At 35.5% G+C, this 72,089-nt stretch overlaps 2 protein-coding genes across 4 annotated transcripts; both read left to right on the forward strand.

Moving 5' to 3' along the window:
- The first annotated feature begins 22,827 nt into the window (after window positions 1-22,827).
- On the forward strand, window positions 22,828-30,038 carry LOC116133731 (DNA-directed RNA polymerase III subunit RPC5-like). 3 transcript variants are annotated; one of them, XM_031419422.1, is made up of 13 exons: window positions 22,828-23,150; window positions 23,236-23,304; window positions 23,392-23,499; window positions 23,599-23,667; window positions 23,884-24,048; window positions 24,610-24,660; window positions 24,796-24,902; window positions 24,995-25,066; window positions 25,880-25,931; window positions 27,236-27,834; window positions 28,608-28,817; window positions 29,141-29,264; window positions 29,454-30,037. In XM_031419422.1, the coding sequence occupies exons 1-13, from the start codon at window positions 22,974-22,976 to the stop codon at window positions 29,511-29,513; spliced, it is 1,863 nt and encodes a 620-aa protein (XP_031275282.1). In that variant the 5' UTR covers window positions 22,828-22,973; the 3' UTR covers window positions 29,514-30,037. The 3 variants fall into 3 exon arrangements, with proteins under 3 accessions (XP_031275282.1, XP_031275283.1, XP_031275284.1); XM_031419424.1 differs by having other exon boundaries at window positions 23,012-23,150; window positions 23,397-23,499; XM_031419423.1 differs by lacking the exon at window positions 23,236-23,304 and having other exon boundaries at window positions 29,454-30,038.
- Window positions 30,039-48,761: 18,723 nt separating this feature from the next.
- LOC116133684 lies at window positions 48,762-49,932 on the forward strand. The gene is made up of 2 exons (XM_031419370.1): window positions 48,762-49,040; window positions 49,696-49,932. Exons 1-2 carry the CDS (start codon window positions 48,762-48,764, stop codon window positions 49,930-49,932), a joined length of 516 nt encoding a protein of 171 aa, XP_031275230.1.
- Window positions 49,933-72,089: the final 22,157 nt, after the last annotated feature.

The following is a 72,089-nucleotide window of genomic DNA, read 5'->3' on the forward strand; positions in this document are numbered from 1 at the left end:
ATATTTGTATCCCGAATCCCAATTCCTTGCCTAATGACAGGTTGTTCGAAAACGTATCAAATTTTTTCTTTGAAATAGGTCTTCAAGATGAATATTGGGACATGGATAAATACTCAAGATTTATGATGCTTTCAAACATGAAGATTGAAAAATCATTTGATTGGATTAAGAATTTGTTGAAAAGAAGTGAGAATATAGTTTTTAGCGAAATCCCCAATTTTGAGAATGTGCTCCATGACTAAGAAAAAGAAGGTATCAATGAATTTAAGTCTCTAACTATCAAATGTTGTCACATAAAATGTCTACAAAATACATTGGAATCAAGAACAAACTTAAGTTTTCTCAATTTGGAGGTATTGCGTATCATTAAAAATGCCAACTTGGTTGAAATATGTCATGGTCAACCCCTAGTAGAGTCCTTCAGTAAACTAAAATTTTTAGAGGTGAAATGGTGCGACATGATCGTAAATGTTGTACCAAGTCATTTGATACAGAGGTTACAAAATGTGGAAACAATAAAGGTATCTATTTGTGGATCATTGGAAAACATATTTGAGTTTCAAGAGCTTGAGAATGTAATTGGTGAAACTAAGTTTTTTTCATCATTAAAGAACTTGGAATTGATCATGCTGCCTAAGATGACACATATTTGGAAGGGTGACAATCGTTTTCTAAACTTTCATAACTTGAAGAGATTAAACTTGGAACATTGCTTCAAGTTAGTAAAATTATTTTCATCAGCTCTACTACAAAGCCTTGGTTGTTTGGAAGAAATGGAGATAAGCTATTGTAGTAACTTGGAGGAGATCTTTGAGACGAAAGATTCAGCCATGGCTTCCCCAAGTTTGGGAAACTTAACTTACATAAACATAAGTTACTGTAACAGACTGAAAAACCTCTTCGACCTCTCTACTGTCAAAACTATCGCATTGCTCAAGAATAAAAGAAATAGTCACAAATCACGAAGAAGAAAAAGATACATCATCAGATAAGATTGTGTTTCCTAGTTTGTATCACATGGAACTTGAAGATCTCGACAACCTCACTTGTTTCTGTTGTGGATTCATCGTTATTGAATTTTTAGCATTAAAGACATTAATTATGTGTCAGTGTCCGAAACTGAAAACCTTTGGTTATGGAATTCAAGTGACACCCAAGCTCAAGAAAGCTTATTTGAAGAACGTTGGACTAAGAATTTCAGCACCAGTGGATCGGTATGTGAACTAATGCTTAAACGTTAGCATCCCTTTTAGTTGAATTTTTTTTACATTACTCATCTATTTTCTCTTTCCTACACTATATATGTGGTTTATAAGAATCAAACTATACTAAATTAAGGCTTAGTTTGGGATTGTTGTCGCTTATCTCTTGATCACTTTTGAGCCAATTTTAGGCATAATCAACTTTTAAAACAATTTACAAGGGATTGTTTTCATAAATTTTAAAACTACTTTTGCTTTTAGGACAATAGATTTTGTAGGTGTAAAATGACAAAAATATATTATTTTTTATATGATAAGTTATTTTAAATTTTGAAAAATATTAGTGATAATTTTTTAAAAAAAAAAAAAAAAAAAAAAAAAAAAAACTAGCTAGTAGAGTCCTCGGACGTCAACCGCGTGGTGCCAACGCCGCAGCTAAAGGCTTTGTGGTTTGGCAGCAATAGGCCGACAAAATTCTGGTCATACTTTATTAGCCCGATGCCGCTAAATGGCAAGGCCTTTGACTAACGCTCCAGTATTACTGTGTCGTGGTGATCTCAGTGGTACAGGCAGTGTCCTTGAGCACCCCTCCGATGATTGTGACCAGTCACTGTCAGTAGCTAACGTCCGACGACTCCGTTGGCGAATCTGTTGCCACTTTTTCCAGTTACTAATTTTCGCTGTTTTTGTATTAAATTATTAATTTAATAATTGCAAAAAAAACAATCTTGAATTGAAATATATCATTATGGTGTTTTTCGTATTTAATTCCTTTGCATATTCCCTTGTTTCTGAAATTGATCATTTTTGTGAATTGAAATATGTCATTATGTTGAATATTGGTTGTTTAAGAAGTTGCAATTCATTATATCATCTATTTGAATGATAAAACCAATACTCTTTTTTGTAGAGCTACTGATACTGATTTTGAATTCAAGTATGTGATTCTTGGTGGTGGCGTGGCTGCTGGATATGCCGCGAGGGAGTTTGTTAAGCAAGGTGTTAAGCGAGAAGAGCTGGCGATTATCTCAAAGGAACTGGTGGCTCCATATGAGCGTCCCACACTTAGCAAGGAATATCTTCTCCCTAAGCGACCTGCTAGACTTCCAAATTTCAATGTGTGTGTTGGAAGTGGAGAAGAGATATTGCTTCCTGAGTGGTATATAGAGAAAGGAATTAAACTCATACTTGGCACAGAAATTGTTCATGCAGATCTTGCTTCCAAGACTCTTGCTAGTGCATCTGATGCACTGTTCAAGTATCAAATTTTGATAATTGCAACGGGTTCCACGGCAATAAGGTTGATAGATTTTGGTGTACAAGGAGCTGAAGCGAAAAATATCTTCTACTTGAGAGAAATTGACGAAGCGGGTGAATTGGTTAAAGCAATTGAGTCGAAGAAGAATGGGAAAGCTGTAATAGTTGGAGGAGGTTACCTCAGCCTTGAGGTTAGTGCAGCTTTGCAAATCAACAAATTTGATGTTAGTCTAGTTTTTTCTGAAGCATAGTGCATGTCTCGGCTTTTCACTTCTGATATTGCCTCTTTCTATGAAGGATATTTCGCTCATAAAAGAATCAAAATTATTAAGGGAACCGATGTTGTTGGATTTACAACTGACTCTAATGGAGAGGTCAAAGAAGTAAAACTAAAGGATGTTAGAGCGCTGGAAGCCGACATTGTTTTTGTTGATATAGAATCTAAACCGTTGACATCATTATTCAAGGGGCAGGTTGAAGAGGAGAAAGGTGGAATAAAGACTGATGCATTTTTTAAGACAAGTGTCTCTGATGTGTATTCAGTGGGAGATGTGGCTACTTTCCCTGTGAAATTGTACAATGAGATGAGAAGAGTTGAACATGTTGACCATGCAGACAAATCAGCTGAGCATGTTGTGAAGGCCATCAAGGCAAATGAAAAAGGCATGACGATTAATGAGTATGACTACATCCCAAACTTCTATTCTCGTGTCTTTGATCTCTCATGACATTTCTATGGTAACAATGTGGGTGAGACGGTGCTATTTAGAAACCATAATCCTAAATTATCATTGCGTAAGTTTGGAACATTCTGGATCAGCGATGGGAAGATTGTTGGAGCTTTCCTCAAGGGTGGGAACCTCGAAGAAAATAAAGTCATTGCTGAAGTTGCTAGGCTTCAGCCTTCTATTGATAATTTAGTTACTCTGACAGAGGAATTGGGTCATTCCTCGAATGCAATATACAGGTGAGAAAGTTGAGGTCTAGTTTGTTTATGAAATTATTTCCAGTTTTATTTTTTATTCCTTGTAAAATGTGAGATAACTCTTTTTATATGAGTTTCTGTTTTTAATTTCAAAAAAATAGAGAACTTAAGAGAAAGAAAAGATAAAAATCCTAATAAAAAACTCAACTTTTGGTTGTTTTCTCATTATCTTTTCTTTCCATTCACATAAAACAAAATTTTCAATTCAAATCAACATTTTTATCACAAAATTGTAAACAAGATTTCAAGAATAACAAATTGTTATATTTGAAACAAACTCTTCGACTTGAACAAAAAGATGTGGCAATTTAAAAGGGTTTTTTCAAATGTGGGTGTAATAAATTTCATATTTTTTTTTTCTTGGTGTTTTCAAATAACCATGTCGAAAGCGTTTTCATTTCATATTTTTAAATAATATTTTCTAAAAAAATGTCAAACATGTTTTCAATTTTCTCATTTTTTAATAGATTAAATATTTTAAAAAATAGAAAACAAATTCAAAAAATTTATAAAAATACACAAAACTGAAAAATCTAATGTTACTGTTCTCTTTTTCTATGAAGATATGTAAGTTTGTGAGGTTATTTAAAGGTAAGTTACAAATATATTTTTTTCTTTTATCCTATGTCCAGTATATAATTCAAATTGAGTATCTAGTTAATAGTTACATGTTTATGTTATCTTCTGCTATTTATTGTGAAACTATATGTTATATACCATATAGCCTCAATCTTGAAGTCAATCTTTTGAATTGATTGAGAAGTATCATATATTTGAATTCTAAAACCGATATCATCTTTTGTAGAACTACTTATGCTGATTATAAATTCAAGTATGTGATCCTTGGTGGTGATGTGGCTTCCGGATATGCCGCGAGGGAGTTTGTTAAGCAAGGTGTTAAGAAAGGAGAGCTCGCGATAATCTCAAAGGAATCGGTGGCTCCATATGAACGTCCCACACTCAGCAAGGAATATCTTCTCCCTCAACGAGCTGCTAGACTTCCCCATTTCAATGTGTGTGTTGGAAATGAAGAAGAGAGGTTGCTTCTTGAGTGGTATATAGAGAAAGGAATAAATCTGATAATTAGCACAGAAATTGTTCATGTTGATCTTGCTTTCAAAACTCTTGTTAGTGCATCTGGTGAATTATTCATGTATCAAATTTTGATCATTGGAACTGGTTCCACGGCTAGAAGATTGACAGTGTTTGGTGTGCAAGGAGCGGATGCGAGAAATATCTTCTACTTAAGAGAAATTGAAGATGCTAATAAGTTGGTGGAAACAATTAAAGCTAAGAAGAACGGTAAGGCTGTGATAATTGGAGGAGGATTCATCGGTCTTGAGCTTAGTGCAGCTTTGCGAATCAACAACTTTGATGTTAGCATAATTTTTCGTGAAGAAAAAATAATGAATTGGCTCTTGAACGATTCTGCAAATATTGCTGATTTCTATCAATCTTATTATCAATCAAAAGGAATCAAAATTTTTGAAAGCAAACGTGCAATTCGGTTTAGGGCCAACTCTAGTGGAGAGGTCAAGGAAGTGGAACTAAATAATTATTTAGTGCTGGATGCTGACATTGTGATTGGTGATGAAGGAGCTAGACCTGTCACATCATTATTTAAAGAGTTGTTGGTTGAAGAAGACATAGGAGGAATAATAACTGATGCATTTTTCAAAGCAAGTATTCCTGATGTGTATGCTGTGGGAGATGTGGCGACTTTCCCTTCGAAATTGTACAATTTCACGATAAGAGTTGAACTTGTTGACCATGCTCGGAAATCAGCTGAGCATGCAGTGAAGGCGATCAAGGCAAGCGCGGAAGGCAAAACAATTGAAGAATATGACTACATTCCGCACCTTTATTCTACTTCCTTTGATCTCTCGCGGCATTTTTACTGTTTACATGCCGGCGAGTTGGTGCCATTTGGAACAGTGGATCCTCTATCACCACAGCCTAAGTTTGGAGCATATTGGATCGAAAATGGGAAGGCTGTCGGAGCTTTCCTCGAGGGTGGGGAACCATAAGAAAACAGGGCCATGGCCAATGTCGCTAGGGTCCAGCCTCCGGTTGATAATTTAGATTCGTTGAAGAATGCTGGTCTTTCCTTTGCTAGAAAAATGCAAGAACTTAATAGGGTAAATCTAATTTTGTTATATTTTAAGTATCTTTTAACTGCAAAAGTGCATCTTCACAAAGCTATTGCTAATTGAAATCCTTTTACAGATATGAAGATGGAGACATAACCTGTAAGTATTCAGCATGTTTGGCTACAAAAGATCATGGATAAAAAATTGAGGAGGTCTTTTATTCTCCGATTTTCATCATTGCTTGTGCAAAACATAGAAGAGATGTCGAACCCACCTTGAAAGGTATGTACCTCAACCTCTATTTTATTTTTATTTTTATTTTTATTTTCCAATACATATATGAATTCTTATTTCAAGCATTTCACTCACCTTATCAAAATAATGCCTTTATAAGATTCATCATATTCACTAACTAATTATGTTGTTTGATTAGATACCTTTTGCACCAATATGAAAATCTTGTAGATATCATTCAGCCTTAGGGCCTACTTGTTTTTTTGACTTAAGTCTTAATAAGTTTGATTAGATACCTTTTGCACCAATACAAAAATCTTGTAGATATCACCAATATGAATTGCTTTTTTTTTTTTTTTTTTTTTTTTTAATAACTTCTTTAAATAGTATACAAACAATGTAATAACATAATAATAGCTATCATTAATTTTGATATCTTTATTTTAGTTTGATAACTTATTCTACGATAAGTATTCCGTTAGAGTTTTAATGTTTAATTTCACATATTAAATGTAATGCATTAGCATTAGTCAGATGACAGAAAACTAATAGAACAATAAAGAGAATTATTTTATTTTATCTTTTTATAATACGTAGGGAGAAAAATGGAAACTCAATTTTACCATTACATGAGTTAAGGTTGCATTTCCAGGAAGTTCGGGGGTTATTGTAAATCACGAAAGATATGGAGTTTTCTCTAATTGTCCCAATATTAAAATTTTATATTTGTAATTATTTAAATTTTAAAATTTATTCCAATATTAAAAACCCTTTTCATTTTTTCCTAAGTCGTCATCGCGCTCCCACCAATCGTCATCTTGACAAGCCCAGTCACGCTCCAACGCCGTCGTCTGAGGCCTAGCCACTCTCCAACTCCGTGGACGACAAGACCCAGCGCCTCCTTGATCTCGGTTGCCGACGAATCCAGAGCAACCATTCAAGAAATTAACTTTTTTTTTTGAAAGAGAAATTAATTCATCATTTAGTATTACACCTCATGTCTCTCCTATCTTCAAAACCCCTCTAGCAATCTCATCTCACCTATTCAATCCGTCGCTCTTCATAACGCTGTACGATAAGTTCTTTTGCTTTTCTTTGTTTTATTAGTTTAATTCATCTTTATAATCCCAAAATAGAAAAATATCAAATAAAAAACCGTAAACCCTAACTTATCTTTAACCGCCCTTATTAAAGAAGTAATTTTTAATTCAAAAAACAAATTTTTGTGTGTTAAAACCAGTCGCATGTGACGACATATTCCCACTCAAGTTTGACGAAATCCCAAGTTGGTACCTCAAGTTTCTTTTATTTTAGATTTTCACCCTTAAAATGACATTATTAATAATTTTTAGGATAGTGAGGGTACAATTACAATAATGCCTTAATTCTAAATTAATAAGTTATGTTTTAACCCCTAAATTACTAAAATTATAATTAATCATCTTATTTTGAAATTACTTCAATTACACACTCAGTGATTGCGCACAGTCTCAGTTTTCACCGGATCTGGGCTGTTTTTTATGGTGGCGAACCCCCTGGTTACCTCTATCACCTTCCCCATCGTCCGTCATCCAAAACCCCTCTGGTTCTCGACTCATTGGGCCCTCCAATTGTCAGTGCCGTCAGGCTTAGGTTTTCGTCGTTCTTCGTTGGATTCCGGTCGATTCCGACGACGAAAATCCAATTGGACATCACCACTGCAACCGGCATCTCCAAATCTACAAAACCCCTATATCCCTAGCAACCGTTTAGTGGCCATTCACTGGTGGAGACCGACGAAAACCAGTCGCATGTGACGGCTGTCGTGGCTGGCGATCGACGAGTGATGAGGAGTTTTAAAGGGTAAGGTTTTGTAGAGGGGAGAATGCGGGTTCGAATGGTGGTGACAAGGATGATTTTGGGTGGAAGAATCGCTGGAAAAGGGCAAAAAATGTCAGTGGTGATGTTGGCTAACGTGCGCTAGAGCTTTGTTAGGGGCGGCGATCTGCTAATGTGCGGCTCTTCTGCGAAATGACCAATTTACCCCTGAGCCATTACATCTAACCATTTTCCGTTACTTTAAGGGTGGGAATCTGGAATAAATGGAACTTGGGGTACCAACTTAGGATTTCGTCAAACCTTGGGTGGGAATATGTCGTTTACTCTAGTTTAATTCATCTTTATAATCCCAAAATAGAAAAATCCCAAATCAAAACCCTGAACCTTGAACCCTAAAAAAAAATTAAATTTGCACTATATTTTGAGAAAATCTAGCTGCCCGGCCATCCCAAGTTTCCATTTAACAAAATGGCCTTGAAAATGTTTTTCATTTTTTTTTAATTTAGAAAAGCTGACGTGGCATAGTTAGGATTCATTAAACACGTAAAATGGGTTAAAATGAAAAAATTAAAACATATGTGGGCCAAATAAAATAATGAAAGTTTATAAAATTTGAAATTTAAAAATGAGCCCCACTTATTCACCTCGCTTAATCGAAACTCTTTAGGGCAAAAAGCGATTTCTTAAACCTAACGGAGACTGTGTGATTTCCTATCGAACCTACAAATTTGCACACCATATTCAATCCTAAAATCAATTTCTTGAACCCTAAACGAAATACAGTCACGATTTTCGATGATACAGTCGCAATTTTCGATCTATTTCTTGAACCCTAAAATCAATTTCTTGAACGCTAAACGGAATCTGTGCGATTTCTGGCAATACAATCCACATTTTCGATCGAAACTGCAAATTTTGACACCAAATTCAATTCTAAACCATGGCTGACATTCACAATGAGGAGAAAAACCCAACGCCACTTCGAATCCTAGAGTCCGGTGGCACAAGCAGTTCAATCGCTGCTCTAGTGGATAATCCGATCAGTGAAGGTGGTCCATAGGTAGAAGAGACGATGGCGGCACAAAAACAGAGAGAAGAATCACAAAACGGTTCTGAAGAGGAGGAGGCCGCCGAGGATTCAGGTGAAGAGGAGGAGGCCGCCGAGGATTCAGGTGACGAGGAGGAGGCCGGCGAGAATACAGGCGACGAGGAGGCTGGCGAAGAAAGGGTACGTATTTGTTTTGGGAGTATTGCTCTGTACTGTCGCTTAAGCGATCATTTGTATCTCTTAAGCGATTAATCTCTTTTACTCATGGTCACTTAAGCGATTCATTCAGTTTACTCTTGGTCGCTTAAGCAATTTCAGATCGCTTAAGCGATCTTCTCCGAGGCAGAATCATCTGCCTATATCTAAGATCACTTAAGCGATCTTTTGTATCGCTTAAGCGATTATTTCAGTTTACTCTTGGTCACTTAAGAGATTTCAGATCGCTTAAGAGATCTTGCACGAGGCAAAATCAAGATCTCTTAAGCAATCTGAAATCGCTTAAGCGACCACAGAGGTAATTTTTTGTTGCTGATATTTTGTTCATTAGTTGTTTTGGTTTATTTTTGTTGCTAACATTTTGTTTATATCGATTATGCAGATTATGCGGACCATAAACTTTAGAGACTACGGGTTGGAGCTTGTAAGCGATAATGTACCGTACTTCCCTGTAAGGGTGACGGTTAGGTCAAGTTGGGATGTTTTTGACAGAATAAAGGAAATTATAGGTGGAATGAGGAATGGTGAAAGATGATTCGGAGAGACTTGTTTCAGTCAGTTTTTAAGAATCGGAGCAAATTGGAAAAAGGCATTCTGGGGACAGGGAAGTGCATTATATGTTGCTGCACTCAGTAAAATGCAAAAAAAAAAATAAAGAAATATGGTTCGTGGTGGACGGAAAGCCACTACGTTTTGGGATGATGGAATATGCCTTGGTCACAAGTTTAGGATGTGGGAAATTGTCAGATGAGGAAGAGGCAGACGCAATAAGGAAGAGTCTGGCAGCCATAAGGTTTGCTCACAGGGTTTTGCAGGGGGCAGCGTCTATTACATGACGCGTTTTAGAGAAAAGACTAGAAGTTCGGTTTAATGATCGAGAGAAGTTAAAAGTGTGTTTGATATTGTTCTTACATTCGATCCTATTGGCTGGTGACTCAACAAAAGTTGTTGAGATGGATTGGTTCTAGTTTGCAAGCGACTTGAACTTCTTTAATTCTTATCTGTGGGGACGGGTATCATTTGAGCGAACCATGCGCTCCCTGCAAGCGAAAGACATGGCATTAAAGCAGTCCCAAGGGGTCGGGAAGGATAAACCAAGCACGTACAATTTGTTTGGCTTCCCATGGGCAATACAGGTAAATATTAATAGCTTTTTGTTATATTTTTTGTAATATATGTGTTTGAATTATGATATGGACTGTTTTTTTACAATGTAGGCTTGGATGTATGAGGCCATCCCTATCTTCGCTAAGGTAGGGGGTGGGAGGAGCAACAGTTTGGATGTGCAACAACAATTTCCTAGGATGTTGCGGTGGTATGTTGAGAGGTGTACCCATTGGGACTACGACCAAATAGACATTGAGATTGAAGCAGCTGGGGTAAGATTAAAGGATTAAGCTTTTGAATATGCAGTTGCTTTAAAATGTCACTTCAATCTGATTGATTTTTTTTCTTATTGCAGGGAGTCGTCCATCCCTTTCTCACTACTATTAGGGATGAAGCGGAAAAGGACTATGTCACATCTTTCGAAGCACTAAAGGATGAAAATGATGAACGGATAGACCGCCTGATGCGGGACCTACAAGGGGTCACGCATGTGACGGCAGTTGCAGGGCCACTGCTTGACAACATGGTTGATGCCGAGGATGATGAAGCTCCAATCGGCAGAAGGGACGAGGGGGAGAAGAAGAGGGAGGAAGAGGTTCGTATGCCTTAGCAAACCAGTACAACAAGTACCGCTTTGCTGAGACATCGATGTCGGGAGAATGAGGTGGTTGACTTCATAAACGGTCTGTTTTAGAGTTTTACAACAGCCGTTTATGATAGGTTTGACAAGATGGAAGAGCAGCTGAAAAGGGTGGAGGAGAAAGTGGATAAAATGGCAGAGAAAGTTGGTACAGTGGAGGAGGAAGTTGGTGGAGTATTAAAGGCGGTTGAAGTGCAACCTGGGGTGAAAAGAGAGAGCCGAAAGAGCAAGTTTGTCAAATCGCCTTACACAATAGTGACACATGTAAAGAAGAGGAAAATTAAGAAACAAATGGAGGAAGAAGCAAAAATGGAGGAGGTTAAGGAGGTTGGTGGAGGAAGTGGGGCAGTGATAATGGAGGAGGGTGAGGTGGGAGGCGAAGGAAGCGGGGATGTACAAATGGAGGAAGGGGGAGGAAGTGGGCAAGCGAAAATGGACTCAAAGTTCGATTTGTATAGGCCAATAGAGGAGGAAAAGAAAAAACTTTTCTATGCCTATTACAATGATTCAGGAAGTGATGCCCATATAAAGTGTAAGACAGGGGATTATCATCGGGAATGGTTTGAAAAGTTGTTGACGATGGGCAGGTGGCTTGAGGACTCAGTGAGTTATTTTCGCTTAATTTTCCTTATTTTTGCTTATGTTTTCCATACTTATCTTATTGTTTTTATTTGATGCAGCACATCGATGAGATATTGGCATTGATGAGGCTACGACAGACCAGTAATGGTGATCTATTGTATCCCGACTGTGTCATCACTGATGTGGCATTTGGTTAAACGCTTGTTTCGACATATCGCACTTTAATTAAAAATGTCGTTGGTAGAGGTGCAACAAAAGGAGCTAAGCGAAAAAGATTGGCCCCAGAGCAGTTGGACTACATCCTTGATGATTTTAAGTTTGATTACAGGAGTATGTAGTACGTAAAGGAGGGAAAGGACCAAATATGGCCACGGTTGGGCAACGGTTAAAAGAGTCTACTACATCATCAACATCAAAGAGATGCACTGGATAGCAGTCGTCACGCATATAGATGAGGGGTTGCTGAAGATCCTTGACTACAGCCCAACTATTTGTCAAGACAAACAGTTAGAGATCGAGTTAGAGCCACTGTCCAGGTTGTTCCCGCGGCTGTTGGGTGACAGCGGGATGTTTGGGCACTCCGGTGATCAAGTACTAACCGGAAAGTGGCCACTTAACTGCTCTAGCGTCCCAATAAATGAGTCAAGGTAAATTTTGTCTAAAACTAACTTACATAATACAATTGTTCTATAAGTTTATTCTAATGCTAATGTCTTCTTCCTATTGTAGTGCTGAATGTGGGGCATATGCCCTGAAATTTATTCAGTTTGACATGACCAACACCCCGATGGAAGGCTTGAATGATGAAACAATGAGTAACTGTCGGGAGTGCTGGGCTGTTAAGTGCTTCCATAGGCATATGGATCCGTTTTGAGTGACCAGAATCCAATCAAAAGCTATGAAAATTGGACTTTGAATTTTGTAGTTTATGTGATGTTGATGTTGATACTTGGGTTGTGGTGCTGATGCTGCAGGTGTCATGCTTATATGGAGCTTTACCGAAAGAGATGGACTGAGTGAACTTCTCAATCTCGCACTCTGTAACTTTTTTACGTGTTTTTTTTTTAATTTACAAAAGTTGACGTGTCTGCAGGTGTGTGCTGGATAATTTTGTAGGTTCCTGGCAAACAATGAGAGGAAACTTCTCAAAGGCTGGTTGGCAAGAGGAGGCATCTACAGTAAAGGATGCTGGGAAGGCATGGTACTAAACAATGATCTCAAACAAGTTCCTAGCAAACAGAATTCGAAAACTTCTCAAAGGCTGGTTGGTAGGAGGAGGCATCTGCAATAAAGGCTGTTCGGAAGGCATGGTACCAAACAATGATCTTAGACAGGTTCTTGGCAAACAGAATTTGAAAACTTCTTAAAGGCTGGTTGGCAGGAGGAGGCATCTGTAATAAAGGCTGCTGGGAAGGCATGGTACCAAACAATGATCTCAGATAAGTTCCTGGCAAAAAGAATTCGAAAACTTCTCAAAGGCTGGTTAGCAGAAGGAGGCATCTGCAATCAAGGCTGCTGGCAAGGCATGGTACCAAACAATGATCTCAGACAGTGATTATACAGAATTTGGAAACTCTCAGAGGCTGGTTGGCAGGTCATAGGAGGGAAATGAGAATGTACGGAAGGGAAATGGTACGAAAAATGATACTTGGAATTGGGTTCTTCTTTGCAATTGTTTGGGTGGAGGAATTTTTATTACAATCAGAACTAGAGTTAAATGTCTTAGGAATTATTGTGTTTCGGCACTATTATGGATGATTTATTTTATTACAATCAGAACTAGAGTTAAATGTCTTAGGAATTATTGTGTTTCGGCACTATTATGGATGATTTTAAGTTTAAACTTTCAATTACATTGATGTCTTTAAACTTTCAATTACATTGATGTCTCTTATTTTTTGAGTTGTGATGAATTAGATTGATATAAATTACTTAATTTTGCGATACAAATTCTTTTCGGATTTGGGAGGGAAATAAGTGAGCTAGAAATGTATCCCAATCACAGTCGTTTCGAAATTAATTAACTTAAAGACAGCCATGGTACCAAACAATTACGTATATGAGCGACCACATATATCTCTTAAATGACAAAGAGTTTACCACAAATGTTCACTTAAGCGATCTAAAATCGCTTAAGCGACCAAGAGTTCTTTTACGAAGAATCGCTTAAGCGATTCATAAGATCGCTTAAGTGATCATACATCTGGGCAAAGATCGTTTAAGCGATTTGAAATCGCTTAAGTGACCAAGAGACTTTTACGAAGATCTGGGCAGAAGATTCTGCTTGGAAAAAGATCGCTTAAGCGATCTAAAATCGCCTAAGCGACCAAGAGTAAAAGCCAAGAATCGCTTAAGCGATAGGTAAGGATCGCTTAAGCGATCATAGATCTGGGCAGATGATTCTGCCGCGGACAAGATCGCTTAAGTGACCAATAGTAAAAGCAAAGAATCGCTTAAGCGATAGGTAAGGATCACTTAAGATTCTGTCACGGATAAGATCGCTTAAGCCACGGATAAGATCGCTTAAGCGATCATAGATCTAGGCAAATGATTCTGCTGCGGACAACATCGCTTAAGCGATCTAAAATAGCTTAAGCAACCAAGAGTAAACTGAAAGAATTGCTTAAGCGATCATAAATCTGGGCAGATGTTTCTGCTGCAGACAAGATCGCTTAAGCTATCTGAAATCGCTTAAGCGACCGAGAGTAAAAGCAAAGAATTGCTTAAGCGATACAAACAGATCGCTTAAGCAATTATAGGTCTGGGCAGATGATTCTGCCTCGGTAATGATTGCTTAAGCGATTTAAGATCGCTTAAGCGATCATGTCCACGGTGATCGCTTAAGCGATCTCTTAAACGATCATCTGTGTGGGCACTTGTGTATTCTTTGCTCATGATAGCTTAAGCGATCGTAAATCGCTTAAGCGACCAAGTGTAAAAAGTTAGGATCAGTTGAGCGATATCATAAATAACACTAGATCTCTTAAGCGACTAAGTCTAAATACACAGGATCGCTTAACCGACTAAGTCTAAAAACCGGCAGGAAAAATTTTAAAATTTAACAAAAACACCCCCACCTGCCCACCACTGCTGGAATCTAGCTGAAAAAGGGCGTTACGATGCAGACTTATGGGATCTGGCCCGTAGGGCGTCATATGGCCTTTTCCGGCCACATCGACCGGGGATCTGGCTAGAAAAGGCCAGATCTTCGGCCAGATTTGGCTGTCGATGGTCGCAAAAGTCCAGATCTGGTGGTCCATGACGGTCAGATCCGAAAAAGGCCACATTGGTGAATTACCGGCCAATTTCGGTCGTTTGTAGGCCTTGGTGACAGATTTCAGCTACCACCAATGGTGATTGCTGGAATTTGGCAAGTATGGGTGGGTGGGGGTATTTCTGTTAATTTTTAATCTTTTTTCTGGGGGTATTCAATGAAATTAATAAACTTAAGGGGTCTTAATAATTAAAAAAATATACTAATATTTCCTAAATAATTAAACAAACAAATATTTTGGGAATATGATTGTGAATATGGATAGGAATATTCAACCAAACGCACCATTTCTATTATGAAGAAAGAAGAAGAAAATATGTTCACTAAGCTTGCATGGTTATCTAGTTCTCTTCGACCCAAAGACTAGTGATCCTTGATCACCTCTACAAAAGGAAATTCGTTTAATCGCTTAAGCGATTTAATGTCTCGCTTAACACTAAAATATAATAATAATAAAAATTTGAACCCTGTAACCATATGCTCTGTAGTCTATAGACTATGAGAGTGCCAACATTTTTCAGAAACTTTTTGACTATTAACAACGGCTCCTGTTATCACAATAAGGTTTCCAGCATAACGGCTGTAACCTTCTTAAGCGATCGCCTGCTAAATAGACGGGATCGCTTAAGTGATGAAGGGTAAATTTACTACCATATTTCTTTTCCAAGTTTATGGGCATATGTTTAATATAGACATAAATATTCTACACCATATATGTTTAATATAGACGTACAAGAACTATATGTTTAATTAAAATATAATAATAGTCAAGTTCCACTGAAAGAATCGTACACCCTATATGTTCAGAGTTCGAGCAAGAAAATGGCTTCAGAGTTGAGATACGGATAAAGAAGAAGAAGGTTAAATTTTCACTTGGTCGATTAAGCGACTGAAAGAATCGCTTAAGCGATCATGTGATGGGCAGAATCAATATATGCTCAGGTGCATGATCGCTTAAGCGATCCGTTATATCGCTTAAGCGATTCTTCTCTTTTCCACTTGGTCAATTAAGCGATCGTAGATCGCTTAAGCGATCATGTGATGGGCAGAATCAATATCTGCCTAGGTACACGATCGCCAGAATCAATATTTGCCCAGGTGCACGATCGCCTAAGCGATCCGTGCTATCTTATGCAATACATACTTTTCCATCTTTTCTCCTGATTTTTGACAAACTAAAATTACCAACACATAGTAATTCCATACTTTCTCCTCAATTTGACAACCTAATTCCAAACTAAAATCACCAACCAACACATATTTAGGCTGTGTAACAAAAATACTAAATATAAAGAATTATTTATTCAAGGTAACAATAAAATTGAAAACATCAATAATTGAAAACAATAACTCATCAACTGTTGGCCTTGGCAACTCCCTGAATTTCATCCTTCTTTGAACCTAATTTTCAGGATCTGCATGTGATTATTTCTGGCAACTGCTTCTCTTGTGGCCAGGTTGCTTGCAAATTGAGCACTTATTCATCTTTCGAGGAACCTTAGAGGCTAATGGAATACGCTTAACTCTTTTTCTCCCCTCTGCTGTCTTCTTGAATGGCGGATGGATGATAATGTCAGCCAACTCTGGCGGCACTACCTACTGCTCTTCTAGAGGCATTGGATATATCGTTTCTGAATAAGCTAGCATATAGTGATTTGCCATATACAGAGGGGAGCAAAGTTCCTTATAAATTCTTGAACCAAAATCCGGCCTCCGTTGGTGTTTTAGTGCTGCTAGTGCATGAGGACAAGGTAAATGTTGAATGTCAAGCACTTTACAGCTGCAAGTTTTACTACCAAGGTTAACTAGGGCATCCGGACCATAGTCGCGCACAGTGAACCTTGAGAATTAAGAGGATAGGCAAACAGTGCATTTGACAGTTCCATAAGTTCTTGCAATAATTTTTCAGCTGACGGAACAAGGGTTGTAGTAAAATTATTTGACTCCGTACGACGCTCGTGGAACCATCGTGACAATGTCCTCTGGATTGCATCAAAAAGTGCAACTATTGGAAACTCTCTTTCTATTAACAACTTCGAATTTATGGACTCGACTATGTTCGTAGTCATGACATCAAACATTCTTCCAAGAAAGTAAGCTCTACTCTATCGCTCGAAACCAACATCATGCTCAAGATACTTAGCAACTCTATCATCTTTGATTCAGATTTGCTGGAAGTGCTCCTCAAACTCATCAACCCGATAAGCTTTTGCTGCCATGTAGTGTGTCTGAAGGAGGCCAGCACACTTAAACTTTTGTTTTATGTTCTCACCAAAGTGCCTCATACAAAATCCGTGATGTGCTTGAGGGTAAATAGTGGTAATCTCATTCTTTATAGAGTTGTGCCTGTCAGATATTATGCACAACTCGTCACTGTCAGGCATTATCGTATGTAATTGCTCAAAAAACCAAGTTCACGACTTGTCATTCTCAAAGTCAACCACACACCATGCAAGAAGATATGTGTGATTCTTGCTGTCCTGTGCAATGGCCACCAACAATGTACCTCCATACTTTCCCGTCAAAAAGCAATCATCAACAGCCAACACCTTTCTCATGTTTACAAAACCCCTTATAGCAGAACCGTAAGCAACAAAAAAATATTTAAACATCATATTCCTGTCCCACTTCAAAGCCGTCTTGCTACCTTTGTTTGTCAACTCAAGCATATAACGGTATGCTTCTAATACTGCGTACCCGTGGTCCGCCGTGCCCCTCACAAAATCTTGTGCACGTTGTCTCCCTTTCCAACATTTTCAGTAACTAACAACACATCTGTAACACCCACATTGAGGTACGTAACGTAACTTATGCCCTTATGCCCTTAGTTGAATTTTGTTAAAGTTATTTTGAGAAAAATGTGAAGAAAATCCCTTAAACTTTCATTAGGAGTAAAATGGTCTTTTCACTCAAAATTAGTTGAAAAATTAGGGAGTGAAAAGAGATAGAATTTCATGGAGAATGCAATAAAAATGAGGGCATTATTGTAATTGACTAAGGGACATAGATGGAATTTCATAAAAAGTGCAAGGGCAAAATGGAAAACTATATATATATAAAAAATAAGAGTTCAAGAGGAGAAACCCTAGCCACTCTATCCCTCCATTCCTGCCATTCTCTACTCAAATTCTCTCAAATTTCTTCACTAGATTTCCAAGGGAATTCATAGATTTTGGGTATTTTTGAGTGGATTTTCAATCCTAAGCATCCAAAGGTAAGATTCTAGCATTAAGATGTGAGATTAAATTTTAAAGTTTTAAATTCTTATGGTTTTATATGCTTAGGGTTTAAAAGGAAAGGGAATTCTATCAAAGAGAGATTATAGTGTTGGAGTTGCTCAAATTCAAGGTAAGTAAATCATACCCTAAGTATGATTTAAGTTAAGATCTGTAGAGAATTTTCTTTATGCATATACATGTGTTATAAGTAGAATTGTTTATGGATTTGGTGTTGAATGATTATTAGAACCTATCCATGAGAGTTTGTGTTGGTGTAGTTGATGCTTGATGCATGTTTGGATGAAAGTTGGAAGAATTGAAGTGGAAATTTTGGAGTGTGCATTTTGGGCAGATTTGGTGTTAATATGGAGGGATTTATTCCCAATTTTTGGTGGCTTAGAAAAGAGATAGAAGTGTAGCCAAATTAGAGTTTGAGTATACATGCAATTTGTTTGATGAAAATCCTAAGAGAAAACATGTTACCATGGCTGCCCTGTCACATCTGTGACCTTCTGAGTGACTTTTGGGTATCTTACAAATTGAACTAGGTTGAGACTTCAACATAAAAGTTGTAGCCCTGTCACTAAGCTTTAAAACGAGACCAAGACCATAGAAATCTGATATGTATAACTCAAGTTATGCCTTCTTGAATATGATATGTGCAGAATGACTACCTCAAAAATGCTTCCAATTTATTAGTTTATTTTTTCAAGTATGGGAATGTTGTTGGACATATTTGAATTATGAGAAGTGCTTTTGATTGTATGATGATGGGTTGAAGTTTGATTGAAGTTGAAAGAAGTTTGAGTAAACTTTTGGGAGTGTTTTTCCTTGACAGGTTTTGTGATGATACAAGGGAGCTTAGTCTCATTTTGGATGGTTAAAGAAAGAAGAAGAGTTATAGCTAAAGTAGAATTTATGTTTGCACATTTATTGTTTGATGAAATGCCCAAGAGAAGCATGAGTATGAGTAGAGAACCTTAATTTCATGCAACATTGCATATTTGCATTTCATGAGTGCATCTAAGAAAGAATTATAAGCATGAGCCATCCACATACATTTATTTGCATGTGTGCAATAACTTAAGATAGAATAAAGAATTTTAAAGAATAAAGTACTCTAAAAGTAAAGAGAAAGAAAGAAAAAGCACTAGAGAATAAAAGAAAGAAAAGTGTTAAAGAAGAGAAAAGAATAGGTTGTTGCGATGGGGAACCCATGAGTGACAGAGAAGAATAGTCCCACATACACGCCGCCTTCAGTGAGCGGCCTCAGAATCAGAAAGAAGTAAGTGTACAGTTCGTTAGAAGTGTATGTGGATGAGAACTGTACCAACAGAATTTACCTACATGCACGCCGCCTTTAGTGAGCGGCCTCAGAATCAGAAAGAATAGTTGTACAGTCCGATAGAAGTGCATGTAGATGAGGACTGTACCCACTCACATGGCCAGGGTTCCGAATCCATGCCTCAACCGAGTCCGATCGGCATAGAAAGAAAGAAAGAATAGAACACAGAAAGAAAGAACAGAACAGAAAGAAAGAAAGAACGGAACAGAAAAAAGAAAGAATAGAACACAAAAAGAAAGAACATAATAGAAAGAAAGAAGAGAAACAGAAAACAGAAAAGAAATTGCATTCTTTATGCATTTATGCACATACATCATGGCATTCATATTATTCAGAATTAGTTTCTCCAATTGTGCTTACATGTTAGTAAGTGAGAAAAAGAATAGAGAGATAGAACAGCAAAAGAATAGAGAAAAAACAGAGAGATAGAACAGAAAAAGAATACAGAAAGAACAAAGAGAAAGAATAGAAAAGAACAGAGAAGAAGCGAGAAGTGTGATGTAAGGAAAGAATTCAGAATATGAGCAACGGAGATAAAAGGGTAGCATAGCGGGTTTACTTACTGAACAATTAGTGCTCACGCCATTGTTTTTAATGTTTTTTGCAGGTAGTAGATGTGATGTGGTTGCTTGGAATGTCAAGATGCGAAAGGGTCGGGGCAACACTGTTGAGCTTCTTGAGAAATTTATTTACACTATGTATAGTTTTGTATATATAAAGAAAATTTGGGCCCATTATTTTATACTCATCTACATGTATATTTTCGTAATATATATAGTTAGTTAATTTTACTGTTTATTTTATGAGTATACTAGCTAGAGAGAGAGTCATTACAACATCCCAACTCTGTGCGCACAAGTCTCTGAATCTCTTTAGGAGATGGACCTTTCCCTTCAACGAACTGACTTTTGACAAATTGTCCAATAGCATCAGCGGAGGCTTGTCGATGCTCACCTAAAATATGTTCCAAACCACATGTGTGCTCACGGGTATATGTGCTAAGAATAAATTTTTCGGACTCTGCCAACCTTCTACAATAAACCCGCCACTTGCACTTTCGGTCACGACATGCAACCGTCACAACCAATGAATTTGACTTTTTGGTGATGAACTCAAAATTACCTCTCACCGCAACAAGTTTTAGCTTCCTCACCACTTCCTCTTTGTTGTCAAATAAATACCCTATGCGCAACTCCGATCCATTCATAAAAACATGAGCTGATTCACTATTACCTGCAATTTCCCCCTCTGAACCTGCATAAACGACCATAGTGTTCTCTTCCTCACAAACTACACCTTCTGCATAATTTTTATTTACAGGAATCTCTACATCTGCGGGAATATATACGGGGTCCTCCTCCTCAACATTTTCATTCTGCCACCCATGACCAACCTCTTCTATAGTGTCCTCCTCACCACCCAATTCACCGTCTACTCTTGATTTTTCAACTAACAAATCAATGCCCTCGTAGTTCAAATTAAAACCAGGCAAATCTCCGCCAACTTCCTCGTTATCCCCTTCTTTTGAACTAACTTCCAACGGTTTTCCTACAAAAGAAACCCTTAAAATCAGCCTCGAACCATTATCGGCCACATCAATCATATATAACTTCACACTTTCATCCGACTTTAATATAGCAATAGATACCTTATAATGTTCAGGAACTCTACTTAAAACATACTTCACAACTATATCACTACGTGAGTAACTCAAATCACCTCTTCTAATTATTTCATCAATCAACTCATCAAAACTAACCTCTGTGCTCACAGCAATTGGTATAACTTCTTTGCTCTTCCCAATCCACTTCCACCTACTTTCTTCCTCCACCCACTCACCAAAATATTCAACACCCAAAATAACTTGTCTCATGTCTAATAATAGCCAACTACCTATAATGCAAGAAAAAAAACATTCTTAACTGATGTACTAAGGGTTGAAATATTTTAAAAAGCATCTACACAGTCGCTTGACAGATCTGCTGTATCGCTTAAGTGATCTAGTATATTGTTTACTGGATCGCTTAAGTGATATAATGGATCGCTTAAGCGATCTAGTGTAAATAGGCATGATCGTTTAAGCGATATTATGTCATTTACTGATCGTTTAAGCGATCTGCTGCTATACACCAGAAATTTAGCAGATCGCTTAAGCGATCTTATGCCACATCCCTGATCGCTTAAGCGATCTATCTGCTGCATTACCAGACGTACCAGATCACTTAAGCGATCCATCATATCTAGAACACGTTTTCAGTCATCTCCACCTACAATCAGTGCTACCACCCCAGCTATCCACAATGCAAGAAAATTTTCAACAAATTCCACTCCTTTTAACTTTCATTACATCAAACACAACCCAACAACCTAAACAACTAAATCAAAATCAAAACCCAAACCTAATCCATCATTAAATCTTTGTAAATCGAATGGGGAGATACACATACCTAGATCGCTTTTTCAGCAGCAAGAGGAGGACGAGGAGGACGAGGATCTGTGTTGGAGAAGATGTTAATGGTAGAGGAATACGTTAATCTGTCGGGAGGAAGAAGAAGAATGTGTTTGGGTTTGTTTGCAAGATTTTCGACTCTTTGGAGACTTATTATAATTTTTTAAAGATTACCTAATTATTCATTAATCCTAATTAACCCCCTAATCATGTTTAATNAATTGGTATAACTTCTTTGCTATTCCCAATCCACTTCCACCTACTTTCTTCCTCCACCCACTCACCAAAATATTCAACACCCAAAATAACTTGTCTCATGTCTAATAATAGCCAACTACCTATAATGCAAGAAAAAAAACATTCTTAACTGATGTACTAAGGGTTGAAATATTTTAAAAAGCATCTACACAGTCGCTTGACAGATCTGCTGTATCGCTTAAGTGATCTAGTATATTGTTTACTGGATCGCTTAAGTGATATAATGGATCGCTTAAGCGATCTAGTGTAAATAGGCATGATCGTTTAAGCGATATTATGTCATTTACTGATCGTTTAAGCGATCTGCTGCTATACACCAGAAATTTAGCAGATCGCTTAAGCGATCTTATGCCACATCCCTGATCGCTTAAGCGATCTATCTGCTGCATTACCAGACGTACCAGATCACTTAAGCGATCCATCATATCTAGAACACGTTTTCAGTCATCTCCACCTACAATCAGTGCTACCACCCCAGCTATCCACAATGCAAGAAAATTTTCAACAAATTCCACTCCTTTTAACTTTCATTACATCAAACACAACCCAACAACCTAAACAACTAAATCAAAATCAAAACCCAAACCTAATCCATCATTAAATCTTTGTAAATCGAATGGGGAGATACACATACCTAGATCGCTTTTTCAGCAGCAAGAGGAGGACGAGGAGGACGAGGATCTGTGTTGGAGAAGATGTTAATGGTAGAGGAATACGTTAATCTGTCGGGAGGAAGAAGAAGAATGTGTTTGGGTTTGTTTGCAAGATTTTCGACTCTTTGGAGACTTATTATAATTTTTTAAAGATTACCTAATTATTCATTAATCCTAATTAACCCCCTAATCATGTTTAATTAAGCTTAATAAAAAACAAGGTCATTTAGTTAAAATTTACAAACTCTATAGCCTTTTAACTAAATTTTTAGTTAAAATGGATTTTAATAAAATCCCCCCATATTTTCTTTATAGCGAACGAGCTTACTGAGTGGAACTACTCTTATTCAGTGATCAACCTGAGAGAGAGAGACCACCGTAGTCTTGAGGATGGACCTGGACGACTTTAGTGAACTGGATGATGAGAATCAGACTAAAGTTCCCTCTCGGGTCCCCAAATTCAGGCCGAAATCCAGCCTCGACAAACCTTTGCCAAAACCTGAACCAAAACAACCGAAAATCGAAGAAAATTCAACAAAATCAGCGAATCTTTTGCCGAAGATTGAAAAACCTTCGGCCTTGAATGGCACTGTCAAAATGGAGATGAAACCAGTGGCGGCGGAGGTTGAGATGAAACCGGCACCGGATCTGGAGGCAAAACCGAAAATTGATGAGCCTGTGGATTCAAGCAGGAATCAATTAGAAGAAGAAGAAGATATGATTGTTCGGGAAATCGATGTGTATTATACTCCTTCAATTGATGCAGACACTCAGGTTTTATGTCTGTTATGTTGTGTATTTGATTGTAGAATATTTTATTTTTTTATTAAATGTTAAAAGCTGTATTCAAAACTCTCAGTTATACGTTATGCAATATCCATTGAGACCGTGTTGGCGTCCGTATGAATTGGATGAGAGATGTGAAGAGGTGTGTCTTATTTTTCTTCACTATATTTATTTATTTATTGAACGAAAATGGAAGTGTATGTATTGTTCTTTTTGTTCTTTTTTCTAGGTTAGGGTTAAACATTCGACTGCAGAGGTAGAAATGGACTTGTCAATTGATGTTGATTCGAGTAATTGGGACAGTGACAGGGCTAGCAGGGCTAACATAACGAAGCAGGTTTGATTGTCTCCAAATTTGCACTTTAAACAAGGTTCAGTTTATGTGTAGCTTGTTTGATAATGTAACATGATGTCTTATTTCGTGGTTTCTCTTTAGACTTTGTCTTCTTCTTGGAAGCCATCTCTGGCAGCTGGCTATGCTGTTGGTGTTCTCGTAGATAATAAGGTAAGCAACCTACCATATTCATTACCTTAAAGGTGATTGTAAGTACTTGAACCATTTAAGGACCTCTTCTAGTATTAAGATTAAGATATTTTGTCCTGGAGCATCAGCATATCGGCTGCTTAATGTTTTTCTATTATTGCCCTTTATTTTAAAGTATATATGTGTTTATAACATGTCAAGTATTGTAAGAGACCTTTGTCCATTTTTGTCTTGCAGTTAGTCTTGAATCCTATTCATGCAGTTGTGCAACTCCGACCATCAATTGAACAATTTAAGTCTGGTGGCTCCAAAAGGAAGAACAATGTCCCAGGCAATGCAGAAGTTGCCATCAAATTAGAAGATTCTAACGAAGCTAAACATGTTGGTCTATCAAAAAAACAGGTAATTTTCTTTGCAAGTATGTTGCAGGTATGCACTCTTAGAATTATTTCAGTGCAGAGATCTGACTGTTGCCATTGTTGGAGCATCTTAAACATGCCCAGACTAGAAACAATGAGTCAGCTTATTCAGTTTTCTTTTTTCAGTTTACAACATTCTATATAGTCTACGTTGCCAATATGAAAAAGGGATTAGTAACAATTATCATATCCTAATTTGTTGTGATGTCATCTTAAGACCATTACTCATGCAAGTTCCACCAAAATACCCAGACAATGATCTGGTAGTTGTCATAATTTGATGTATTACTGCATTAAGTGGTGGCTTCTGGAGGTGAAAAAGGATATCATTGCTTAGTTTTTACTATGATATGATTCATAATAGAGCTGAATTGCTCTAAAGGTTTCATGTGACAAACTCCGTTTTGTTGGGTTCAAGGCATATTTAAGTAGTGTGTGTGTCCCTCTATGTTAGTTTCAAATTCTGGCTGGTCTATTACTTTTTCTTGTCTATATTTATGTTGTAATTGTTGAGATCGAAGTATCATGATTTTCTGTGGTTCAGAATAAGCGGATTGAGGCTTCTGCTGAGGAAAAAAGAACACATGAGGATGAGGTATTAGAGTTAACTATACAATGTTCCCTCTGACAAGCATTTTTCCAATAACCAAATCGAGTGCTAATTTGCAAACTATAAAGTTAATTAAAGCCTGTTTTGTTCATTTAATATTTGTTTATCCTTTTTATCCAGTGTTGGGTTCCGCTGAAGTACCATGGGTTGAAGAGTGATTTCTCAGCTAGATATCTGCAGAGAATGTTGGCACAAGAAAGTTCTAATCTGCACTTCACAATGAATCCGTATGCAGTTTATGTAGTTGTGCAAAATTACTTGTCTTGTTTGTTGAATGAGTTAATTGTACAATTTTGATATTTTTTTACGATTATTACAGGTATGAATATGTTAGCTCTTTATGCCCTGGAGCATGTGACAGTAACATCAAATCCAAAAGTCTTTCAAGAAGGTATAGTCACTTTTCTAATCTTTTAATTTTTTTTATAACTCTTCCATTTCAATGAAGGCAATATAGCTATTATGCATTACACCATGCATTTTTGTTTGTGTTTGTCGGCCATTTAGCTGTTATGCCCTAAACCTTGTATGTATATCTCTATTTTGTGGATTGGTATGTATGAAAATCTGTGTGCAGGAAGCATGTACATATGTGCATTGTGTATATGGATGCATGAGAGTTATTCATGTGCCTATGAAACTGTAATGCTGCTTTAATAAGAGAATGGCGTTTGATAAAAATTATCAGGTTATGGTGTAGTGATAGAAATCTTGTCAGGAAAGAAACAGTTGCTAGAAAATCAAAGTTGTTCTGGAAATATTAAAAATAATTAATTATGTGCCTTTTAGTGGTGTTCTACTTTGGATAGTGCTTCTTGTAAGTTTTATTAGCCTACACATGGAGAGGCTATGAGTTTGTCAAGTGGGATTCTAATCCTTTTTTATGATACTTTGTTTGTGAACTTAATCCTTTGCAGCCTGGTTAGAATTTGATGATCATTTCCATGACAGCAGTTTATATTCTGTATGTCGATCAGCCCGGTGAAAGGGATATGAATTTATTTGCACTCATCTTAGCTGTATCTGCCCTATTAATTGTATTTATATGGCTTTATTTATAGATGTCTTGTTCATTAACAAATATGTGTATTTATGTCCATGTGTGTATGTATACTTTTGTTTACTTATATCTAGGTATATTGCTTAATATTCTCACGGCTAATTTTAATGTTAAATTTAAAAGTTCAGATGGATATTGTTTCAGGTTTTTCCTTTCTATGCCACTGGAGGAACGTGTTCGGAGATTGCTTTTGGAGGTTTGTTGCAAGTTCAGACAATAAATATGATATTACTGACTATCCATGAAGTTGATGCCAAATTGAACTATTGAATTAATTTATAGATTGATATTTTCGGGGATTTTTATTTATGATTGATACTCCTGTTTATTGCTTGTTTTTGTGTGTGTGTATTTCTAGAAAGCAAGTCATACATCAATATGTATATGACCTGTCTCTCAGCTTGTTTGTTGTTGAGCTTTCTGATCTTTTATCTAATTTTTGTTCTGTGTCCTTGTAATATTGTGGAAATCATGAATGTTGGACAAATAGTTGGAAGAATGTATTGTTTTGGACTAGGCAGTTGACAATAAACGTTGTAAAAGGGTTTGACGGTGTTTTCAGTATTTATTTTTAAGTCGTCTTTTCTGGAGGTCAAAGTAAAGTTTAGGGTTTACTATAATCAATCACTGAAAATTTGAAAAATTTTGTGGTTTTTTTGAGAGTGGTTTATACGTCCAACCTTGTCCCTTAAATGATTTTCTCCTTGCAGCTTTTCAAAATTAGTGTTCACATACTATTTACAGTTGCTGTTTACATTATTATCTGCTGCTTTATTCAGAGCAACTTTCAATGATTCTTCAAGTTTTGACAATCAATTACTTTTCTTTAAATCCCTAATTAAATCTCGAACTTTGAAATCCTTCCCACTTATCTATCCCCAAAACTAGTTTTTAAAATAGTTCGTGGTACATATATGTGTGGATTTAAATCAAGGGAGACAATTTTTTTTCTGCTCAAAATGCGATCCTATTCCCTCATCTGTTATAAATCATTCCCTTCTTTTGGAAGAATTTTTTATCTTTATTTTAAATTTTATATTTATTTTGTGGTGGGTTGCTGAATGTTGAAGGCCTAAGGGAATCTGTGTATTTTTCTCACGACTGGGATTAAATTATGCACTGCTCATAGTTCAATGTATATATCAATCTTCTTTTCATTTATTTTGGTCCTAAGTACAGATCACTCCTAAGTTGTCACATTAAGGCAAGTTTCACAGGACTTACAAGTGCCTTTACATCTTATAGGTGCTCAATTGTCCTTAGGGTTGTATAGTGTATGTATTATTGAAAATGCTTTAATAAACTCTTTTTTTTATTTTTATTTTTTTTGGTGAGTTTTGCAAATTGGTTGTCTTCTTTCTCAAGTCAGATCGCTCCTTTTTCTGTTGAAATATCTTTAGAGAAAGTACATTCTTTTAGGTATTCCTGTAACAGTTTGATTTTTTTTTTTTTTTTGGTCTCCCCTTTTTTGTAACTTGCACATTTTTCTTAATTTAATAGGGTCCACCAGTTAATCGGTTTAGTGCACTCCAGCATTTTGCTTCTGATGACTCTATTGAAGATCTTTTAGGAATCCTTCAGAAACACGCTCAATTAGTGCAAGGTCTCTGGGTTCCAAGAAGTTTATTGCTATTTGAAGACAAAGCTACGTGCTTAGCTAGAGATTTCGTTCTTCTTTTATTTAGCAAGAATTTGGCAGTCAAGTCTGAACAATTATTGGTTGAAGCAAAGCTTAAAGATCATATAAAACGGGTTCTGAATGTATTTGCTGTTGAGAGACCTTCCTTTAAAGATTGGAAGTTTAAAGAGCATAGGGATGCGTCATTTATAAAAGAACACCCAGATATTGTTAAGAAGCAAGAACAAGTTTGGGCAAATGTAGAGAAACAGATAAATGATGTTATAAATAGACCTAGAAAAGTTGGACCTAGTAAAGAGGTAGCTACACGAAAATCTGGCATGGCTGGTAAGCCTCTAAAAGTGATCAATTCTGATGAAGGTGCAAGTGCAGTGCTAAGTGGGAAGCCCATGTCTAATGAAAGTCGAGAAGCATTACCAAAGGCCTTGCAGAAAATTTTCCAGATGCACAAGGTTTGCAGGTATGGTGTTTTGAACTCTTTTTTGATGCAATTAGTATATTTTGCACAATTATGACACCATTTAAATTTAATTTCACCCATTTAAATGCATAAATATAATGACTTAAAAATTGTGTCAAAAATTATTTAAAAAAAAAAAAGAGGATATTAATCTGGTTAGATATTATTTTGCTGCAAGATGGTGTCATTTATTGGAAGTTTGGTCTTGAGATAAATAAAATATTATTTGCATGTTTTAGGGTTAAAAATAGTCGAAAATAATTTAGTTTTTGAACAACTTGCAATAAGCAGTTCTATAATATTTGTTGTTAATTAATTTACAAGAAGTTTACCCCTGCTAGTTTGGTGATGAGGTTTAGTTGCTTTGTGTCAAATTTTTAAAGTAGTGTCAAAGGTAGATACATATTTAAGTCTGGAGTCAAAAGAAACTAAAGTTTCTATAATATTTATTGTTAATCAATTTACAAGTAAGCAGATATCTTCATGTTTTGGTGGATTATCATTGAAGCATATCGGTCAGTAATTATTCCTTAAGTCAATTCATTGTAATTAACCATAATAACAGAAATAATACCTATCTGATATTCATATAAGAGTATAGTTGGTAAAGATTTTCTTTTTTTAATCCCAAGACAGACCTATGAGGTTATATTACCCTCTATGCAATCAAAGGTTTATTATGTACTGAAGTACTGTGTTTAACACAATCTGATGAATTTTTTATTTTTCACTTTACTGTTCAATATTAGAATAATGTGGCAATTTCTTGGCAGTAAGCAGTTCATTCGTGAACGTTTGCGGGAGTGGGCTGTTGCTCGATCTCATGTTCCCAAGCAAGCAGTTGATGCTAAAATGGCTATACTTGCAGCAGATGGTGTCGACACTGCAGATTTTGAGGAAGTCATAAGTCAAGTTGCGACCAACATTCACGGTTATTATGTTTCAAAATCATCCTCGGAGCACCCAGAATATGATCAATTGAGGTTTTACTTAGATTCCCTCTTAATTAAGAATTTTGATTGCCTAAAAACAAATGGATTCAATGCCCCATTATTGCCTTAGGATTGATGAAGCATCAATCAGCATGTATGTGCTTCGACGCTTAACCTATAGGAATGTGTTAATTTTTCATGCCTCTTTATATGCATGGCACACACGGGCATAGACATAATAGATTTAGTGATTGGAACACAAGTTCTCTAGCTTTGACATGTTGAGTCAAACCTTTAATTTTAAAGCTGGAGTACCTTGCATTTAGCGTTTCATTGTTACTCTCTTGTTAAGATAATTCTGTTGTACAATACAGGAAGGTTGTGATTAACCTGCTACTTGCTGGAGGACCTGATACGAAGCTTAAAAAGGCTGATGTTATTGAAGCTGCCAGGCTTACACTGAAGAGAGATAATATCACAGAAAATGAATATAAGAAGGTCAGTGACCATTTGTTTTTTAGTGCACCAATAGTCGAAGAAATTTGTTGTTTTGGAAATCATTGGATTGTTTCAATTTTATAGGAATAAGGTCAGGAATTGTAGTGAGACAACAGTAGCTAACATTCGGATTGTTTATTTTCTTATTTTCAAGTGAGAGGCCTTAACTGAAACTATGCTCTTGTGTAGGTCATGAGTGATATTTGTGAATCCAAAGGTGGCTCATGGGTCCTGAAAAAGCAGAAATGAGTTATTTAGTTCGGTTCCTTGTAGAAGAATGTAATACTAGCTTCAATAGGAGAAAACTTCCCAACAGATTTACATACAACCGACCGATCATATGAGATGCCATGTTAGCATGTGTAATATGCACTTGCCTAATGATTGGTTGGTTGTATATAAATCTTCTGTACAGAATACGGTCTAACTAAGATAATGCGTTGCCGCTTTTGAACATTCTTTGGCTGAACTCCAATATGATGGAGACACATTCCCTCTGCCAGAAGCCACTTGCTCATATATGAAGTACATTCTAAATGGTGCTCAGTGATTGTTGGTAATGACGAATAACTCATTATTTTTCTCAAATTATTATATTATTTTTTTAGTTTATGCATTTAAATAGCATGATTCAAGTCATACATTTGCTTCATAGTGAATTGTTCCATAGAGTAATGCAATTGCCTCAGTACATTCCTGAAGTTAGGGAACTAGAGTTGTCAAATTGGGCTATGCATTATGATGCAATTTTCGAAGCCGAACCTATTCTTGTTATTGCTTCATATATTGCAATATATTTTTGCAAAATGATTGCTGGTGCAGACAGTAATACGTGGTGAGAGATTGAGGAGAAAATGAAGTTATTTTTTGTTAATGTTTATCCTTGAGGTCCTTTTCTACTCTCATTTTCAGAAGGGGATTATTGTGTATTTGTTTGTTGATTGCTATTTCAGAGTCTATGAAACTAAAATAGAGATTAATTCTAGTTAGAAGAAAGGGGCCGGGAACGCTTCAATAAGGAAAACTTCCAATGATTAGGATTGACAAGATTCAGATAGGACATTAGTAATATATGCTGAGTTCTCGTTTCTTTTTCAATCATAATATATCTGGAATTATTCATTGTTGAAGTTATGAATGTCCACATTAGATGCAAAGGTTTTATTTTTAGATTCACAATCAACGGCAAAAATGAACAAATAGAATTATCATAAGCGATGTTTTTGCCTGTTTATTGTTAATAAAACGTTGTATCAAAAATATGCATCGTTGTGTTTGATGGCAGGATATGATGAATCAGATGGGAAAGGCAAGAGGAGCCAAGGTAGTATGTGTAGTTGCTGGCATATTCTCAATTTTGCAATGTGTTTGTGGTGGATGGTAAATACATTTTTCTTCTTAATCCTGATATTCAATTTTTGATATATATCTTTGTGGAAATATTTTCCATAGTTGTGTTGGATAGTAAATAGACTTTTATTCTTAATCAAGCATCCTAACAATTTTTTAAAATTATTAAATACCCCTACAATTTTTTATATCCCCTGAGATAATCATAGAGTATTTTGATAGTTTTCGATAATTGTTAGGATATTTATTACTTATTGATCTCATAAGATATTCGCCTGAAGTTCTTTCTTTTTTTTTTTTTTTTTTTTTTGGGTGAAATGAGTATGTGCCTCTTTTTTTACTCTTACAGTAACATAATTTTCAAATGGAATAGAATATTTGAAGCGTCAAATAAAATTTATCTTTTTTAAATAGAAAATTTATGAACTTAATAAATTGCACCATTTTCCCTTCAAGCCACATTTGCATGCATGTCTAGGCCTCTTTTTTAAATTTAAAAAAAATGCTATAACTAAATAATAAGAAAATGGCCTTTTCTGTTTTAGGAATAAAAGAAATGAAAAAAATAAAATAAAAGGAATCAAGTTTCAACAAATCAAATAGAAAACAAAAAATGCCAAGGAAATCAACGAAATATCACTGTTTTAAAAGTCGGACCGGACCGACCAGTTCACAACCAATCCAACCGGTTGGATTGTGAACTGGTCACGTGTTTGGTTCGAGTCAATATAAAAATTGGTATTGCATAATAACCCGTTTTAACCTGTCAATGAACCGCGTGAACAGTGTTAGACCGTCTGTCCGATCGGATCGCAAGAAAAACTGGCCCAACACTGAAAAGGGGAAAAAATCCCTAATTTCTCACTTTCTCCTATTGTGCAGTTTCTTCTTCCTCAGTTCCTCTACGTGCAAAATACTTTGAAAAAATTTGAATGAAATCGCGAAAATCTGAAATCCCACACAAATCAAAACTCAATATTGTTGAAATCACAACTATTATTTGTTGAAATTGCAACCATTCGTTGCTGAAATCAATCGCAACTCCAGTCTTTGAAATCGTGAGGACGCGTTCCTCCCTCGTTGGAAATCGATGACGCGTTCCTCCCTCGTTGGAAATCGATGACGCGTTTCTCCCTCACCGAAAATCGATGCATGAAGGTTGATAGGCATGCATGTCTTGACAATCCAATTTGATTCAAGGTGAGTTGCAAACAATAAATTTAGTGGACTCGAGAGGACTCGTATCAATACAGCATGCTTCGTGGTGTCGATTCCGATGGGCTCTTCGCCAGAATCAGCTAAAGTAGCATACGTGTCCTTTCGAGGTTCAATGGATGCTTCAAGCAGACCCTACGGAGCAATGGATTCTCCCAATTACAGAGGTGCAAAACCAATAGGATCCCCTAGTTTTTCACGGGAAAGACGCAGATAAAATTTAGTGTGTAAACTGTAAACCAATAATTTTTTTCAACATGATTTTCCCAATCCCGTCTGTATGTTGAAGTGTTGTATTTTAATTGTTCATACATTTTATTGAATGAAATCATTATTCTTTCTATTGTAAATCCCACCTTACAAGTATATTTGATTTTGGAATGTTGTCCTTGTCATATTTTGGTTATATTCTCTAACTTTGATTCAGAAATTTCATCATCAAATTATAATTTGATTACCTTTATGTTCAGATTCTTACTTATTATGTATTTTGTCATTTAATATGTAAATACAACATCATGTTTGGATTTAGACTTTGGATTGTTGTTAAATACTTAAATTATGTTGGGATTGTTGTTGAATTTGAACTTTGAATCATGTTGGACAGTAATGAAGTTGTTATTGTCTTATTAAAAAATAGAAATCTAAAAAAAAAAAAACAGGGTTTTTTTAAAATGTGCTGACGTTATCATGATGTGTGATGATATCACCGGTCCAATCGGTTGGACCGGTTGAACCGTGACCCAGGTAGCAGAGCGGGTTGTCCTCCGATCCGGCTTTTAAAACAATGCGAAATATGACAAAATAAACTCCAAAATTTCAACGACTACTATTTATAGCAAAATTTATGCAGACATCACCTTTTTCTGTTTTAGTTTTTGGATAGTTTTTCTCCACAATAAATTCAATCATATACATATATAAGTAAATCTTGATATAGGACATTTTGATGTTAATTTTGTTAAGATCATGTTTATATACCATTGGATTTATTTTTTGCAATTTAAATACAATGGAATAATTACCAATTATATATAAACATTGCAAAGTCACCACAAATGCCAAAATAATAATAATAATAATAATAAATAAATAAAGAAGTTTTAAAAGAAAATTAAAACTTATGTGAGTGGCATATATAAACAAAAACACAATGTTAATACCCAAAAGCTGATCCATCGTTGGCACTTGAAAATTTGATTTCAATTATTAACATTAATTAATAGTCCACAATCTATTACAATTCAACTGTGGCATAGTATAATTCTCTCCAACTCTACTCACAAGTAAATTGGATTGTTTTACATTTATAATTAGTGTCTCAAAAAATTAAATTTATGTAGCCTTACTCCAAATGAAAAAAATATATATAAAGAATTTTTTCTATATTATATGAAGAAAACCAAAATAATAAAAAATATAAATATAAAGAGAAGTGGTTTTTAGTCCTTATCTAATTGATTAATAGTCATCATTGCTAAATACATCTCTTCTATAATCTTTTCTTTAGATTCCATTCATTTTGTTGTATGATTACATTTTATTTTATTTTATTTTATTTTTTTTGTAATTTTGTTATTATTTTATCATCAAACAGACAAATATTTGAATTTAAAAAAAAAAATAAAGATTTCTATGATTATGAAAATTTAGGGTTAGGGTTTATATAAGATTGAATGTTAAACATACAATATATATATATATTAAATATATCTATATAATTATATATATTATATATATATATTATATATATATTATATATATATAATATGTCATCTTAAAGTAATTTTAATTAGCCTCAATCAAATTGATTAATAGCTCCCATTACTAAATACACATCTATTATGTTTATAAAATGTCTCTTTAAACCCCATTCAATACAAAAACAACCCTGCTTAATTAAGTTTTTGTTTGCACCTTTTCTCCCCAATTTCAACTTATTATGTATTTGTTTACATCACTTTCCCTCAATTTCAAACTTAATTAGGGTTTCCCCAATTTTTTAATTAGGTTTTAGATTTCAAATTTTAAACTTATTTTTTATCTTCATAATCAATTCATCGTGTTATGTGATTATTTTCTCCATAACGTTAGTAATATATTCATTAATCAAATAAATATTTGAAACAAAAAAATATATATGTTTCAATGATTTAGAAGATTTTAGTTAGGGTTTATGTTTGAGAATTAAAGTAAAATATAATACATAATAGATGTGTAGAAATTTTTATGCCATTTTTAACAACTTTTATTAAGGTTAAAAATGTCAAAACAAAAACAGTATATTTAAAAGTGGAGATGCTGATCAATTTGATGGGTTAAAATCACTTTCTTAATTAGATGGGCTAAAAAACTTCCAAAAAAACAAATAGCACTCGGCCAGTCCATCAAGACTTTAGGCTTTAAAGAAAAATAGATATAAAGAATCCTATTTAAGTAAACCCAGCCCATCAAGACTACGTTGCAAAATAAAAATATTTGTTGAGAGTGGGATTTGAACCGCCCTTTCGACCAGAACCTTAATCTGGCGCCTTAGACCAACTCGGCCATCTCAACTTTGTTGAATAATTGAAGTATAAAATTTAGCTTATAATTTATTTTGAAATAAATGACCATTTCGTAAAAATCGTGTGGCCATTTATGTTTCATTATCTCTCAAGGGGTTGAATGATATAATAACCCTTTCACATTAAGATATGAATCTTTACCTTATTTAAGGGTAGGTTATTTTATGAATTTTATGTTTATGTTTTTTGTATTTTCAGAATATTGAAAAGTTTGGAAAACATAAAAAATAACCACATTGATATGTTTTTTAAAAATAGATTTCCAAAACGCAAAAAATGGAACTTGTTCACATGTTTGTCTAAAACACCAAAAAAAAAAAAAAAAAAAGAAATTTATCACCTCCACACCCGATAAAACTCCAAATTACCACTTGTTTTATTTGTCTCGAATAGTTTATCTTAAATATGTTAATTGTTGGTTCCCATTTACAATTTTTTTAATTAGAAATCTTAATTTAAAATAAAAGTTTTTGTTTTATGAGAGAAAAAATAAAGTATGGAAAGAGAAGAAGAAGTTGGAGTTTTAAAACTATATTAACTAATTTTCGACCATTGGTTGAATTTTCAGGAATTGCAATTATCTTTTCATCAAAATATATGAAGAGAGAAAGAACATCAAATTTGGGTCTTTTCAACTATTTAATTATCTAAAATTTTAGATTTTTTTCTTTTTTATGTTAGATTTAAATAAGGACTCATAGTAGAGTGATGCTATTGCCCCCCACAATTTATCTTAATAGACCTCATTTACTATTTTTAACTTATTTACAACTTTATCCTTTATAAAATTTACTAAATAGGATATAATTTTTTTAATCTAAAAAAATTGATTTCCCTTCTAATCATAAACCCTAACTCAAATTTTACCTTTTAATCATAAATCCTAACCCTAGTTTTCTTCACTCTTCTATTGATTCACACTTCAAAATTAGATAAATTTACGTTATTCTTATCAAGTTCCAAAGATTTTAAGGCTTCGTTTCGTTAGTTATTTAGAATAACATTATTAGTTATTTAGAATAGCATTCTATGCTAGTTAGCATTTTTTTGAAAATATGATAGGATTCTGTGAAGTTTTTGGTATATTTCTGAATAGCATTTTCTGAAAATATTTAAAACATTTTAACCCCATAGGTTTGTTAATTTAACTAAACACCCTCCATAATAAAAAGTTTATAAATTGACAAAAACACCTCCACCACCCACATATTTCTAGTAGTCGGCCACTACCCCCGGAAGGTGGCCGAAATTTGCCAAAATGACACACAACCAACTAGATCTGGCTAGTCATGCATTGATCTAACCTTTTTCGGCCAAATCCATCATGGATCTAGTCAGAAACGACCAAATCTATTGCAAAAAAATTGGCCATGGATCTAGCTAGAAACATACAGATCGGTGCACGACCGACTAGATCCAACCGTTCGTGTTTCGTTACGGTGCCAATGGCCGGCGGTGGCAGCGACGGTTGCTGGTGGGTGATAGTGGCTTGGGTGGGTGGGGATGTTTTTGTTAATTTTAAAACTTTTATTGTGAAAGATAATTGTTAATGTTTTGAGTTGAGTATGATAAGATTGAATTTTGAAGAATATTAAAACAAATGCATTTTTGGGTTTTTATGATAGGATAGTGGAATATGATAGGGGGGAGAAAAGTGTGCCAAATGGACCCTTAGGTTCTGTTTAAGTATTTTGTATTATAATCTTAGAAACATATACATCAAAAGGAAGAAATTTAAAACCTATAATGTTTGGAATTGAAAGCAAGAATATAAATACTGCTAAAATTTTCTTCAACTAAGAGGAAATTATAAGAAAGAAACTTGTAGTTTGGAAAGAAAAAAACTTGTTAAGATTATGAACAAGGTAAAACAGCATAAACCTTAATACAACAAAGTAAAAGAGAAATATGATATTGGGTTGATAGAGAATATATCATTGATAAAGTTTAATATTCGGAGTGGAAATATAAACAAAGGGTTATTTTGTCATTCGGTGGGGTTGTGTAGATCAGTAGATATTTTCATTTATTTAGAAATTTTAATGAAATAAATTTAGAATTGAGTCAACTAAGATAAAAAGTATTGCATGTTAGCTCTTCAAATGTTGCAAAATTCTTAGTATGAGGGACTCACTCAAGAAACATTTTTGTACCCTTATTGGCAAAGGGTACAAAGATGTTTCTTGAGTGATGAAGTTATTGGCAAAGGGTTGATAGAAAATCCCTATGGCATGATTCATGGCATGCCCTTGGACCGCTTGATGAAGTTTTTCCTCCTAGGATGTTCTATGAGTCAAGGTTAGGACACCAAGCCAAAGTATGTGATGTTCTCAAAAAATGGTCAATGGATTTGCCCTTGGACCGCTTGATGAATTTTTTCCTCCTAGGATGTTCTATGAGTCAAGGTTAGGCCACCAAGCCAAAGTATGTGATGTTTTCAAAAAATGGTCAATGGATTTGGCCTAACGAAATCAAAGAAGCCTTCCCTAATGTTGTCAATTATTTTCCTGTTATTACCCTGGACAGCACCACGGATTGTTTTTCGAAGGGGAAAACAGTTAAATTCTCTACTAGCCAAGTGTGGAAAGATTTATCCCCAACCTATGATAAAGTGTCATGGAGCTCTTTAGTGTGGAATGGAACCTGCGTTCCACGTCACTCCTTCATTGTTTGGCTGGCTATAAGAAAAAAGCTGCTTATGCAAGATAGAATGCAAGCCTGGAGTGGTCCTCAAATATTAAGTTGTGCCCTCTGTAATGGTCCAATGGATTCTCATGACCATCTCTTCTTTGATTGTCCATTTTCGAGGAATATTTGGAAAGTGGCCCAAGAAAAAGGTAAATTCAGCATCTATTGGCTGGGATAATATGGTTTCTAGATGTATGACATTATTCAAAGGAAACAATATCCAAGCGATTATTTATAGACTGTTGTTTGGGGCTGCTGTCTATGTGATTTGGCAGGAACGGAATATCCGGTTGTTCAAAGGCACTAATAGGAGCGCTGAAACTGTGAAACAAAAAATGATTGATGATGTTAATTCTCGTTTGCTTTCCCTTCAATTCAAAGATACTTTGAGAATCCGGAGAGTGCTGACTGAATGGGTCTCCCCATGAGGTGTATTAAGCTGAAACCTTGACGCTAATTGTCTTTATGATGTGGCGGAGGATGAATTTATTTGTGGGTGATCTTGTTAGCTGCAAATGTCCTAAAATTGGACTGTGGGTGCCTTTCGCTGCAACCTCTTTTACTAAGCCCCTCTTTTTTTCTACTATGTTTCCTTTTGCAGGTTAATACCCCATGAAGTAAACACTTTTCTGGTAGATAGTTATTATGTTCTCAATCCCCTCTTTCCTGATATTGGGAGTTTGATGTTATTAGAGAGAAGCAAGCCCTTTTTATTCCCACAAGAGCAGCTCGAAAACTATGGAGAGTGGGGTTCTAAGTGTGGTTGTATTTTGGAAAAGTGGTTGAATAGCAGCTGAACCAAGGCTTCCAGGCCTATGGGGTGCAAGCTTGGGGCGTGTGATAGGGAGAGGTGGGCTTTTGAGGGGTTAGCATCTATTAGTTTCGGGAATTCTGCCATATTGGTAGGTCTGGTGTAGGGTGCTTCTCTTTACTCTGTCCGGCTGGTATGGAGGTTAGTTTGACTGATTATGTGCATGCAGACTAGTTGATGGGATTGTGTTAGGATCCCATATTGAAAGGGAAAAGGGTGGGTATGTGGGTTATAAAGGCTTGAGCACCCTCCCTTGGCAAGCCGGTTTTTCAAGGAGAGTTCTACCCAAGTCCATGAAAGACCTATGACCCAACCCAAATTATTGAGTTATTAGAGTGAGTTCCTATCAATTGGTATCAGAGCATGATCCTGCGCATGCGTGGCTGGCTGACTTTGGGCCCGGGCTGCTACCCCAAGGACAAGGGATCCGCAAAGTCACCCAATGGATAAAGAGGCTGACGTGGAGCCCACATAGTAGGGCCTAGTAGGCCCCCTGAGGGGTCGAGAAAGAGAGTTGTTGACAGGCTTTTAGGGCTTGACAGGCTTCTAGGCGAAGTAAGACCCAAAGGGAGGGCAGTAAAGGCCAATGAGGGCGGGTGCTCTCTGGAAAGAAGACCAACGAGGGCGTTGGGTCTCGAAGCATGGGGGAATGTTAGGATCCCATATTGAAAGGGAAAAGGGTGGGCATGTGGGTTATAAAGGCTTGAGTACCCTCCCTTGGCAAGCCGGTTTTCCAAGGAGAGTTCTATCCAAGCCCATGAAAGACCCATGGCCCAACCCAAATTATTGAGTTATTAGAGTGGGTTCCTATCAGATTGTTGTCCAGGGAGCTGTATGCGCTGGGAAGTTATCTACAGTGTTGATGCCTGCTGTTGCTCCTCTTGTTTGGTTCCGTTCATGTGCAGGATTTTTGCAGCTGTTGTGTTGGTTTTTTTTTTTTTTTTTTTTTTTTTTTTTTTTTTTTTTTGGGTAGCTGATTTTGATGTACAGCTTGTGCAGTTGGTCTTTCTTTATCAAAAGACCTGCATTGTTTTTGTGCTGCTGGTCACTTTTTTTTGTATAGTCCTCTTTGAGGCAAGTTTGGTGGTCCTTTTGAATTGTAAATCCGTGTCTATTCTGCTAGTTTTGTTTTTGTTTTGTTTCTTGGGCTTGTACAAGGAACTTGACTTTGTAGAGGTCCTCTTCTTATATCCACATTCTTTTATTCTTTATACAGTTACCCTTTACCCAAAAAAAAAATGTTGCAAATGTTGCTATATCCTATTTTAATTAATTTTGTTCTTTTTCAAAGTTTCCAAGATAAATTCTCTTCAACAAAAACATGCGACAATAAAGAAGATAAATTAATTGTATGCTAAATTATTAGTAAGACCTTTCACAAAAGACACTGTAATTGTCAATACATAAATTAACAAGTTTTATATAGACAAATATATAAAGACCTTTTACAAACAAAGGATGGGCACCGGCCAGGTCGGGGCTAGGGACCCCTATCTCTGGGCCTGGCCTCAAAGCCCAAGAGGATTCCTTGAATCCGACCCGTCCCTGAATTGGGGATTTCAAGGAATCCCCAAATGCCCAAATAAAGAAAAATAAAATAAAATAAAAAACTTTTTAATGAATCAAATGATACATACACCAATACTATTATAATATTATACTTGTACTATATTAATATTGATAAGGGACTCTCTATCCATTTTTTTTTTTTTTTAAGTCCCTTATCAAATAATATGTCTCTTATGAAATGATACATTATGTCTATTTGATAAATGATAAATTATGTCTATTTAAGATATAATTTATTTAAATCTCTTATCAAATTATTAAATAGAATTTAAGATAAATTCTAAATAAATAACTACAATTCTATTTGCAATGTCATTACCATAATTTATTATTAATTAATTTAAATGACTTAATACATATACATTATGTATTTATGTTATTAACCTTCACAAGTTATTTGAATAAAAAATATGTTATTATCTGTCAATAATATAACATATATATTAACATTTAGTCGTTTACATATATATAAAGTAATTTATATATGCATATTTAGTTTATTATATTTAATATAGATAATTTCTCTATTATTACTCATTTGTACATGGTTTCACTCAGTGTTCCCACAATTATATTATTATAATCACATTTGAATTTGATCAATTAATAATGTGAAATAATTAATTATTAAATTGGTAATTTATTGGCAAATGTGTTTTTTTTTTTTTTACATTAGTAAATTAGTAAATTGTTGTTATATGGCACAATTTATTTTGCCTCTTCATTATGAATTATTTGAATATCACATAAAGTTTCTCTTCCTTCTTTTAATTAATTGGTAAATTTAATTTACAATGATTTTAAATGTCGATTTAAGTAATTAATTTGTTCTTGTATAATTTATGGTTTCATTGATTGATTTTCAACTATTCAAATTAATATTAGATTAAACGGTTAAACCTAATTAAAATTTTTAAATAAGACTATTAATGACAATTAGATTCTAATTAAAATGAAAATATATAAATTGCATCAAAATAACATAATATCATGTCATTTAAAAAATTAAATATAACATCTTTTGTATCAAATTTTAACAATATTCAAAAACATCCGCAAAATTTTATATGTATAGGGGGAGCGGGGTGGGGCCAATTCAAGGTAGGGCCAGGCTAGGGATGAGGCCATCTCCGTCCCCGAATTCAGGGATTGCTTTTGGGCCCGGTCCTAGCCTAGTCCCCATTCCATTTGGCGAATCTCTGCCTCGTTCGGGCCAAGTCGGGGCAGGTCCCAAATTGGGCGGGAAACATGCCCATCCCTACACCCTACAGAAGAGAGTGGGGCGAACAGGGAGTGGCTATTGGCAACTCCTTGTTTGCCCTAGGTTGCTCCTTTTTCAGATGAACAGGCGGTGCATATGGTTGACCTCCTTGTCACCCATCACAGGGAGTGGTGTTGGGCGAACAAAGAAAGACCTCATGGCTCCTCTCTACTCGCCCAATCTTGCCTCTATATGGGCAATTAAGAGGTGGCCATGGCCCCTTTTGTGTATTTGGTGGTTGGGCAAGCAAGATGGATTCCTACAATGAATACTACTCGCTCAACATCAATTTTTCCCTTAATGTTAAGTTGTCATTCCGCCTAATAGCTTAAGTTGGTAGATGAAGGCTCAATATATATTAGACTAATAGGCTCTCTCACATCAAATTTGAATTTTTTTTTTTTTTCCTTTTCTTTATCCAGTTGGTATGTGGGGATTCGAATTTGAGACTTTTGACTCTGATATCATGTTAAATTGTCATTTCACTAAAAAAACTTAAGCTAATAGATGATGACTTAACATATATTAGACCAATACATAACAATAATACTAAAGCAATTTTGACTTTGAAAATATTATTGGATTATGAATAATGATACATATATTTTTAGCCATGCATAGAATTTATTTTTTAGGCAATTATGGCATGAGTTATATAAATGCAGGAAAGTTTCATAATCGATAGTTGAATATATTTTAATTTTACGAAGAAAAATGTTCAACAACATTATAAAAATTATGGAGGATGAAGGCAACATTCTAAAATATAATTAAGTAAAATTAAGTGTATATTCTTTGTATTATAATGACATTCATTTATTTGGCCGACTTCTCAACAATACAAACAACAATTGTATATCGGTCTTGTTTTTAGTGCAATAAATTCAAGTACCATAGACCATGTTCAAATTGCTACACATATAAGCTATATTTATAGAATAAAAATTGAATAACATGACAAACTTAAAAAAGGGTTTCTAATGGATGATAATTAAAAGTATTAAGTAATATTAACATTTGAAAACATTAATAAATTATTAAATAACATGAGTATTAATGTTAACAATAATATCAACATTATACTTTTTGTTTCAATATGATATAAAAAATTATGAATTAATGTATTAATTAGATATTTTCATTAGAATAGTTATAGATAATTCAAATGATCTGGTAATAAATCATAAATATAATGCAAGATGGACAAAATCTTTGTTCAGTATATATCATTAAAACCATAAGAATTAGAGAAATGAAATATAAAATGTTTCCCTTGGTTAGAGTTTTGTGTTGATATGTATAATAAAACTAAAGTAACAAAGTAAAGAAACAAAATAATATGTACAAGATACTGGATTAATTTATTTATCTATTATCTCTGTTGAAGGAGGCCATAATATTTATCTAAAATATATTACTTGGCTCATAACTCAAAGCATATATTTAATACTTTAGTGAGTTTGATAAATAAATGCTCACTTTTAATAAACAAACAAACGGATGCGAATGGTCATCCACCAATACATTCTTTAAGTGAATATATTTATGTCTGATCTTAGTGTTCATATTCATTATAGGATTTTATTTTGTAGATAGAAATCAAAATTATATTTCAGTGTTCGTCGAGTTTCCAATTTTGTGCTCGTGGTTGTAAAGCAAGTGCAGTGATTTCTAAATTGTTAAAAAAAAAAAAAAAAATTCTAAATTGATAAAATAGATAAAACCCCCAAATTTTTCCTAAGACTTTAATCTATATTTGAGCTGCTTAAATTAAATTTTATATTATAAAAATTGTGTGTTTTTGACGATGCCTACTAAACATCTTTTATTTTGTTTACATTAGTCCTGGAATCTTTTATCTCTTAAACTTGCTAACTTTTCATTTTCAGTACTATGTTTTCTTATTGAATCTTATATGTATATAAAAGAAAAACTCTTCTTAACATGTGTTTTTCCTATAAATTGATGTTAGAAATATTCAAACTTTTCCTTCTTTTTTCTGGCCAACTCCTATCCTGTGATGACTACTTCAAATTTCTCGTCGTGCTTTCAATACATGTATAGTTAAAAAAACAAAGTTATTAAACTAAAATACTAGTAAATAATATTAGATTTTCATTCCTTAAATAAATCATTATGAATCCGATTGCACACCAATTCAAAACAATACAATTTATTTATCCTTTTATGTACCGTTCAATACAACATAACAGTCGACAATTTGATTATAAAACAAAAAAAACAAATAGCACAAATTAAGAAGCCTTGTTCCTAACAACAATATAAAGCTTAAAACTCTAATAACGCACCCAGCTATCAAAGAACACACATAACGAAAATGAACTGCCATGCAAATGCAACCGAGAAGGAGAACAAAGGCTTCGCTGAGGAATCATAATACGTTGGTGTTGTACTAGTTCTAGTTGTGCCAATGGGTGTTATCGTCATCGAAGGATCATAGGTTTTTATTGCGCCCTGAAATTTCTGTGTAGAATATTGTTGTTGTGACCAAGGAAAACATTCCTTGCAAATTCGATCGTATGCACTGGCGCAGCAATAATTCAGAGAGCATTGTCGATACACATTATCTTGAGCATCAGAAGTTAACCAATCAACAACTTCGTAAGTGTTTTTTGCTCTAGCGAACCATTTAATCAACTTATACAGTATCTGCCCGGATCGAAGTTCTCTGCGTGCGATTCTGCATATTTTCAAAGAGATTATAAGATATAAAAATGATCATAAAAACAAATGATAAATATGTGAACAAGGGTGTAACCAAAATTAATTAGAATTTCACTACAGGAAAGCAAGGCATAATAAGCCTTACTCTACATGTAACAAGATGTAAAAGGGACTAAAAACAAAATAAACAAATATACACTGCTAAATACAATAACTAAAAACAAATATTATATGGTTCACGAGTAAAGAAAAATAAAGAGAAAGCTATAATAGAGCTTACATGATGTTATGTTTAAAAAATCAGGGCAGCAAACACCAATCAAAGTTCAGGAAGACTTTGTGCCGTTCAAGAGCTGCCACGTATTTAGGTTTTATCTATGAGTAATAGAGGGCTGCACACTTATCCAAGCCCCAAGTAATTTGAGGATATCTCCTAAGTTATCAGTCAATGAGAGGCAAGGAAGGACCTACACAACACCTACCTACTTGTAGATTTGTAATCATTACCTTGAATTCCTCAACTATTAATAGAAGACTCCCTCTCTCATTTTCAGGATTCTGATAAAAAAAACCCATTCTGCTTGTAATATGTATTTTTAGAGCAAAGATAACCTACGAAAAAAAGACTGACTTGATATTCTCTTTGAATATTAAGTTATTGTACCTCTGCTTGCTATTGCTATACGCAACCTCTTGTAATCTCCCATATATAAAAGAAACAGTGGACGTAGGATTCACTTTAAGCATCCGAACCACTTTAAAAACCATCTCTTATTTATTATTTAGTCTTTGCATTTGATTATCCCAATCATTCATGTGTAATTTCTAAAAGCAGCTTAGCACTTTGCACATGCGAGTCGTTGGTGTCAAAATCAAGCATCAACAGTTTAGCGCTAGAAGGAGGGCTTGGTTTAGTATTCGCTCTTCCCCAAGAATCTCTTATCAATCAGCTTTACTCGCGAACAAATGGCTCGTGGTCTTGAAATCGAGCAAACTAACACCAACAGCGAGGAGACCCCCCAGGTATAGGATGTTACTTCTCCTGAAGTACCTCCAGCTCTGCAAGGTACTATGGCAAATATCACCTTAACCTCTCAGCTTGACCTAGCTATGATGAATTACCTGGAGAGGTTCAACAATACTCTCCAAACGGTTAGTTGAAGGCTAGATCGTTTGGATCAGGTCATACCGCCCAATTCCGATAGGGCAGTGCCACACCAAAGACACCTGTAGGTCACGTTAAAGCGTAAAAATAGGCGAAAGCCAATGCCACGTGCACTACGGCGCTTAAAGACAAGGGAAAGCAAGTGGCAGATAGTGGGCCAAAGGGCTTGAAAGGACCATTGAATACCGGTCGTGAAGCAGGTAGAATACCTGTGGCTTTGGGACTTGATGGTATGTCGCATCTTGAGCCATCCCACACTACATCGCATGGACACCCCCAGAAGAGTGCAAGGCAAGGAGACTCCCATTATCGTTGGGATGATGGTTCTAACCATCACCGCGAGGGAAATGCCCACCGTCCACGAGTCGGCTCTGACCACTGTAGGGGTTCGGATAACTCCCTTAACCATTCAATGCCTTCACATGGCTCCAGCCAGCGTGTGCCAAGGTATGCCAAAGGCTCCGGCCAAGGAAGGGAAGAGTCCGATCTACGACATTTCCTCAATCGTAATCGTGAGGGGCGAACCCATGTTACGAAAAGTGATCCCCAAGTAGCTCCGCTTCCTCAGATTATGGAGTTACAGTGAGCTTTGGATCATATTAGAGCTTAGCAAAATGAGCGAGAGTAGGTCACTAAGGCGTCTATCTTTTCTCCAACAATGTTGATTGCTCTTCTCCTGTCAAAGTTTAGAATGCCTGATATGTGAGCATTTGATGAGAATTATGATCCACATGATCATCTCTATGAGTTTAACGACCTCATGGAGCTTCACCAAGTTTCCAATATGGTAAAATGTCGCTGCTTAGCAGTGACTCTAACTGCCCACACCAAGCGCTAGTTTAGATCGCTTCTACCATGATCTATTAACTCGTGGCAGCATATGAGTTCATTATTTCTGAGACACTTCCAGGCTAATAGGAAGTTCTCAATACTGTTGAGCTATCTAAGCAACATACAGTAGGAGAGGAACGAGTCCCTCCAGTCCTATATTGATAGGTTCCACAGGGAGCTGAATAAGGTGGCCAATACACTCAATGATTCAGTTCGAACTCTTATTATTACGAGAGTTCGCCCGTAAACTGACCTGTGGAAGAAGCTGCAGTTTAAGGATGATATTTCTCTCACCTGCTTCTACAACCTTAATGAGAAATATCTCAGAATTGAAAGTTTAGTGGCTGCCTTGAATCGCCACAACCCTGGTCCTTTGACTAGCACTCCCAGTCGGAGGGAGGAAAACTGGGGAGAGTGTAGTAGAAAGCTTGATAACAAGTAGGCTAATGACGATCAGAGAAAGGCAAAGAAGCAGTGATTTGAGCCCAAAAAGCCTTATGCCCAGGTCCTTTGTCGCGATCGCGACAAGAATCAGTATACTCTGCTAAATGCATTGGTATTAGCTATTTTGGATAAATCAAAATAACCTAATTTGCTTGAAGAGCCAGTGCCCATGAATAATCCCTCTTTAGCAAGAAACAACAAGAAATATTGTCATTATCATTGGGATAATCGGTACCATACTAATGAATGCTGAGCTCTTAACTTGGAAATTGAAGACCTCATTAAAAAGGGGCACTTCAAGGAGTATGTTGATGATCTAACTCCCATTTAGGAGAAGGATCAAGGGGACCAAGGGAAGAAGCATCGTGGTCGTAAGTGCCTCCATCTTGTTGGAACTATATTTGGAGGATCACATCTCATGGAGAATTCTCAAAGTGCTCAGGAGAAGTACGCTTGAGAAGCTCGTCATGACCCCGTGAGTGTGATGAGCACGGCGTTGTGACCTACTAAGGTGCGTAGAGAGGAAGAGATTACCTTCTCAGAGAAAGATGGAGTATGATTGCATCACCCTCATGAGGATGCATTCGTCATCGCGACTGAAATAGGTCGGTGCAAAGTCCACAGGATGTTGGTGGATAATGGAAGCGCCATAAACGTCCTATTTCAGTGAGCATTCGAGGAAATGCAATTGGACGAGGCAGATCTGAAGCATGCCTCTATCCCCCTCTATGGTTTCACTAGGAATCATCTGATTCTTAAAGGAACGATTGCACTTCTTGTTACTTTGGGTGAAACCCACGAAGTGACTAAGATGACAGAGTTTTTTGTGGTAGATTGTCTGTCCGCTTTCAATGGTATATTGGGATGACTTCTACTACGAAACTTGAAGGCTGTCACTTCCATTTATCATCTGAAGATGAAATTCCCCACTTCGATGGGGTGTAGGGAGGTTAAATCTCATGACTGTTATGCAAGAGCGGTGCAGATGGCATGCAAAGGGAAGGGGAAGCTAGTGGGTGTTCCTGAGTAGGCTATGGCGATCTACAAAATCGAACCTCAGCCAGGTCTAGTGGAAGACAACATAGATCCTCGTGTTCAGGAGGAATATTCCCACAGTGGGCCTATTGAGACTCTATTTGAGGTATTAGTCGACCAGAGTGAGCTAACTCGTGTATTGAGAATCAGAAGTAATCTCAGCTCTCAGCTCGTTACTGATTTAACAAGCTTCCTCAGAAAGAATATTGATGTCTTTGCATGGACTCATGCTGATATGGTCAAGATCAGCTCGAATCTAATATGTCATGCACTTAACATCGATGGTGAGGTCAGGCCAGTTCACCAGAAAAGAAAAGCCATGGACTTAGAGCAATATGTTGCTCTTAAGATTGAGGTAGATAAACTCCTCTCAATCGGGTTCATTCGAGAGGTTCGTTACCCGAGTTGGGTCGCCAATCCTGTTTTAGTGAAAAAACCTAATAGCAAGTGACGAACCTGCGTTGATTTCATGGATATCAACAAATCTTGTCCGAATGATAGTTTTCCTTTGCCTAGAATCGATCTGCTCGTTGATGCCACTTCCGAGCACAATCTATTAAGCTTTATGGATGCTTATTAAGGTATAATCAGATCCTGATATACACGCCCAACGAGGAGCATACCTCGTTCATCACAGATCGAGGATTGTACTGTTATAAAGTCATGCCTTTCAGTTTGAAAAATGTTGGGGATACCTATCAGCGTTTGGTTAACTGTATGTTCTCCGAGCAGATCAGGAAATCAATGGAAGTCTATGTCGATGACATGCTGGTCAAGTCGAATGTTGCTTCAGATCACATAGCCAATCTCGCAGAGATGTTCAACGTATTCTGGAGGTATAAAATGAAACTTAATCCTCTTAAGTGTCATTCGGAGTATCCTCAAGGAAATTCCTGGGGTATATAGTTAACCATCGGGGGATCGAGGTCAACCCTAAGAAGATCAAAGCTCTCTTAGATATGAAAAGTCCCGACAATCGAAAGCAAGTTCAGAGCTTGAATGGGAGAATAACGGCTCTCAGTCGCTTCATATCGAGAGCAACATATCGTTGTTTGTCGTTCTTCAATATACTTAAGGCCAATAAGAGATTTGAATGGACTTCAAAGTGTGAGCGAGCCTTCCAAAGCATAAAAGAGCATCCTGGAAAGCTACCTCTCCTGTCCAAGCCCCTTCCCAAGGAAATCTTATTTCTCTACCTGTCCATCTCTCAGTATGCGATCAACGCAGCTCTGATTCGAGAAGAGGGCAGAATTTAGTGGCTAGTATATTACACGAGCAAACGCTTATTGGACGTCTAGACTTGGTATCTAGAGATGGAACGATTAGTGTATACCCTGCTGATCGCTTCTAGGAAGCTGCAACCTAATTTCCATGCCCATATTGTTCATGTATTAACCAACTACCCACTCAGGCAGGTCCTTCAAAAGCCAAAGGCTTCAATTAAGTTGCTTAAGTGGGTTATGGAATTAAGTCAATTCGATATGCATTACAGACCGAAGACAACAATCAAAGGGCAGGTTATTGTTGACTTTATCTCGAAATTCTCTCATCAGCCAGATTGGGAATCCGAGCAACCAACCAATGAAATTGTCTGGGAAACTATTCGGAACTTATCAACATGGAGTCTCTATGTTGATGGGTCTTCGAACAAGAGAAGAGTTGGAGCTGATCTTCTGCTCGTTAGCCCTAAGAGAACTTCCATTTATAGAGCTTTAGGTTTGGATTCAAAACTACAAATAATGAGATCGAGTATGAAGCATTATTCATTGGTTTATAACTAGCAAGAGAAATGGGATCAGATATGATCAACATTAATAGCGACTCCCAACTAGTTGTTAATCAGATTTTGGGAGAGTATCAAGCCAAATAGGGCAATATGATCAGTTACTTGAAGAAAGCTAAGGTCGTACTCGAGCCTTTCAAGTACTATATGATTAGGCAAATCTCGAGAGATAGTAATTCTATCCTAGATGCTTTGGCAAAGATAGCCTCATTGCTGGACTTCGATGCTCCAGATAGTATTCGAATCAAATACATCAAAGCTTCTAACATCAGCTCACCTGATCAAATCATAGCCGCTAATGAATCCATTTCCTGGATGACTCCGATTGTTCAGTATCTCAGAGCTGGGGTTCTTCATAACAACAAGACGGAGGTAAGACTCCTGCAAACTCAAGCTGCTCGTTACACTTTTATTGGAGATCAGTTATATAAGCAAGGGTTTAACATTCCCCTCCTCCGATGTGTAATGAATGATGAAGTAGACTATATCATGAGAGAGAAACATGAAGGGATCTGTGGTAATCACACTGCTACACGATCTGTTGCCAATAAAATTATCCGTTAGGGATATTATTAGCCCTTACTTCATGAAGATGCCTTCAACTTTGTGAAGTAGTGTGATAAGTGCTAGAGACATCTTGAAAGCTCCTTCCCAGCAGTTAACGATGATGACAAGTCTTTGGCCATTCTCTATGTGGGGAATTGATCTCATCGAACCCATGCTAACCGGTAAAAAAGGCATCAAATATGCTGTGGTCGCAGTGGATTAATTCACTAAGTGGGTCGAAGTAGAGCCTTTGGCCGCGATCACTACAAAGAAGCTTAAAGACTTCATCTTCAAGAATATAGTGTGCCACTATGAGATTCCTCATACACTCATCTCTGATAATGGGAAGTAGTTCGATAATGAGGAATTCAAGTAGTTTTACGAAGAGTTGGGGATTCAGAAGAAATTCGCCTTAGTAGCAAGGCCACAAGCTAATGGTCAAGTTGAGGCTATCAACAAGACTATCAAGCACACATTGAAGGACAAGCTTGACGCAACCAATGGCAATTGGGCCGATGATCTTTTAGAAGTTCCATGGGCATCTGGAATGACCCCAATAACCTCTACTTCAGAAACACCTTTCTCACTAGCATATGGCTATGAGGCAATGGCCCTAGTAGAAGTAGGAGCTGGTTATCTTCAGAGAGAATTTTTCAGTGAAATAGACAATGAAGCACTTCGACTTGCAAGTTTGGATTTAGTGGATAAAACAATGTGACAAGGCTGGGTTAAGGATAGCTTCCTACTAGTAGCGGGCAAAAAGATTCTTCGACTCTAAAGTCAAGAGAAGGGATTTCTGGGTTTGTGACCTGGTGTTAAAAGAAGTCATTCTCGACATAAGAGAACCAAGTGCGGGGGTATTGGGACCTAATTGGGAGGTCTATATCACGTCGCTAAGGTGATACGACCTAGAACATATCACCTCAAAAGGCTTAATGGTTCTGAAGTGTCACGAGCTTGGAATGTTGAACATCTTTTCCCTTATTATTAGTAATTCTGAACTCGCATATAGCTTGATCATTTTTACTTGTAAAGTTTTCATTATTGTAAATTTTATGAATAAGATTATTTCAATTCCTCTCAAAGAATTACTTGTGTCGTAATCTCAAGTTTTTGGTAATCTTGTTATTTATAACATTTTACAAGTTTGATGATCAGATATGCTATAATTGTTTTGTGAAATGCTTAAGTTATAAAACTACTATCACAAATGGTCAAATGTTCCTTTTTATATATCTTAAAAATATGTACAGGGGGCGACCAGGAGCTACATTAGAAAACAATGAGCACAAAAGACTCTATTCGAGCACAGAAGAGAGCGATCACTGGTCTTCATTTCCAAGATCCTTAACTGTGACCTCTTGGTCATCTAGCTGATCTCCAACCTTCGGGCCGATTGCTTGTCTTCAAGGGCATCTGTTTCTTGCTGATCATCCTCCAGGGAAGGCTCTTGCTCTTCTTTATCTTCAGCCTCAGCCATGGAAGCAAGAGAAACTTGATAGTCCTCAGGGAGGTCGGAGATGTCCATTTTTGGATTGTTCAGTCCCAAGCTAAAGATAGCTTGCAGCACCCATGAGCAGCCTTCCTCTCTATTTCGAGGTTCTACTGCTTCATTTGCTTGGTCAACAAAGTGATTCATCCTTGAGCCAGCTCAAGATTTGTCTGCAGTGCCCTCTTCTCCTTCTCTGATTTTTCCCTTAACCCAACTCGAGTCTTTTTTGTTGCTTTTTCGCTCTCTAAGCTCGCTTGTAGCTCATATTCTTTTTGGCCCAACTCTTTGGTGAGCTTTGCCACTATTCATTGGAGCTCCTTATTGTCACCATCTTTCTTCTTGAGCTCGACCTTCTGAAAGTCAGCTGCTCACATAGCAGAATTCCTTTCAGTCAAGCATACATTCGCCTAAATGTGGGTAGTTTTTGCCTCTACATCTGAAGCTGCAAGATCTTGTTTCAGTTTTGCAATTTTCTCCCTCATCTCATGGAGTTTGCTAGCAAAATCAATCTTTATCTTCTGTTGGGCCACATTCAGGGCAAGCAAAGACTGCTTGAAAAAGGAACAAAAAGTTAGTTTTTGAGAAAAAACTAAAAGGTCGACTTGTATGAAAGAAGTTCTCAAAGAGAGCAAGTCATTTTATCTGACTTTGCATTTGAAGTGCGATGGCCACCAAATCAATAGGTCGAGAAGCCACGAACTTGTCAAAGGTCTTGGCAAGTTGGCATTCTAAAAGGGTGTATACCACCGGCCATAAATGATCCGGTAGTTGCCCTAAAAAATCCAACACGGGCAGGTCAAGCCTCGTTGAGGTATGACCCCCTTCGACCTAGTGCTCACCTGCTCCTTCCTGAGCAGCCGTGGTCGCTTTCTCTTCCCTTTGCAAACTCTCAGGGGCAGTCGAGGTCCCGGGAACCCCTTTTAAGGTTGTCTTCGCAGAGAAGGCTTGGTAAGGCTGAAGCCTATCTGGCAATACCCCGTAGCCTTTTGATTCAGATTTAGTTTCCTTTTCAGTGGGTATTGTCTTTCTCTTCTTAGACTTCTGGCCCACGGTCTTCTTCTTCGATGAATGAGCAATGGCAAGCCAGGGAGCGTCGTCGTGTCGCTCTACGGTTTGGTGCCTTTTGGCACTAATTTGTATCCCCCTTGTAGGGATATCGCTGGAGGTCACTCTAGCTGGTTCAATTGGATTGATCTTGGGAAATGCAAACCCCTTAGGCTTTTTCATCTTTTTTGCAACCTTCGGTGTTATAGTTGTTGCATGGCATAAAGATGCGTCAGTAAGCAAAGTTTGATTTTGTTAAAAAAGACTTAGAGTTCTTCTGTGTAAGAGATACTTACAAGCTGAACCTTTCAAAGATGCGTTAGGAGTGAAAAACTCGTACTTCTGCATGTTGGTGGCAGTCACAAGCAGCCTTGCGTCGCGACTTTGGTTGGGCAATCGACCAAATGCTTCGATGCGACTACGATCAATTAGCACCACCAATCTGGTCCTTGTGTTTTCTATAAGAAAGCAAAAGGTTTGTTAGCCTAGTATGTTAATGAAAAGTTAAAAGATGAGAAATCTGGAAATTAAATGGAAAACCTACTCGGTTCATTAAATTTACAGATTCCATCGTACTCGAAGAAAAAATATTTGGTTTCATAAGCCCCAACATTGCTGGGGTAACCAAATATCCCTCTATCAATCGTTGATCACTTGGAGAAGTAGTACGAGTCCTCGTCTTTACTCTTCTTTATATATTAGGTGCAGCTGAGCTCTTCTGCTGTTGGCTCGCTGAGGTTGTCTTCGCCAAATGTTATATACATAGCAACTGCTATCATATATGCATTTGGCGTCAACTAGAATGGCGCGATCTGGAAATGGTCGAGAATCGACCTGATGTAAGGATGGAGGGGTATCCTTACCCCACATTTGAAGATCGCTTCTGAGATAGCGACCATTCCTTCGAGAGGTTCCTAAGCAATGTGTGACCTATACCGATACACATTTACGTTGATCGTGTATTGGTCTATTACTTTTGGATTTCATCCTTCGTGACTGTTGATCGTATCACTTTTTTGGGACCCTTTGTGGTGCCTGATGGTTACAAGCTTCCCTCTCCAATAGTTCTCACTTCAGGAGTATCCATTGCTCTTCAAGTCTGTAAATGTGCAACATGTAAAGGTGACTTAGTCTCTGTATACATTACCTCATACAGTAACTCATGAGAGTAAGAGAACCTTGTTTCTCTTACATAACCGCCAAAACCCCCAAAACTCTAAAAATTCTTAAGAAAGATTTGCGCCCTAAGTTTTGACTCTTAATAGTGTTACTTCTCAAACAGTATCCAAGAATGTTCATGTCTGAGCCTATCAGACTTCCATACCCACCATTATCGTAAAAATTAAGTTTTTGATAGCAATGGAAAAGAGAAGAAAAGAAGAAATTTTCTTTACCTCTTGATTGTTGGGAATGGTTGCTCTATCGTAGTGTCGAGTGCACATTAACCGGGAAGGGGATGAATTGATCTTTTAAGTGCAAAAACGTTGTTTTTTCTTCTCTAAAAGTTTGAGTTCTGTGAAAGAACTTAGAATGGGGTTTGTGTTTTATAGGGTGGGAGGCGACGTTTGGTATCTTTTATGAGCGACATTTGGGCGGGAACGCGTTTCGAGCCATTGATTGTGACCACGTGTCATTAATCTGCACGAAGAGTAACCTTCACGCTTCGTGGAGATCAATCAACACCTTTCTTTATTGAAATCGCCAAGCGCTAGCGTGATTATCTCCTCCACATTAAATGCGCCCTCATCCGCATTTAATGTTTCAAAAGGGAATGTCATTTCAGCATGGCTAGCATTTAATGCTCATGGCTGGTGCTTATTACGCAGAGAATGTTTGTCAGATAAAGCTTATTTTATTAACCAAGATAGCTGTCAAGCGCAACAGATAACATATGAGGAGGTCGTTTGAATAAGACACTTTTTTCCATGTGTCAAATTCAAGCGAGGTGATCCTTAATTTTTTACAGCAAAATATTTTAAGTGTTTTCAAGTCGTGAATGGCGAGTAGAGTTCGAAATACATTTTTATAGCACTAAGCATGATCCGACACAGGTCGTTGAACTTTTTGGAACGATCACTTCAGGTCGCTTATGTAACTCTCAAAAACCCATGTCACGATCTACACTCAGTTCGCTAGTCGAGGCGGACTATCAACATCATGTCGTTTGTAACAATGTGACTAATTTCAACTATTAGTTCAGGCAAATGCTTCTCGAGACAAGTCAGGTCGCGACATAATCATGAAGTTCTCAAGATTCAATCTTTGAACCTTAAGAACTGAGGAGCTTCTGTTATGCTTAAAAAATCAGGGCTGACGTCAGCCCATGTTAGCAAGCACCAATCAGAGTTTAGGAAGGCTTTGTGCTATCTAAGAGCTGCCACGTCGCTCCATGACAGGAAGAATATGGTTGTCATCAACTTGACATATTTAGGTTTTGTCTATGAGTGATAAAGTGCTGCACACTTGTCCAAGCCTCAGGTAATTTGAGATATCTCCTAAGTTATTAGCCAATGGAGGCAAGGAAGGACCTATACGACACCTACCCACTTACAGATTTGTAATCATTATCTTGAATTCTTCTACTATAAATAGAGGACTCCCCCTCTCATTTTCGGGATTCTGATAAAAAAAACTTCATTCTGCTTGTAATCTTTATTTTCAAAGCAAAGACAACCTACGAGAAAGAGACTGATTTGATATTCTCTCTGAATATTAAGTTATTGTACCTCTGCTCATTGTTCGTTATACGCGACCTTTTGTAATCTCCCATATATAAAAGAAACAGTAGACGTATATTCGTTTTAAGCATTCGAACCACTTAAACAACCATCTCTCATTTATTATTTAGTCTTTGCATTTGATTATCCCAATCATTCACATGTAATTTCTAAGAGCAGCTTAGCACTTTGCACATGTGAGTCATTGGTGTTAAAATCAAGCATCAACACATGAGATCATTGTTCTCTTGCGCAGCCACTTCAGAGAAACAAAATGAAAAGACTACAAACATGAAAATGCAAACACAAAAAGATTCTGATGCCTTAATTAAGCTAATTTTGGGATGAGCTTCAAGGGCCAACTGGAGTCTATATTGATAGTCATATACAGTTGACTACTTCAAAATCGATGTACCATTGACGTAAGTCTGTCAAAAAAAAAATTAATGCAATTTGTATTATGTACAAGGTACAACTTGACGTCAACTTGACAAGTAAATTGTTTTCTACTTGATCGAAAAGGTAGAAGCTATATTTTGTTTGCTGAATTAATGGGTAGCAAATTTTATCTTTGGTTTCAATAAATGGAAGTTTCTGTTTTACCGAATCACACATAAATTTATCGATAAAATTGTTGGAATCTCATACCGATTAGGCACGTTTAAACCCTACTGATTTATAAGAGGGGGTAATCCTTCCATTTAATAAGGCTTTATTGAGTGAAGAGTCAAACTCACCTCAAATTCTATCATGCTATCAAAGCTAGGCCCAGTTGAACTGAGTGTTTGACCAACGGGTGAGGAGTTAGAGCCAACAACTACCTCCATCAATAGGCATGACCCAACATATGAGCTTGAAGTGAGGTAATCCTCCCATTCAACAACGACTAGGCACGCTTAAGCCAAGTCTACTTAAGAGAAAGTAATCCTTCTATTCTACAAGACTTTATTGGACGAGGAGTCAGACCTAGCTCAAATTCTATAAAAAACACATAAAGTTAATGGTGTTTCGTAGCTGATTTTGTATAATGTCATGTATCTCTTGCATTTTCTTTTAAATTTTATTGTACTTAACTTTATAAAGAAGTAAGGTTCATTATGTCTCCCTGTTAGGTGAATTTTTTTTTTCTTTTGATTCAATAAAATTTATTCGTTAGGTTCCTAAAAAAATTAAAGTTTAATTGGTTTGGGGTTTTTTTTTAACATTTAGAATTGTATATTATTTATAATATTTTTCTTTTTCTTTTTAAGGGTAGGATGACCCAGGGGCGGATCCAGCATACTTGAGAGTAGGCCTGGGCCTACCCTCAGATTTTAAAAAAAATTTGCCAATATTTATAATTAATGATTTTTATATCAAAAAGGTACAATACATATGGCCCACAAGCCACAATCAAACTAAAACTAAAAGCTAATGTGGTAATGGCGTAATGCAGAGGCTCACACATCATAAATATTGCGAGGTCCACTAGTTATTAGTATAAATATATTATATATATGTCATATGTGGCCAATCTCTATAAAATCACAATTTTTTTATCCCTAATTTTATTAGGGAGTGCGCCTCTCTTTCTCTTTGTCTTATTGGCTCGGTTGAAGTTATAACTTTTGAGGCTATTTTCTGCTTTATCAGTTCTAGGTATGTAATTACTTATTTTGATTTAGTTTATCTAGGGTTAATCATATTTGTTTTTATGGAGGTTTTTATTCTGAAGAAAAAAAGTATAAACTTGTGAGTTTGTTTTGTGTTTGTTTGATTTTGTAATTGGTTGAATATTGATTTGTGATTTTAGATTCACAAATACATTTATAAAATTAATTTTTTTATATAATTAGAGGATAACTTGATTTGACCAATCATTAATATATTAATATGATATTTTTATTATTTTAGAATGTGATTAGTTGACAAAGTATGCTCTAATGTAATTAAATTAAATCTAGTTGATCTATACTAATAATTTAAATAAGTCAAAAAATTGATTAGCAAATTATTAAGTTTTTAAATTTCACTAAAATGATTTTAAATATAAAAAATTAACACAATAAAATGATTAATTAATTGCTAAAATAATATTTTATTAGATCTAATTGTTACATTAAAACATGTAAGTCAGTCCTTGTAATTTTATTAATTAAAATTTCATCTTTCTTTGCCTGTATCGTATTATCTTTTTTTTATTTGATAGCTATGATATCCAATTATTTCAAGAAATTAAAGAAAATTCCAGCAGAATTGTTGGTGGAGACTCTATTGATAGTAGGTTAATCAAATCCCATTAGAAGAAGAAGCCCCACTCACAGCAACAACAACACCAAGTAAAAGAAGCTCAACCTTCGGTCGGGATGTTCAATTTAGATGAGCTTGAAACTGATCCAGGATTAAGGATACCAATTAACGAGATTTGTTGTATTGACAAGCAAAAGGAGGAAGTTTGAAGAGCATGCTTGTTGAAAGGTCCTTGCCAACCTAAAGATCATAACTTTCCTTTCACTCTTTGGAGATAAAAAGCGTAGTTTACACTAGAGTGGTACAAAAAAGTCCAAGTTGGATGAATATAGTGCGCAAAAGATTGCATCTTTTGTTTAAATTGTATCTTTTCAAAACTAATTATGGTGACCAAGCAGGTGGTGAAGTTTTTGTGAGTAAGGATTTAATAATTGGAAAGATAAAGAACGAAGTGAAAAAACATGTTGAATCATTCTAGTACTCATAACCATGTCATGCTAAGTGTGTTGATTTGATAAACCAAAGGCAACACATCGATGTAAATCTTGCTTGCATGTCAAAAAAGGCCAAATTGGATATCGCATTCGCTTGAATGCATCAATTGATTGCTTAGATTTCTTTTACATCAAGGATTGGCATTTCGTGGTCATGACGAGTCGATTGAATCTGAAAATCAGGTAACTTTATGGAACTATTGAAGTTTCTATCCAATCTATGACACATAAAAAAAGTTGTGCTGGAAATGCTCCGAAAAACCGTCAAATGACGGCCCCCACATCCAAAGGGAATTAACTAGTGTTTGTGCTCATTTGACGACCAAGAAATTATTGCAGAAATTGTGAAAGATAAACAACCATCTCTTAACTAGTTGATCAATCTCGTGATGTGGCAGTGAAAGAACAATGACTATTGTTTTTCGCTATGTGGACAACAGGTTGTGTTATTGAACGTTTATCGGGGTTGTGCTTGTTAAAATACTTCTGCGAAGTCTTTGAAAATTGCAATGATGCTTTTTTGTAAAGCATGGATTGAGTTTGACAAGTTTACGGGGGCAAGGTTGCGATGGAGCAAGCAATATGAGAGGTGAGTTCAATGGTTTGAAGACTTTGATATGAGGAAATAAATCACTTTCTACATTCATTGTTTCTCTCATCAACTCCAACTGGCGCTGGTCAAGTTGTAAGTAACCATTGGCATTAGGTGAATTTTTTCAATCTCTTTCTATGTTATCAAACACTATAGCGGCATCTTGTAAGCGCAAGATCTTCTACGTGATAAACAATTGAAAATGTGATATCTTTGATTTCTAATGGTGATCTTCATATGAGACGAGGTTTGAATCAAGAATGCACTATTAACGACCAGGAGATACACGTTGGGGTTCACACATAGGGACAATTCTAGTGTCATAAATTTATTTTCTTCTATTGTTATGTGCTTAGGTGATGAGATTGAAGGAGACGATTGGCAAAACAAGTCAAGCAAGGAGTTTATTACGAATCATGGAGAATTTTGAATTCGTCTTTTTGTTATTCTTAATGAAAAGTATGGGAATCACAAATGAACCGTCACAAGCATTACAAAGAAAAGATCAGGATCTTCTTAATGTCATACAATTTGTACAAATTTCAAAGCTCGATTGCATAAAATGAGAAATAGACTCTTGCTTCGACATATTGTTAAAAGAAGCTTCTGATATGTGCAAAGATAAAGACATACCAATCTTGGAGAATATGGAAGATAACTTTGGGAGGACAAAACGGGGGATTGCGCCATACGAATAAACATCATTTAAGTGGAATTGATGTATACAGTTTTGGATAACATTCAAGAAAAACTCAATAATTGTTTTGATGAAGTAAATATGAGGTTTCTCAATGTATGTCATCTCTTGATCCAGGTAACTCTTTTGTTGCATTTAACAAAGATAGATTACTTGAATTTGCAAAGTTCTATCCTACCGATTTTCCTCAACACGATATTTGGTTGCTCGATGATCACTTGAAAACTATTATGAGGATGTTAGCACCAATGCCAATTTCACTCATGTGAAGGGATTGCCGACCTTGCTAAAACAATGGTTGAGTTTAGAAGGATGTTGCTTACAACAAAGTTTTCTTGCTTATTAAATTAGCATTGGTTTTGCCTGTGGCTACTGCAACAGTTGAAAAGGTGTTCTCTGCAATGAATCTTGTGAAATATAGTTTGTGTAATCGAATGGGAGATGACTGGATGAACAATTGCTTGGTGGTTTACATTGAAAGAAGTTTTTGCTACAATTGAAAATGAAGATATCATTGAACACTTTCAGAATATATCGAAGCGGAAAATCGTGTTAAATTGAAGATCTTCAGGTATACCATTCTAACTGGCTTTCATATTTAAACATACAATATTCATATATTTAAATCTTCAGGTATACCATTCTAACTTGATTTTGGGTCAATACGCAGAGGATTGTGGATCTTTAATCTAGATGGTTGAGTTTTGATATTAACGTCTGGATTTGGAGTTATACAACATGAAGTTTGACTGCTTCTCTGGTGATTTTAATCTATTCTTTGTAAACTTTTATGTATTTTACTTGTGTAGAGTTGAGATTGACCTCTAAATTTGTGTGAATATTTTGGTGAATTGTGGTTGCTGTAAACTCTTTTGCTTAAGGTTTGGTGATTTTTTAAAAGTTTTCACTAGTTGTTTGGCAACAATGGTGGAGTCGTGGAGGCCCTCCTGGGCAAAAATCCTGGCTCCGCCACTGATCGGATGACCCATTAACCTACATCGCATTAGGGTTAAAACTGCCCTAAAATACGATCAGTAAGACGTTAGAATAAACAAATAAAGAATTAAAAGAAAACCAGAATTTACCGGATTAAGCTTTTTTTTTTTTAAAAAAAAAAACAGTAAATTCAATCAAATTGCTACCGTGGCGTCTTAATATAATCAAAAGAATTGAAATTTAAGCTAAAGAATTTAAAATGAATGATGTTTAATGTTATGCAGATTCATTTTATCAATTTGTATGAACTTGTAAAAATGCTCAAGAAATGAAGATTGATAAACAAAGAATTTCATTAATTGAAAAGTAGAAAAATTAAACTCATATGATGTGATTTTTAATTCACATTTGAAATCGTTCAAACAACTCTGTTTCAACATACAGAGATGTATATATAATAAAACTTATATGTGTGATTTTTATTTTCACATTTGGAATCGTTCAAACAGCTGTTAATTGACTATTAACACAGTAGATGAGAAATAAATGTGATTGTACAAAAAAATTTTAATTTTATTTTCAAAGTTACAGTAACCCATTGACCTAGGTTACCGAACCCAGACAACTTATACGAATATAATTATTTCTACTACAGCTGCATCTTCTAATTAAATAAAAAAGGTACATTGGAATTGCCTTCTCTTTTGGAATCTTTTACCTATTTGGGTCTTCAGTTTATAATATATATATAATATCCTTTCTTATATATATATATATATATATATATATATATATATATATATATAATCCTTTCTGTTATTAAACTGTCGTACAATCCTTCGTTTTATTAAAATATACAAAAATGTATCAAAATTTTTGTTTTAAATTTTGCAAAATTTCTTCCAAGTTGTTTCAACTTTTCCATAAAAAATTGCAGTATCCATGTATATATATACATTGACCACCCTCAAACCCCCCCTTGGTCCTAAAAAATTATTTATAAATACTCTTAAACTAGGAGTACAATCCTTCGTTCTTAAAATATATCAGAATTTAAAAAAACAAAAATCGTTTTAAATTTTTCAAAACTTCTTAAAAGTGCAGTATCCAATGTGTGTGTGTGTATATATATATATATAAACAGGACCACCCGCAACCCCCCTTGGCCCTAAAATTTATTTATAAATACTCTTAAACTATCACTACATCCTTGTGTTCTTAAAATATGCAAAAATATATCAGAATTAAAAAAAAAAAAAAAGGGTTTAAATTATCAAATTTTCTTCCAAGTTGTTTCAGTTTTTCCACAAAAAATCGCAGAATCCAATATTTTATCAAATCCAACAAGTTTTGTACCAAATTTTATCTTATTTAGTATTGCACAAAAAAGAAACTGAAAAAAGTTTTTATTTATTTTCATATGCTTTCTAAAATAACCATATTTGATCATCTTTTCGGTGTTAGTCAAATTTAAATATTACAAATTGTTTTGTTTCCCAAATTTCTTACTAAAAAACTAATTAAGAAAACAATTATTGAATATCATGACTAATTAAGAAAACAGATATTGAATATCATGACTTAACGTAAGTAGCCATCATAAATATAATCAAATTATTAATAATTTACAATTATATTTTGATAAAAAGATTATTCAGTTGATCCAAATATAATAGTGAGATCACAATAAAAGCTACAAATTTCACAACAGAAGCTAGATGAAACATTGAAATATTTATTCATAGGATATATATTATGGTTAAATTTGGAGGTATTTTATTTTTGTGTTAACTCTATAAAGTATTTATTGATGAACTATCTTGACCATCTTTTACATGTTAATTATAATTATAAATACATTATTTACAAAGAATATAATTAATAAAAATTACGCGATCTAGTATGTTATGTAAGTATTTTTGTCAACTTATGGATTTATGTGTGCACATTCAGTTATAATGTTTGCACATTTATTAGTTAAACACAATCGTGTCTGTAGTTTACACATGTCATAACATTCTACATAAATGTGCGAACATTTCTTTAGTTTGAACATATTGCAAATATGTGAGCACATTTGAGTCAATTGTCTAAACATTTCTTTCAATCAGACCTTTAGTACAAGTGTAGATTTTTCATTGTTTGTTAGGATATTTTTCTAGATTTGAAATATACGTGAGTGATCCAAATATTGGTGCCTGATGTTTCAGATGTGGTTCTAGAAATTTGTTTTGTTGTTTCAGAAGTGGTCCAAACAAAATTGTTGAAAACTTTCCTTAAATAGCCAAACATGTGTAAGCTTTTATCAACTGACTATCTAAGGGTTTATTAAGCAAGGATTCTACATTATCTTCTGTTGGACTTCTTACAAATCCTATAAACGGCAGCAAGACAACAAGAAAAACAGTAACAAAATAGCAAAAAACAACGGCAAAACAACAAAAAAAAAAATAGTAGCAAAATAACAAATAAATAGCAACTAAACAGTAGCAAAATGACAACAAAATAGTAGCAAAACAGCAACAAAACAATAATGTTGTGTCATTTGAAACAACTACTAGCAAGTGGGTTAGTCTCAAGTAATATAGTGTAACAAAGAACATGCTATCGTACCCAAGGGATTGCGTAAACAAGTACTGAAATGTTAATTAGTCTTAACTTTATCTTGATAATCAAAACTTAGAATGGTGATCTTTGAAACTAAAAATATTAAAAGCTAAAATATTAGAAACGAACAATTACAAGAAAACTAAACTTAAGAATTCAATGAAAGAAAACGGCTAAGACTTCAGGCTCATCTATAACTTCTCTGCACCCCTCAATTTACTATGGTCAATGAATTTATTTAATTAATGTGACAACGGGATTTCCTAGGTTAATTGATATTCTTTCTCAAGCAATATTAATTCTACTTCTATCTCACAACCTAGATATCTCTATGTAGATTTAATGAAATAGACGAGCATTAAGCTTTATGAAATCCTCTAGCTTTCAGCACAAGTTAATCATGCCTATGACTATTGCATGTATCAGTTCATAGATCTCTATATCCAATTAATCCATGGCCTATATTACTAGAGCACTCATGTGATATCTCTTCTCGGTCTCAATCACATAAAATAATTCTATCAAAAATTGATTAGGTTCCTACTAGCATTAAGCACATATTATAAGCTCATCATTAGAAAAAAAATTCAATGACCATAGAGCAAAAGATTGATCACAAATCTATAAATAGACTAACCCTAGTCTTAGCCTCAGAAAATTAATTCATAATAAAAGAAATAAGAGCAGAATTCAAGAAATAAATCATATTGAAAAACTAAAAACAAACTCTATGATGAATTTCGTTCTTGATTCTCCTTTTTTTTTCTTTGTCACACAATAATCTCTCTCCAAAAATAGGCAAAATTCGGCCCCTAACAAGTAATCTCAACCACACTTAAATACCCAAAAGAGTCCTAAGCAAACAAGAAAAGAAAAACTAAAAAAAACAAACATTAAAAGTGTCCGACATAGCCCTGGCCGTGTCCAAATGTACCTCACCATGGCCTAGGCCATGGTGCTTCCTGTCCTTGATATTTTATCCTCATTCCACCACTATGGCCGTGGTGAACCACTGAGGCATAGCCATGGCCTTCAAAATTGTCAGCTCATCTCAATTTCTTCAAGCTTTGAATCTCAATTTCATTCCAATGCTCCAATCTACTCAATTAAAGCTTGAAAATCACAAAAATTCTCCAAATCAATAGCTGAACATTCATATCATAAACTTAACAAAAACTAATCATCAAAACAAAGAAAACAAATTAGAAATTAACTAAACGGCTATAAAAACAAACCTAAAAACACTAAATTTATGCAACTTATCAAGCAACGTCAAGGTGTACAAAAGCATTGTCCTTAAGATCAGATTTTCGCCCCATTGGAAAGATCTTCCTAGTGCAAATGGCTCAGATGCGGACCAACCTCTAGGATACAATGATGAGCTTCTAGTTAAAATGAACCTTTAACAAAAGTTTAGAATAGTATTAGGCAACATAGTAGTGGTGAGGGAAAGCAGGAAAGAATAAAAATGCAGAAGCAAAACTGAATTCTCACAAGTAATAGCCTTTAAAATTGCCACCATTAAACTCCAAATTAATACAAGAAACTGCCCTGAATTTAAATTGCAATAACCAAACCAATTTGCTTTCAATTAAAACAAAAAACTGCAATCGCTTTTAATTGCATAACAGTCCAAACATTAATTAAACAATTGGTATTTTGAAATACCAATAACAGCCCAACTTTTATAACAACCCCCCACATATTTCAAAATAACCAATTACCCTGATTATAGAATTTAATGTTTATGAGTTGGTGTCTTTCGAACTATGAACCAATCATTGAGTAACTAAACATAAGTTATAGAAATTTGGTGAAACTAAGTTTCTATGAACCAAAAATTTCTTTATGTAATTCAGAGGATTAGTTCCTCACACTAAATTCTCTTAATTGTATATTGTTCTATGGTTTGACACTTTATGGCCCTATGCTAGACTGGATTTCATGAATGCTCTAGAGATTCTTGCCTAAGCTCTCACAAGAATCGACCCAATTCCACACTCACATAGGTGAACCTCCATAAGGTGTGAATTGCAGTTTTTCACACCAATATTTATGTTGGCTATGGATTTCATTAAGAGTAATTTTACTCAATCTTATTCACTACAACCATTATTATCTCGCCATAGAGAGGACATTCTATATAAAATTCAATAATACTTATCAAGACAACAAGTGACTTGTTATTACCCTTAGGAACCTACTTCAGGGGATCTCCAATCACATAGGTAGGGTTACCATCAGTATTGCCTTATGCTTTAGGTATAAGTCCCATCCCCCTTGACGTGTATTCCACTAATCTCCTACTTAGTGGTTTAGTCAGAGGATCAGCCAAATTTAACTCTGACTTTACAAAATTTAGGCTCACTACCCTAGATTCTAGCAGTTGCTTTATAATGTTATGTCTTATAAGGATATGTCTAGTTTTTCCATTATAAATTTTGCTCTTTGCTCTCGCTATTGCAGCTTGACAATCACAGTGGATTGATACTGAAACAGGAGGGTGAGTTTCAATGGGATAATCTGCTAAGAGACTCCTTAACCACTTAGCCTCAGAATATGCCTTTTTTAAGACGATAAGCTCAAACTCCATGGTAGACCAAGCTATGTAAGTTTGTTTGGAAGACTTCCATGAAACAACACCTCCATTGAGTGTAAAGATATAACCACTTGTGGATTTTATTTCATCTAAATCTAATATCCAATTGGCATCGAAATATCCTTCTGATACAGGTGATGTACTTCCAAACGTTAGTCCATAACCAATGGTGCCTTTCAAATATCTAGCAACTCTGTCTAATGCTATCCAGTGATTCTTATAAGGATTATGAGTATATCTACTCAATCTAGTGACAACATAAGCAATATCATGCCTCGTACTATTCATTAAGTACCTAAGGCTACCAATGATTTAGGCATATCTATTTTGTCTCACACTGTGTTGGGTATTTTTCTTAAGTTGAGTATTTCTATCATAAGGAGTTAAGACAGGTTTACTGTCTGAATACCCGAATTTCCTTAAGAAATTTTCAACATAGTGTTGTTTTGATAACTTAAGATCATCATTTATCTTAATGATTTTAATCCCAAGAATAACATTTGCCTCACTCATATCTTTCATATCAAAATTTGAGGCAAGAAACTCTTTAGTCTTAATTATCACATCCATATTAGCATTGAATATTAACATGACATCAACATAGTGACATATTATCACATAAGTGTTGTCTTCAAATGATTAAGAATACACACATTTATCTGAACCATTAATTGTATAACCATTTGAGACTAACACTTGGTCAAACTTCTCATGTCATTGTTTTGGTGTTTGTTTAAGTCCATAAAGAGACTTTACCAGTTTGCACACTTTATGCTCATTACCTAGGATAACATAGCCCTGTGGTTGTTTCATATAAATTTCTTCATCCAGGTCTCTATTAAGAAAAGTTGTCTTTACCTCCATTTGATGTATATGTAATTTGTAAATTGCAGCTAAAGCAATTAACACTCTAATTGATGCTATTCTTGTTACAGGAGCATAAGTGTCAAAATAATATATATCTTTCTTTTGTGTATAACCTTTGGCAACCAATCTTGCCTTGTATTTATCAACTGATCCATCAATCTTTAATTTCTTTTTAAATATCCATTTGCACCCTATTTGTTTAGTTCCTGGAGGCAAATTAACTACTTCCCATGTATGATCACTCATAATGGACTCAATTTCATTATTTACTGCCTCTTTCCAAAGGGATGCATCACGAGAAGTCATTGCTTCTTCATAAGTCTAAGGATCATTCTCTGTAAAAAAGACATAGTAATTATCACCAAATTTTTTTGATTTTCTTACTCTTTTACTTCTCCTTATTTCTAACTCTAAACTTTCAGAAGAATTCTGAAGAGTTCCATTTTGAGGAAAACTCTCAAAAGTTTCATTTAGAGGTAAAGGCTCTTCGCTATTGATTTTCTTAGGAAAAAACATTCTCAAAGAAATTTGCATTCTTAGATTCAATGATTGTGTTTGTATCATACAAACCAACTTCTTGCTTTATTACCATGAATCTATAAGCAACAATGTTATGAGTATAACTTGTAAACATACAATCAACGGTCCTTGGTCCTAATCTTTCCTTTTAGGTTTAGGAATCAGGACTTTAGCAAAACACCCCACACTTTAAAATATTTCAGGTTAGGTACATGACCTTTTCATAGTTCATATGGTGTTTTGCCTGTTTTCTTAAAAAGAATTATGTTTTGTATGTAACAAGCTGAAAGCATAGCTTCTCCCCACAAATTCAAAGGTGCTCCAGAACTAATCATCATTGCATTCACCATTTCTTTTAAAGTTCTGTTTTTTCTCTCAACAACTCCATTAGACTATGAAGAATAAGGAGGTGTAGTCTCATGTATAATAACATGATCTCTACAAAAGGAATCAAAGTCATTTGACTCATATTCACCTCCTCTATCCATTCTTAACCTTTTAATTTTCTTATTGAGTTGGTTTTCAACTTCATTTTTATAAGTTAAGAATATTTTAATAGCTTCATCTTTACTTCTCAATAAGTATACTCTAGTATATATAGAGTAATCATCAACAAAAGTTATATAAAACTTTTTCCCTCCTCTGGTCATGATTTGTTTTAAATCTCCAAGATCACTATGAATTAAACCTAAAAGCTCATTTTCTCGTTCTAGACTTGGTTTACAAGTATTTTTAGTGGATTTAAATTCCACGCACACAACACATTTATCAATATTTGAAATATTGAAATTTTACAATAAAGCAAGTTGATTCATCTTTTTCAGATAACCATAATTCACATGACCTAATCTACCATGCCATAAATCTATTAAATCAATAACATAAGCTTTCTCTAAGCCTATTTGTCTCCTCAATCCTAATATGTACTATCATATCTTCTAAGCTCATTTGCTTCCACTTATGTTTTATACTGTTCTTATAATCTCTCCATGAATTTGGAAGTTTCTCAATTAAACATCTAACCACAAAAGTTTCAGGGAGAATTATTTCTTCATTTTTCAAGTCATTTATTAGTAAATGATAGTTACGGACTTGCATGGATACCTCTTTGTCTTCTACCATTTTAAAATCTAAGAAATTTCCTGTGGCATATTTTTTGTGATCTAGCGTCCTTAACAACATATTTCTTTTTTAGTGTTGTCCATATCTCATGTGCAGTCTTATAAGCGCAATAAACATCATAAAGCTCATTCGATAATGTACTGAGGATAGTATGGCGACATACCTTATTTCCTTTCTTCCATGTGTCAAGTTTTGGGTCAAAATTGTCCATTTCAAGTTTTGGTTCTTCTGTTGTGAGGTGCTCTACAAAACCGAGCATGTCTAAGGAGTCAAATACTTTTTTCTTACCAACTCTTGAAATGAGCTCCAGCAAAGGGCTCAATTTTAGAGATGTCAAGAAGTGATTTGGCAGTGAGAATTGCAGCGTGCATCTCGGCAAATCTGATCTTAAGATTGTTGGACTTATTACAAATCCTATAAACAGCAACAAGATAGCAGGAAAAATAGTAGCAAAATAGTAACAAAAATAGCAGCAAACAATAGGAAAAATAGTAACAAAATAGCAAATAAACAATAACAAAATAGCAACAAAACAACAACAAAATAGCAATGAAACAGCAACAAAATAGCAATAAAACAGCAACAAAACAACAATGAAACAACAGCAAAACAACGACGTCAAGGCGTGCAAAAGCACTATCCTTAAGATCAGATTTATGCCCCACTAGAAAGATCTTCCTGGCGTAAATGGCTCAGATGCGGACCAACCTCTAGAATACAATGACGAGCTTCTAGTTAAATTGCACTCTTTAAGAGAAGCTAAGAACAGTATAAGGCAACATAGTAATGGTGAGGGAAAGCAGGATAGAATAAAATTATAGAAGCAAAAATGAATTATCACAAGTGAAAAGATTGTATTTTTCAAAAGAGAATAAAAACCCCTTTTTATACTTGACAATCAATTCATAACAGCCCTTAAAATTGCCACCTTTAAACTCCAAATTAATACAAAAAATTGCAGTAACCAAAGAAATTTGGTTTCAATTAAAACAAAAAACTACAATTGCTTTTAATTGCATAACAGTCCAAACATTAATTAAACAATTGGTATTTTGAAATACCAATAATTGCCAAGCTTTTATAACACCTTTTTCATCCTTGCATTTTCGTTTGAACATGAATATGCCATTGTTTGTTCTTTGAAATTCCTTAGAGAGTTTATTCATTTTGGTCAGGTTCCTTTTATGGCTTTATGCTCAAAATACTTATCTTATCTTTGTTGTTTGAGTGGTGTTGGAACATGGTTCCATTGATGAAAGCTTGAAGGGGGTTCAAGTTGTGGAGCTGAAGGTTGTCTTCGACATTAAAGCTTGAGTAGAACTTAAGCTATCCAGGAGGTTCTTGGATTCAAGCAAGTTATAGTAGAACATTGGTTCAACTAGAGGATGGAGTTAGAGTGTTGTGAAATAGAGAGTGTTTTACATTTGTAGACTTAATTTCAACTCTGTAATTGACTTGTAAGTGTTTGCTATAGTGGATTTGCTTCATCTGGACTTGGTCCCATGAATGTAGGCTGTTAGCCGAACCATGTAAATATGCTTGTGTGCTTTACTTTCTGTTTATGGTTGATATGATGTTAATGTTAAATGACCATACCCACAAGCACTAATGAACAGAATCAACACATTTCGCAAATATTTAATGATCTTGGTTAAACATAAACTTTCATGTTATAATTTCATTGACAATCGTATTGTCATTTGTAACTTGACCCTTTATAAAACTTTTTGGCAGTTTAGACAAATCGATAATGAAACCACGGGTTTAAAAAAAAGAGGTTCTATTTAGTTCATTCCTTAATAATATTCTACTTTTCCCAATAAAGTTAAACAGTGAAATTTGTCTTCGGTTCGCATATCCAATTTAAAACAATTCAAAATACTACTCATTCTACTTTTTGACTGTTTGTGTGTAGTCTTTTTCAATAACCTTTTCTGACTACTTTTTCCTACTCCTGTTGACATTTTTATTCCATCTTCTTCTCCTTATTTATTCTTCACCTACTCTCCACCAGAATACACCCATAGCCATGAATCCCTTCCTCTCTCTCCGTCCGTCAACCAAGCACAAAACACCAATTTTTCTTCTCCTCTTCACTCAAAAGACTTCCTGCACTTTTTCTCTTACACCTTCAAAGACCATTTTTCCTTCTTCTTCTCCTTCTTCACTCAATGTTTCAGACCCATATACAAACTTTCTCTGTTGCGATCTCTCTCTCCCTCCTTTGGATAACAAAGCAATATGCACCAATTGTGGGCTCTTCCTCACAACTTCGTCACTCCCGTGAAGGCCAGCTTAGTTTTCTCTTATGTGATCTCTCTCTTTCCTTCAAGAATCCTTCCTACAATCAATTTCGTTTTAGATGTAGATACAGCTGAGCTTATCTCTCCGATTTCATCATCAACGTCTCAGATCCAGTGCACATACGTTAGCGCGTTAACCCTCTGTTTTTGTTTTTTATTTTTTTCTTTCATTTTTCCTTAGTATTTTTGCTATGTACTTGAACACTGCCTACATACCCATATATTCTTTGATGCAAATACTTGACGGTTCATACTCTTCAAAAGAATGTATGTTGCTTCATGGCATCGTGGTTTTAAGCAAATGCATGTTAAAAAGACATTCTTGTTGCACAATTGCTCTGCCCTTACTGTTAGGGCTGTCGCATTTTGTTGCTTTTTGGGTGAGGGGATAATTTTCTCTTTAATGTTTTGTTTTATATTCTCTTATGTTGTGTTGGATAGATTAAGTTTGATTTGGGGGTGAGTACTTTGAGAATGAGATCTGGTCATTGTATAGTTCTCATTGCAAATTTTGGCTTGGCAATAACATGTAAATTTCTAATGTTGAGAAAGTTGATTTCTGGCTATCAGCTTTTACAACTAAGTGGCAAAGCTTGGCCAAAGTTGATATGTTGTATATCTAAATGTCTATTAGATTAGACCATTCATTCCATGGTCTAGAATAAATGTAGGAATTTACACTTGGAAGGTTGAGTATCACTTCATTTGAATGGTGGTGTTAAGACCAGTTTCATACTTATTGCCTCCCTTGTATGTTTCAATTTTTTTGCCCCCATGTTATAGATTATTACATAATGGTGGCTTTTTCGTTTGCACCAAATCATTTTCTTTAAAAAGTTTCTTTCTTTGAATCTGTGTTATTGTTATTATGAGAGCTTGGACATTTTTTTTTTTTTCAATTAAAAGGAGGTAAATTAAATACTATATCCTTTGGACTACTTGTTATAAGTTTGCATATGGTGGTAAGAATTTCTTTAGAGCCATTAACATGCCTTTTAGGTTATAATACTCCAATAGATGGATTGAATTTGAATGGTTAACAGAAGGAGGTGTTGGTTGGGGTAGGTCTTATGGTTAAATCTTGCCAAGCCACATATCAATGGCTGTTGATAACTCCAAGTTGAAGCAAAAGGTTGCAATTATCTTGAAATTATTTGTCTAACTTATGTATTAATTATTTTGTAGGTTGACAACTCCAAGTTGATCATAATAGCTACTTACGATGCTATGAACAAATGTACATGTCACTCAGCCCACCGACGCAAAATTGATTATTACTTTTGACAGAGGAGGAAGTTTCGACGTTTTTCCGCAATTGGGGTACACCAAAGACATCGTTGGTCTACTTTGATCGTAGTGTCACCCGTACTTACCGTTGAAAGCAATGTTAGGTCAAACGAGGTAATATTTTCTCTTTGTTTTGTTTATAATGTTGTATGTTGCATTTATAATGTTGTATCTTGCATATGTTCATGTTGATATGTTTGCTAATAGTTACAATATTTCAATCCTGGTTGTTGTTCCCACCCTACTGTTATTAGATGAGTGAGTATATTCAATGGACCGCTAAACTCACACATAAGTTTTTAGAATTGTTGGCTGAGTGGGCAAAAACAACCCACAATACTGTAATAAAATCTCCTAACCATAGGAGGATTAGTGAACATTTACAAAATGTAGCGAACAAGAAATTGGAAGTGTCACAGTTATCTTCTAAGTACTTTCGCTTGCGATTAACATACAACTCTTGGCGTGCGCTAATGCAACATACGAGGTTTGGTTGGGATCATGAGTCCCAAACTCTAACATATCCTAAAGAGATTTGGGAAGAATATATAAAGGTAAATAATATTTTTTTTTTTCAATTTTTATAATGCAGTAGTCAGTGTGCATTTTTTTTATTTTTTGAAAAATATGAATTAATATATGTCTGTTTTCATTAACAACAAAACCCTAGGGTGCAGCAGTTCCTACATAAGGGACTTGTTGATAGAGAGTTATATGAGGTCATATTCGAGAAGCAAAATGCAACTGGTAGATTTGCTTACACATCTGCGTCTCAACTTACAACATCCAATATGGGTTTTCCCGATCCTTTCGAGGCGGACATGGATCCAGATGACTTCGAACCTAATCCAGATAGATCAATTGGGGAAAAACGATCTAATAGGTCTGGATCTAGTCGATTCATAAATATGAGGAGGAAGAGAGATGTGCAAGGAAACCCATTAGTCAGTGTGATTGGTCAGTTGGCAGAAGCTATTTCTAATAGGATTATGGGATCTACCGCATCAAATCGCAGTGCCGATGATGGGACCCAAGAGAACACAAGTGCTAGGACGGATCGATATTCCCTGGAAAATTGTCAGGCAATTTTGGAAAGTATACAGCTTCCACTGCAACTATATTTGGATGTTGTGAAGTACTTAATTGCCAACCTAGAGTGGCGTTAGCTAATGGTGAACATGTCACCAGAGATAAGAGAATTTTGGGTTTATAATGACTTCCGTAGTATGTAGATGACGGTGTTTGACTTCCTTGTTGAACTTGTATTTTTTACTTGTTAGTCTTTATTTATTCCTTTGACATTTGAGATATTTTATATTTACTTCCTTCATATTAAAGATTTAACTTGCTTTGTTCTAAGAACCGATACA

The sequence above is a fragment of the Pistacia vera genome, unplaced genomic scaffold, assembly GCF_008641045.1.
Source record: "Pistacia vera cultivar Batoury unplaced genomic scaffold, PisVer_v2 Contig272, whole genome shotgun sequence".
Taxonomy (NCBI): Eukaryota; Viridiplantae; Streptophyta; class Magnoliopsida; order Sapindales; family Anacardiaceae; genus Pistacia; species Pistacia vera.

Coding starts and splice junctions, on each gene's coding strand:
- LOC116133684 (XM_031419370.1), top strand. CDS start 48,762: ATGATCAGTTACTTGAAGAAAGCTAAGGTCGTACTCGAGCCTTTCAAG. Junction 49,041..49,695: donor TTCATAACAACAAGACGGAG/GTAAGACTCCTG, acceptor CACACATTGAAG/GACAAGCTTGACGCAACCAA.
- LOC116133731 (XM_031419422.1), top strand. CDS start 22,974: ATGGAGATGAAACCAGTGGCGGCGGAGGTTGAGATGAAACCGGCACCG. Junction 27,835..28,607: donor CAGATGCACAAGGTTTGCAG/GTATGGTGTTTT, acceptor ATTTCTTGGCAG/TAAGCAGTTCATTCGTGAAC. Junction 28,818..29,140: donor CCAGAATATGATCAATTGAG/GTTTTACTTAGA, acceptor TGTACAATACAG/GAAGGTTGTGATTAACCTGC.